Source organism: Solanum lycopersicum, chromosome 10, assembly GCF_036512215.1.
Source record: "Solanum lycopersicum chromosome 10, SLM_r2.1".
Classification (NCBI taxonomy): Eukaryota; Viridiplantae; Streptophyta; class Magnoliopsida; order Solanales; family Solanaceae; genus Solanum; species Solanum lycopersicum.
Window position 1 is genome coordinate 3,643,775 of NC_090809.1, and position 72,089 is coordinate 3,715,863.

Below are 72,089 nucleotides of genomic sequence, written 5' to 3' on the forward strand. Positions count from 1 at the left end.
ATATAAATTCTTGTTTTTTAATTTTTTTTACGTTTGGTTGACTTTTAAATGTTTTGAAAAATATTTCTCAAATTAATTTATTTTTTTCAAATTTAAGGAAAAATAAGGAAAATATTTTCGAAACCAGCCTCCCAGACCCCCACCCCACCCACCAAATCAAAAAATATTGCCTGGGTATCTATTTTAGTCCATACAAAAATTTAATGAGTTTACAAACATATTATTTCTCGCACTGACTCTAAAATTTCTGGGGTTTGATCCATATATATTGGTAAAAAAGATCGCCTTATAAAAATGGGTTGATGTAATGAGCCTTTTTGTTGTTATAGATAAGCTAATTGTAAAAGAAATCGGATGAGAGAACTTCTAGAGTAGTGAGATTCAGAGAAAGGATTGGGTGAAACATCTTAAGTAGAGTTGGTTTACCTTTTAGCTAAGATGTGAAGGAGTCCATGAGACTTTAAAGAATTGAATTTTTAGGTGAATAAAACTCCCGATATCAAATTCGGCGTGAGGGGTTTGTTTGAAATGTCAAAATTCGTAGGTGCATTATGAAATGAGTAATTTTTGAGAATTTTTGAGATTATGTCTCGTGTCACCCTAGAGGTGGGTTTGGGCTTAACCTAAGGTAGGTAAAATCCTATGTAGCTGAGATTATGGTATATGTGAAACCTTGAGTGTTGTTTAAAAGTCGTTTATTCAAGTTCTTGTTACTGTAATTCACCAGTGTTATCATGAAATTGATAGCTCTAACCTCTAGATGAATTACTGGTGGGATGACTCTGGATTGGGTGGAATGATCATGAGACTAGCTTGGGATTTGAAAGTAGGATATAATTAGACTTATTTAACTCATTTTAGGTTGATTATGGCTTGATTCGAGATAGCTGACGATTGAAATATTTTTTGTATTACGTTATTAGTGTTTGTTAACTGTTTGATAGTATTACTTGTCACAATATGTGGCTCGGAAGTTAATAAGAGATGAAAGTGAAACGATATCTTGTTGTCAATGTCATGCAATGGACTTGTCTTATTTGTTTGTGATTTAACAAATGGGGTTATATTCATTGTGGTTGTGATTATGTGATGTGTGATTCTCAGTTGACTCAGGTACCACGCCTGATACATATATCATTTGGCTTTGTATCATTTCTGGTACAAATTATCAATTTTTCTTGGATAGCACACCTGGTATGGAACATGTATTAGTTGACTCGGATATATCATGATTGATATAGTTTCTATATCGATTTTTTGGGTACCACACCTGGTGTTAGGACCGAAAATAAGCAGGTGTAACGCAGAAGCTAGCAAAGCAAACTTTAAAAGACTACGAGTAAGAAGACAACAAGAAATATACCAAGAGACACAAAGATTTAACGTGGTTCGGTCAATCGACCTACGTCCACAAAGGAGATGAGTAATCCACTATAAATATGAGAGTACAAAATACAGAGGGAAACAACCTCAACCAATTCACTAGGAATACATGGGAGGTTCACACAAGTGATAACGTATCAAGCTTGTGACCCACAAATTCTCCCTCTAAACATAACTCTCAAGGCCCTTAAGACTACATTGTGAATGTTGATTAAGTTAGAAGGAACATGCCTCTATTTATAGAGTCCTAAACCTTTTCCTACGAGAAAAAGGATTAGTCAATCCAAAACCTTTTCCTAAAAGGAAAACCTATTTATGGTAAGAAATTTAGGGCAAATAAAACCCAACAAATCTCCCCCTAGGCTTGAATTTCTGACAAAATAAATTTGTCCACCTTCTTCACTTAATCTTCAACAACTTGATTCTCCTCTCCATAATCTCCTTTGCAAAATTTATGTCTCAACATAGAGATCCTCTCTAAAACAATTTCTCCAACAAAATCTTCATTACTGTCAAAAAGGTTGCGGCTAGAACTACACCCGTCAAGATGAACACCTCTTTCTAACTTGGTTCAATCATCGATTATCGAACCACTACACCTGACTCCATCATTGAATCTGGCTCTAATACCACTTGTTAGGATCGAAAATAAGGAGGTGTAATGCGGAATCTAGCACAACAAACTTCAAAAGACTACGAGTAAGAAGACAACGAGAACTATACCAAGAGACACAAAGATTTAACGTGATTCGGTCAATCGACCTACGTCCACAAAGGAGATGAACAATCCACTATAAATATGAGAGTATAAAATACAGAGGGAAACAACCTCAACCAATTCACTCAGAATACATGGGAGGTTCACACAAGTGATAACGTATCAAACTTGTGACCTATAAATTCTCCCCTAACCAAAACTCTCAAAGCCCTTAAGACTACATTGTGAATGCTGATTAAGTTAGAAGGTTCATGCCTCTATTTATAGAGTCCTAAACCTTTTCCTACCAGAAAAAGAATTAGTCAATCCAAAACCTTTTCCTAAAAGGAAAACCTATTTATGGTAAGAAATTTAGGACAAATAAAACCTAACACCTGGTACATGTTGATTGTTTTTGGTGGTTGGTTCCATGATTGAACTGTTTAGATGCTATAAAGTGTTCGACATATTTGTTGTGATTGTAAATTTAAAATGCAGCTTGAGAGTGTTTAGAAACTATTTAACCAAATAATTAACCCACGCATTCCCCCACCAACCCCCCACCCCAATTTTTTTTAACTTTGTTGTTAAAAAAAAGGAAAATGCATAAGTACCCCCTCAACCTATGCCTGAAATCCCAGAGACACACTTATACTATACTAAGATCCTATTATCCCCTGAACTTATTTTATAAGTAATTTTCTGCCCCTTTTTAGCCTACGTGGCACTAATTTTTTAAAAAAAGCTAACCATCGTTGGCCCACAAGATAGTGCTATGTAGGTCGATCTTTCCGTTCTAATACTCTATCCGAGAGTTATCAGTATTTATCAAATCTGTTCCTATCTAACGGAACGCTATTGGATCAAATGCCAAAGACATTGTTGAAAAAAAGATGGCTTTTCCCGGATGAAATGAAAATTGGATTCATGTAACAGGAGAAAGATTTCCCATTCCTTAGCCGGAAAGATATGTGGCCATGAAAGAGGGAAAAAGGGTAAAAAATTATTAATAAAATAAGTTCAGGGGGGTAATAAGACTTTAGTATAGTATAAGTGTGTCTCTGAGATTTCAGACATAGATTGAAGGGGTACTTGGGCATTAGCCCTAAAAAAATACTACTTTAATACTTCATTTTCACCCTTATCCGCTGTCACGCTCCGAGCCTACACCTTGGGCGGGACCGGCACTCGAAGACCATTGCTGGCCCTCAAGCAAACCCTTGACTTGATTACTTAAATCAGCGGAAGACAAAACTTAACTTAAACACGAATAAGACATATTTAGAGGGAAATACCTCGTATCATAACTTTTGGTCAAAAGGGTACTTGAGTCTCAATAACTGAAAACAACTACAAACTAAAATACTATAGCCCAAGAAGCCTCTAAACTGTCTAGAGAGGGATATTGGGACACACCCCACAACATCCTAAAAGCTAATTTAATATAGAAATGAAAATGATGTCCTCTATAATGCAAGGAGGCTTACCACAAACTCTGAAGCTCAATCTGGATTAATGAAGCGCTGCGTGCTAATCCTGGGTACCTGCGTCTGCATCATGAAATGATGCAAGTCAACTGGCATTAGTACATTGAATATACGAGTATGCGAGTTGGAGATCTAAACAACGACTTAAGCTTGAGGGGATTAGATGAACTTACCTAGGCTCTGCTCGACTCTAGAGTATACTTAACTCATATGATATACGTATAAAGTAGTTTAAGGCACATGCAAGATGTGTGTGTGTGTGTGTGTGTGTGTGTGTGTGTGTGTGTGTGTGTATATATATATATATATATAAAGCTCATATACAGTGAAAACAACTTAGTTCGTTAAAGAAAATGCAATAACAAACTCAACTTTACTTATATAAGAAAGTAATATCGCCTCTGTGAGAGTTTCCCTTACCGACAACCATCACTATGAGCCTAAGTCATGATACAACGCCTTACCTCACGTCGCAAGAGGACAATCCTACACCTTGCCATCGGTATTAGACCTTACTCAACTTAGTGAATTCAATAGCTCTCCTTACGTGATCATATAAAAAGTATGACACGTCAATTCCATGTTGGCTACATGGTTTACATGGAGACTTGAGTTAATATGAGCTCTCATCTCCACATTAGTGCTCAATACTACTTCTTAAAAATGTACTTTAGCTCATACTCTTAATAAAACTTCCTTTCTTTGGGTTGAGATAATTTACTGAACCCATTAGCTTTAAAAAGCTCCTTTTGGAAATCAATAATCCCTTTCCAGTTCAGAACTCTTTGGAACTTCTAGTTCCCCTCTTTACTCAAATGTGAAACATTTGTAAACTCTAGAAAATACTTAGTTTTCTTATATCTTTTTGAGAATTGAACTCAACTCTTGCTCTTTACTTAACTTGAAACTTTAACTCTTAGGTAATACTTAGTTCTCTTATAACTATTGAAAAATGAACTCAACTTTTTACTTGAATTGAACTTTAAGTCGTGAAAACATTTGTGAAAGACTTTAGAAAACTTTACCTTGCCTTGATTCTTAGCTTCTAGACTTGGCTCTTAACTTCTTTGACTTGACTCTTAACTTTCCTTGAATTGATGTATGAATTCAAGGTTTCAAATTGTACTCTTGGATGATTCCTAGATATTTAGAAATCATTTGAAGTGATTGGAAATCATTAGAGGATGTTAATGTACCTTGAAAGGACTTAAAAAGGTTATACTACACAAATTGGATAAAAAATGTCGGGTCGGACGCATTGCTAGTGCGCCACACCAGCCTCACTTGACTGAGGCCTGGTTCTGGCGTACTGCTGGCGCACCGCGCCAGGCCTGGTTGACTAAGGCCAGTTTCTGGTGTGCTGCAATCCTTGCGCCTGCCCCTACCCAGGTGTATCTGACGAATTTTTCAACTCATTTTTTCCTTCCCAACTCTCTAAAACTTCCTAGTTCTTTCACTGAATGCTGGGAACCTTAGTGCCATCAAGATCTACTGAATTTCCTCTCAAATAACTCCAAGGAAACAAGAGTAACTCCAACAATGGCAATCAATAATCCAATCAATAAGAAAATGAAACTTTCTTTTTCAAGAATTTCAACCTCTAACATGATAAAATCCACAAATTAGTTGAATTGACGAAATTGGTGTGTGAGTGAAGTAACCCAACACAAAAGAGCTCATATACCCAACGAAAATCCACAAAGCTAAACTTGATGTTCTTGCATCTTCTTCTTCCATCTCCTCTTTTCTCCTTACTTTCAAAACTGTAGTCTATTTTCTAAGTGCGTAAAATGAATGGGATCAGTTTAGACCCCAATATATTACTCCACAAAAAATAATTAGTTGAGTTACGGAAAAGACCAAAACACACTTGCTAAATCCACTTTTGGGACTTTCCCTGCTCGACATCCCATCTTCCAAAGGTCATATCTCACTCATACTACCGTGTAAATTTACAAACTTGACGTCGTTGGAAAGATCCTCCAACAAGATTTTCATCCATATAAAAAACTAACCCAAACTTCTCCTGAGCTGTAAGTTATGGCAGTTTGAAAATGGCCAAAACTCACTTTTGAAATAATTTTTTCCAAATTTGTTTTTTCCTTGTTTTCCTTAGCTAAATTTTTTTCTGTCTAGAATACGAGATGTTACACCCCTCCAACCACCCCCCAAAAAAATTTAAGTTTGTTTTTAAAAAATATTTTCAATTTCAAAAGTTATTTTCTACAAAAATAAAAGATATATCTCAAAAATATTTTTTATTCAAAAACCAAATACTAAAAATCTTTTTCGGAAAATTTTCTACTCACCAACCAAATATGAGAAAATAAGTCAAATCCACTTATTTTTCAGGAAAACATTTTCCTTCATATCAAACACTCCCTGAGAGTTATGTTTATGTTTTTTTGACTTGAGTTATGTATAAGTGTCGTCATGTTTTACTAAGTTTCAGTGATTGTTCTTGTTTCGTATAATCAAAGTTGGTTGATGATCCTATCAGTTCACAATTAATTATGTGTACTGATACTGCATTTGCTCTTCTTTTATTGAGTGCAGGACATACTCAAGAGGCTGCTAGGAGACCTCATATGTGAGTCTCAAGCTTTCAAAATCTAAACGGAAAAATCCTTCTTTCGAACTGCCGTGGGTTTTTCTCTAGCTCCCCCCCCCCACCCACACCTCGAAAAAAAGAAAGATTGTTTTGAGAAATCTTTTCACTCTGTAGGTGTTGTGATTAGGTCTTGGTCAAATGCTGGGATCAAATTTTCGATCAATTATCGAGATTTTGTCTAGGCTCGAGAATCAAGTAGGGGTCGAGTCTCAATTCAAATAACGTGTCTCCATTCAAAAGTTAGAACAAGGTCATATGTTAGATCTTAGGGTCGGATTTTAAATTGATCTTCGGGTCGTGTCCTCGTTTAGTGTCGGGATCAGATTCTATATCGATTATTGGGAATGGTTTCGAATTAAAATTATTTTTCTAAAAATATATTCTACTCTCCGATCAAAAAATAAAGATATATTTTTAAAAGTATTTTTTCATTTACCAATCAAACATTATAAAATTTTTTCGGGATTTAAAAGAGGCTCAATAGAGTGGACCTTGAGTAAGGAAGACAAAGTAGACTAAAGTTGCTGATGACTGGTCTTGAATAATGTTAGTAGTTAGATGATATGAATTTCTGAATGTTGTGGTCAAAGATAAATCAGAGATATTTGTGTGGCTATAGATCATTTAATTATTAGTGAAATAACATTTTCAAGTTGAGTTGTTAAAATATACATAAACATCTCATTCTTTTTGTGATTAACAAAAGAAAAGTGAGTCACACAAATTGAGATCGCGAGAAAAAGGGATTTTGCTCCCTTCCATTACTCCTTTCCTCCATTTCATCAAGTGCACGTCTAGATGAGAGACATATTGTAACGACCTGTTTAGTCGTTTTGAGCAGCAGATTTTATTCTAGAAAAACTGTCTTGGTCGACGGATCCCACGGTGGACCGTCATGGGCACGACGGACCGTCGAGGGGGTCTCGTTCCAAAACACTTAGAATTCTGAAATTTGGGTACTGAAATCGACTCTCTGAACTTCGTGACAACATGGCAGGTTGGACCGTCGTGGGCACGACGGACCGTCACAGACTCTTCAAGGAATTGAGTCTCTGAACTCTGTGATGGAAGCAGCAGGACGGACCGTCGTAGGCACGACGGACCGTCACAGGCACGACGGACCGTCACAGGCTGCGTAATCCCAGGCTGAGTCAGATTTTTTTAAATGTTTTAAGGTACGTTTTGGACTATTCCTGCTATAATTATAAATTTAGTGGGTTAATGTTATTAATTTAACTACTTGAGGGTTAAAGGAGATAACCTTGAATTAATTAATGGGTTAATTCATCATCTTTTATACTTAATTATATGTAAATTAGGATAAAAGAAAGAGGGTTGAAATAAGAAAAATAGAAAGAATAGAGAGAAGAGGGAGAAGAACGATCGAGAGAGAGGAGAAACGAAGAGGAAACAAAGCTTTGGGAAATTGCTTGCTTGATCATGAATCTTCGGTGGAGGTAGGTTATGGTTTTTATGCTATTCGTAGTAGACTCTTAATAGCGAATGATATGTGTTGGGTAGTATTATAAAACCTTCTATATGCTTAATTATGTGCTTACATGATGTGATTATATAATTGTGATGAATAAGCATGATGAGTCTATTGAATCTCTAATCCTAAATTTACCTTGTTAATGATGATGTCTTGGTATAAGAGAAGGCTTGATGAACTAAAGTAATGAGATTGATGATGTCTTGGTATAAGAGAAGGCTTGATGAACTAAAGTAATGAGATTGATGATGCCTTGGTATAAGAGAAGGCTTGATGAACTAAAGTAATGAGATTGATGATGCCTTGGTATAAAAGAAGGCTTGATGAATTAATAGAATGAGATTAGTAAAGCGGGTGTCACGAACCGACACGTAGAATTAGGGAATCGGGTGTCACGAATCGACACGTATAATTAAAAGATCAGGTGTCACGAACCGACACGTAGAATTAGGGGATCGGGTGTCACGAACCGACACGTAGAATTAGGGGATCGGGTGTCACGAACCGACACGTATAATTAGGGGATCGGGTGTCACAAACCAACACGTAAAATTAGGGGATCGGGTGTCACGAACCGACACATAGAATTAGGGGATCAGAGTGTCACGTTCCGGCATATAGTAGTAGGGGAGCGGAGTGTCACGTACCGACACAAGAGGAATAAAGATAACGAATCTTGAAATTATGTTAATAAATTTGAATGAAAAGAACCTATATCCCAAATGAGCATGGTGTGGAGACTTGAGTTCTCATAGGTGTGTTTGATGCGGTTACACATGATTTGTGAACTTGTTGCTTTCACCCGTTGAGGAATATGGTTGATTTTATGTTATTATCTGATATATACTGTTTTCTATTTTGAGTTGGCCGATGATACCTACTCAGTACTTGTGCCTTGTACTGAACCCTACTTGTATTTGTTTTCTTGATTATTTGTGGAGTGCAACAAACGTGCTGTCGTCTTCAACTCAACCGCAACTCTAGCCAGTCTTCATTACACCGGATTTCAGGGTGAGCTAATGCTTCTAGCTTGGACTGGATCTTCCTCTTCATGTCTTGATGCCTTGAACTTCTGGCATGGACTAGCTTTTTACTTATTTTAGCTTCTTAGATACTCTTAGATTAGTAATTTGAGGATAGATGTTCTTGTGATGATGACTTCCAGATTTTGGGGATAATAACAAGTGTTTGAGTTTTAGAAGTTATTAATCTATTTTTATTAATGAGTTTTAAGTCTTCCGCATTGTATTCTGTCTATTATAGTTAGAATGTTGGGGTTTGGATCGGTTGGTTCGCTCACATAGGAGGGTAAGTGTGGGTGCCACTCGCGGCTTGATTTGGGTCGTGATAAACTTGGTATCAAAGCATTAGGTTCGTTGGTCTCATCACACAAGAACGAGTCTAGTAGAGTCTTAAGGAACGGTAGGGGGACGCCTTTACTTTTCTTTGAGAGGCTATATGACTTTAGGAAAATTCCATTCTTTCTTTCTTTCCTTCGTGCTATTACTTGGGTCCAATTGGTATCTAGGTGATACAAATTGGTATCTGACCATCTTCACTCTATTTTGCAGATGGTTAGAACTAGAGCAACGACTGCGCCAACACCAACACCGGCAAGACAAGAAGCGCCTGAGCCAGCCACTGGGGCTGTAGCTCGAAGAGGAGTAGTGGCAAGAGGCTGTGGAAGAGGTCGTGGGAGGACGTCCTCTAGAGGAAGAGGACAAGCACCTAGCCCATCTGGTATTATGGCGGTGACTCCTCCAGCGACTGAGGAAGTGGTAAGAGAGGGTGAGGAAGGGGAGAATGAACAAGTACAAAATGAGGGATTGCCACCCCAACCTACCCCAGAGATGATCAATCAGGTTCTTGCTTATCTTAGCGGGTTATCTGATCAGGGCCAGACATCTCCAGTGTTTTCTACACCAGCACCTCAGGTTCCGTACACGCAGCTACTGTGGCTCCCCGCATGGATGCCTCATTGGAAATAGGCACGTTTTCTTGTCTGACTACAGGGCCTATAATGATAAATAATCAGCATGAACTTTTTAGTAAGTTCTTGAAATTGAAGCCTCCAGTCTTCAAGGGTGATGAATCTGAGGATGCCTATGATTTTCTGGTTGACATTCATGAGCTACTACACAAGATGGGTATAGTAGAATGGTTTGGTGTTGAGTTTGTGACTTATCAGTTTCAAGGGAACGTCAAAATGTGGTGGCGGTCACATGTTGAGTGTCAACCAACAGAGGCACTACCTATAACTTGGGCATAATTCTCTAGCTTGTTTATGGAAAAGTATATCCCCCGGACTTTGAGGGATAGGAAAAGAGATGAGTTCTTGAGCCTAGAGAAAGGTAGGATGTCGGTTACTGCATATGAGGCAAAGTTTCGTGCATTATCCAGGTATGCCGCCCAACTTTGTTTCAGTCCACAAGAGCGGATTCGCCGTTCTATGAAGGGGTTGAGGTCAGAATTGCGGATTTCAGCCTTACAGATAGCGGGTACGGCAAAATCCTTTCAAGAAGTGGTAGACTTCGTGATAGAGGTGGAAGGAGTGAAGTCAGATGACTTCACCATGGCATCGACATAAAAAAGGTTTCGAAAAGGAGGTGAGTTTAATGGTTCTTACTCTAGAGGACAGGGTTCAGGAGGTTACTCAGTCCGACCAATTCTCACTACAGACTGTAGTTGGGGGTCCACCTTAGACCGGTCAGCACTTTTCTGAGAGACCTATGCTCGACTCCAGAGAGTGTTATGGATGTGGGGAGACTGGACATATTAGGAGGAGTTGTCCAAAACAGAGTTATAGACCCCCAATAGCTAGAGGTAGAGGTGGTCATGGTAGAGGCCATCATTCTGGAGGGCGTGGTGGCCGAGGTAATGGTGGCCACCAAAACGGCCGGGGTGACGGGCAAACTAGAGCCACTACAGCACAACATGGTAGGGGCAACGGGCAGACATGTGATAGGGCCCATTGTTACGCTTTCCCCAGGCGGTCAGAAACGGAGATATCAGATGTTGTTATCACAGGTAATCTTTTGGTTTGTGATTGTATGGCTTCTGTATTATTTGACCCTGACTCTATATTTTCATATGTATCTTCCGCATTTGCTAATGGTCTTAATTTACATTGTGAATTGCTTGACATGCCTATTCTTTTTTCTACTCCGGTGGGTGAGTCTGTGTAGTTGAAAAAATGTATAGGTCTTATCTTGTGACTTTTGTAGGGAGCAATACTCATGTAGACTTGGTTATCTTAGAAATTGTTGACTTCGATGTAATTCTGGGTATGAATTGGCTCTCTCCAAATTTTACAATCTTGGATTGTAATGCTAAAACTCTAACGTTAGCCAAGCCTGGGACAGATCCGTTAGTCTGGGAGGGTGACTACACTTCCAATCCGGTTCGTATCGTCTCCTTTCTTCGTGCTAAGAGAATGGTTAGTAGGGGTTGTTTAGCTTTCTTGGCACACCTCCGGGATGATACTACCCAAGTACCTTCAATTGAGTCGGTTTCGATAGTCCGCGAGTTTTTAGATGTGTTTCCTGCAGACCTTCCTGGTATGCCACCAAATAGAGATATTGACTTCTGCATCGATGTTGAACCGGGTACTCTCCCCATTTCTATACCCCCTTATAGAATGGCTCCCGCTGAGTTAAGGGAGTTAAAGGCCCAACTTCAAGAGTTGCTGAGCAAAGGCTTCATTAGACCAAGTGCATCCCCTTGGGGTGCTCCTGTTTTATTTGTGAAGAAGAAGGATGGAAGCTTTCGGATATGCATAGACTACAGACAACTGAATAAGGTAATGGTTAAGAACAAGTATCCTCTTCCTCGCATTGATGATTTGTTCGATCAGTTACAAGGTGCTTGTACCTTATCAAAAATCGACTTGAGATCTGGTTATCATCAATTGAAAATAAGGGCAGCAGATGTGCCCAAGACTGCTTTTCGGACCAGGTATGAGCATTATGAGTTTTTAGTAATATCTTTTGGGCTTACGAATGCCCCTGCTGCTTTCATGAGCTTGATGAATGGGATTTTTAAGCCATATCTGGATCTCTTTGTGATCGTATTTATTAATGATATATTGGTATACTCAAAGAGCAAGAAGGAACATGAGGAGCACTTGAGAATTGTATTGGAAATGTTGAGGGAGAAAAAGCTTTATGCCAAATTCTCAAGTGTGAGTTTTGGCTAGATGCAATGTCGTTGGGGCATGTGGTTTCTAAGGATGGGGTGATGGCGGATCCTTCTAAGATTGAGACAGTGAAGAATTGGGTAAGACCTACTAATGTGTCAGGAATAAGGAGCTTTGTTGGTTTAGCTAGCTATTAACGTCGATTTGTCAAGGAATTCTCTTCCATTGCTTCCCAATTGACGAACTTGACTAAACAGAATGTTCCATTTGTATGGTCGAACGAGTGTGAAAAAAGCTTTCAGAAGCTCAAGACTTTGTTGACTACCGCACCAATCCTTACCTTGCCAGTAGAAAGTAAGAATTTCATTGTCTATTGTGATGCATCCTATTCGGGTTTTGGTGCAGTACTAATGCAAGAGAAGAACGTAATTGCTTATGCTTCAAGGCAATTAAAGGTGCACGAACGTAATTATCTGACCCATGATTTGGAGTTGGCTGCGGTAGTGTTTGCATTAAAGCAATGGAGGCACTATCTATATGGAGTTAAGTGTGAAGTCTACACGGATCATCGTAGCCTACAATATGTCTTTACTCAGAGGGATTTGAATTTGAGACAGAGGAGATGGATGGAACTACTGAAGGATTATGATGTTACCATCTTGTATCACCCAGGAAAGGCTAATGTTGTGGCAGACGCCTTAAGTAGAAAGGCAGGGAGCATGGAAAGTCTAGCTCACTTGCAAGTTTCTAGACGTCCATTGGCTAGAGAGGTTCAGACTCTGGCTAACGACTTTGTGAGGTTAGAAGTAAATGAGAAGGGAGGATTTTTGGCCAGTGTGGAGGAGAGATCTTCTTTTCTTGACAAGATTAAGGGAAAACAGTTTGATGATGAGAAACTAAGCCGAATTCAGGATATGGTGTTGCGAGGAGAGGCTAAAGAACCAATAATGGATGAGAAAGGTGTTTTGAGAATTAAGGGAAGGGTATGTGTGCCCCGTGTTGATGATTTGATCCACACTATTCTTACAGAGGCTCATAGTTCCGGATATTCTATACATCCTGGTGCAACCAAGATGTACCGTGACCTAAAGCAACACTTTTGGTGGAGTAGAATGAAGCGCGACATTGTTGATTTTGTTATCAAATGTCCAAATTGTCATCAAGTAAAATATGAACACCAGAGGCCCGGAGGAACACTTCAGAGAAAGCCCATTCCTGAATGGAAGTGGGAAAGGATTGCAATGGACTTCGTGGTTGGTCTTCCAAAGACAATGAGTAAGTATGACTCCATTTGGGTAATCGTTGATAGGTTAACTAAGTCTGCTCATTTCATTCCGGTCAAGGTGACTTAAAATGCAGAGAAGTTAGCCAAACTGTACATCTCAGAAATTGTTCGATTACATGGGGTTCCACTCTCCATCATGTCAGGTAGAGGTACGCAGTTTACTTCTAAATTTTGGAAAACATTGCATGCGGAATTAGGTACTAGGTTGGACCTTAGTACTGCATTCCACCCTCAGACCGATGGTCAGTCTGAGCGAACAATTCAGGTTTTGGAGGATATGCTTTGTGCATGTGTGATAGAGTTTGGTGGTCATTGGGATAACTTCTTACCCTTAGCAGAGTTCTCATACAACAATAGCTATCACTCAAGTATTGATATGACCCCATTTGAGGCACTATATGGGAGAAGATGTAGGTCTCCCATTGGGTGGTTTGATGCATTTGAAGTTAGACCTTGGGGTACTGATCTTTTGAGGGATTCATTAGAGAAAGTGAAATCTATTCAAGAAAAGCTTTTAGTGGCTCAAAGCAGGCAAAAAGAATATGCAGATCGAAAGGTTAGAGACTTGGAGTTCATGGAGGGTGAGTAAGTCTTGCTGAAGGTTTCGCCCATGAAAGGGGTGATGCGGTTTGGGAAAAGAGGTAAGCTAAGCCCAAGGTATATTGGACCATTCGAAGTACTTAAGCGAGTAGGGGAGGTGGCTTATGAATTAGCCTTGCCCCCAGGACTGTCAGGAGTGCATCCGATATTTCATGTGTCTATGTTAAAAAGATACCATGGGGATGGAAACTACATTATTCGTTGGGATTCAGTTCTGCTTGATGAGAATTTGTCTTATGAGGAGGAGCCTGTTGCTATTTTAGATAGAGAAGTCCGCAAGCTGAGGTCAAGGGAGATTGCATCCATCAAAGTTCAATGGAAGAATCGACCAGTTGAAGAAGCCACTTGGGAGAAGGAGGCAGATATGCAAGAAAGATACCCACACCTGTTTACAGATTCAGGTACTCCTATTCGCCCTTTTTTTTCTTCTAATGATCGTTCGAGAACGAACGATGGGTAAATTGATATCTATTGTACGACCTGTTTAGTCGTTTTGAGCAGCAGATTTTATTCTGGAAAAACTGTCTTGGTCGACGGATCCCACGACGGATCGTCATGGGCACGACGGACCGTCGAGGGGGTCTCGTTCCAAAACACTTAGAATTCTGAAATTTGGGTAGTGAAATCGACTCTCTGAACTTCGTGACGACATGGCAAGATGGACCGTCGTGGGCACGATGGACCGTCACAGACTCTTCAAGGAATTGAGTCTCTGAACTCTATGACGGAAGCAGCAGGACGGACCGTCATAGGCACGATGGACCGTCACAGGCTGCGTAATCCCAGGCTTAGTTGGATTTTTAAAAATGTTTTAAGGGACGTTTTGGACTATTCCTGCTGTAATTATAAATTTAGTGGGTTAATGTTAATAATTTAACTACTTGAGGGTTAAAGGAGATAACCTTGAATTAATTAATGGGTTAATTCATCATCTTTTATACTTAATTATATGTTAACTAGGGTAAAAGAAAGAGGGTTGGAATAAGAAAAATAGAAAGAATAGAGAGAAGAGGGAGAAGAACGATCGAGAGAGAGGAGAAACGAAGAGGAAACAAAGCTTTGGGAAATTGCTTGCTTGATCATGAATCTTCGGTGGAGGTAGGTTATGGTTTTTATGCTATTCGTAGTAGACTCTTAATAGCGAATGATATGTGTTGGGTAGTATTATAAAACCTTCTATATGCTTAATTGTGTGCTTACATGATGTGATTATATAATTGTGATGAATAAGCATGATGAGTCTATTGAATCTCTAATCCTAAATTTACCTTGTTAATGATGATGCCTTGGTATAAGAGAAGGCTTGATGAACTAAAGTAATGAGATTGATGATGTCTTGGTATAAGAGAAGGCTTGATGAACTAAAGTAATGAGATTGATGATGCCTTGGTATAAGAGAAGGCTTGATGAACTAAAGTAATGAGATTGATGATGCCTTGGTATAAAAGAAGGCTTGATGAATTAATAGAATGAGATTAGTGGAGCGGGTGTCACGAACCGACACGTAGAATTAGGGGATTGGGTGTCACGAACCGATACATAGAATTAGGGGATCGGGTGTCACGAACCGACACGTAGAATTAGGGGATCGGGTGTCACAAACCGACACGTAGAATTAAGGGATCGGGTGTCACGAACCAACACGTAGAATTAGGGGATCGGAATGTCATGTTTCGGCACATAGTAGTAGGGCAGCGGAGTGTCACGTACCGACACAAGAGGAAAAGATAATGAATCTTGAAATTATGTTAATAAATTTGAATGAAAAGAACCTATATCCCAAATGAGCATGGTGTGGAGACTTGAGTTCTCATAGGTGTGTTTGATGCGGTTACACATGATTTGTGAACTTGTTGCTTTCACCTGTTGAGGAATATGGTTGATTTTATGTTATTATTTGATATATACTGTTTTCTATTTTGAGTTGGTCGATGATACCTACTCAGTACTTGTGCCTTGTACTGACCCCTACTTGTATTTGTTTTCTTGATTATTTGTGGAGTGCAGCAAACGTGCCGTCGTCTTCAACTCAACCGCAACTCTAGCCAGTCTTCATTACACCAGATTTCAGGGTGAGCTAATGCTTCTAGCTTAGACTGGATCTTCCTCATCATGTCTTGATGCCTTGAACTTCCGGGATGGACTAGCTTTTTACTTATTTTAGCTTCTTAGATACTCTTAGATTAGTAATTTGAGGATAGATGTTCTTGTGATGATGACTTCCAGATTTTGGGGATAATAACAAGTGTTTGAGTTTTAGAAGTTATTAATCTATTTTTATTAATGAGTTTTAAGTCTTCCGCATTGTATTCTGTCTATTATAGTTAGAATGTTGAGGTTTGGATTGGTTGGTTCGCTCACATAGGAGGGTAAGTGTGGGTGCCACTCGCGACTCGATTTAGGTCGTGACACATATGTCTTATTTAAATTTTTAGGTCAAGATTATACTATGTAAACAAATATTATAACTATAGTTAAATCAATCAATTTTAGAAAACTATTACCTAAATGTGGTAAGAACAAGATATTTTCTATAAATTTTGATGTTCATTGATTTCATTTTATATAATTGAGTAAAAAGAAATTGACAAAAGAAATCTCTCACGGAGATCAGTATATATACCCATTGATCTATATGAAGAATAGAACTCTCAATGGATACTTCGCGCAAGTATACCTCTTCCATGCCTCTTTCTCATCTTACTTTGTTCAACATGAAACTCCTAACTGATGTCTCATTCCTAAACATGCTGGTTTGTTTCTTTAATCCAAAGGTTGGCTTTTCGTCATACTTATTTTATTCAGTTATAAAGCGAAGAGAGGAAGACAACAGAAACTTTTATATTAGAGACAAATATCTAAAAATGTTTGGACTACAAGCCAAGTAATAGTTGTAATCCAATATATCTTTCATTACTTTGGCTTATGGTCCAAACATCAATCATCACTTGAATTAACTAATACAAATTGATATTGTCATTTGTAATTTGGATAAGAATCATTCAATTTGATGTGCTTGTTTCTTAATTAATTAAGTAGCTTTTCTTTATAAAGTGCATAATAATCACTGCTGATTAATTATTAGCTAGAAAAAAACACTTAAAGTAGTTCCAAATAATAAACAATCCGTCCAAATCAAACCCTAAATTCAACATCAATATTAAAACCTTTTTGTCACACACGACAAAGGCCAAAAGCCATGACACATAACAGGATCACATGATCTAGCTGTTCACAATATTGAAAATTTTACAAACAATTAAAACAATAATTTTACAAACATTATTAATTCATTCATGATTTCATCCCCAAGCCAATGGAAGCAAGTAATTGGACTGGAATAGGTCAGCTTAAGCCGTGAGATCTGCAAAAATAAGAAGAAGAAAAATGGAAACATATATCATTGCACTAGAGAGATATAATCGTTACAAATGTATTTGGTGTACTAAGTTTTCGTTATGCGTGAGTCTGGGGAAGGGCTTGTCCATAAGAGTCTGTTGTATCTACGAGCGGTTACTTCTAAAGTTTAAACTTGTGACATTCTAATCACATGACAATGATTTTATCAGTTACATTGTAGCTCCTTATATTTCTTTTGTACTACAGTTATATTTAACTTTTCCTCTTAGATAAGGATAATGAAGATTCTTACTAAAAGACTACTGACAAAATTCAGCATTATATGATATGACATAATATTTTGGAAAATTATTCTGTTAAATGATTTCCAAAGTTTGGCTGGAGAATGGAAAACAATATGTTAGAGAAAAAAAGTCATTTATTAAAGATTGATAATAATATTGGAAATCGAATAGCATTTGGAGGTTAAAAGAAATGAATCTGGAATCTAAGTTAACTCTAAAAGTTATTTTATAAAAGAAAATATATCGAAGATTATTTAAGGGGACCAAGGACCCTATATATGTGGGACTCCAACACCACGGACGTTGAAGACTTCTAGAGCATGGACAATTTAATATGAGGGTCCAACATAGGATATAATGAATTGGATTAGTCTGACTTTGAAATCGAAATGAATCTTGAATCTAATGCAATCCCAAAATTAAGTTATGAAGGAAAAATTACTCAAAATCATATAAGCAGACCGAAGACCTCTTATCCCACTAATGTAGGACTCCAATACCGACGCATCACCCATGAATGGACAGTTTAAGTGTGGACTAGATAAGATGGGTGTCCCAACATCAGAAACAATAAATTGATATGAGTCTGATATCATGTAAAAAAATAATCTAGAGTCTGTAACGATCTCGAAAAATAGCTCACTAGAGAAAAATTGTCTAAAAAAACGAAAAATCCTTTTTATCTCCACTAATAGCTCACTTTCAGCTCAGCCACGTCACAATACTCAAGTTCTATTAAATAACCTTAAAACTAGTGTCTAATTGATCTTTTTATACTATATCATAAACCTAGCTTTCTAGCCCAAAAATAAGCCTTAGACAAAGAATTAAGGGGTTGCTGGTTAAGAAATTAATTATTTAATGTAGTAAATTAATACAATTAGTATCCTATTTAGTAGCATTTTTATTTGTCATGTAATAAACTTAGCACGTTAACTATTTTTTTTTTTAATTTTTGGTTCATTTATATATTATTCAATGAAAGATTAAAATAAAATAAAATAAGCTTTGCAAAATTTTACATCAAGGACCCATAAGTACTTATTTGTTACTCCATAAAAAACCATTTTTTGCAAAGATATTTTGATCTTACCAAACATACTTCATATCATATTTGACTCAACTTTGGATCATAATGACATGATAGAGATTCTTTTAATATTCTAAATGAGAGGTTTTAGTGTTTTAGAATTTGAATTTTGGGTATGAAATTTTTTTTGTCAGGAGTGTTGTCCCCAAAATGGATTAAGCAACGTACGATTCAGATATAATCTAACTCAAATACAAATATCTTACATCAAGAATATGTTTGGTATGAAGAAAAATATTTTTTGGAAAATGTTTTTCATTTTTTTCATGTTTGATTGGGACAAAAGTTTTGGAAAATGTTTTCCAAATCAACTCATTTTCTTCAAAATTAAGGAAAATGACTTTCCTTTAAAAATTAAGGAAAACATTTTCCATAAATCTCCTCTAATTTCAAATTACATTTTTTTTTTAGAAAAACATCAATTTTAAAAAAATATTTTCAATTTCAAAATTTTTATTTTTTCACCTGATCCTTGAGCTTCCCCCCACCGGCCAACCCCACCCCTTCCCAAAAAATTAATTTTATTTTTAAAAAATATTTTCAACTTAAATTTTTTATTTTTAAACTCCTATCCCCCTTCCCCGGCTAGCCCCCCTACCAGCCCCCACTCACCCCAACTCCCAAAAAAATTAATTTTGTTTTTTAAAAATACTATCACCCGCCCCCACCCACCAGCACCCTAAAAATATAATAATTTTAATTTTAAAAAATATTTTCAATGTCATAAATTATTTTTTACTCTAGTAAAAATAAAAGATGTCTCTCAAAAACATTTTTCATTCATAAATCAAACACAAAATCATTTCTAGAATTTTTTTTTTTACTTACCAACCAAACATGAAAAAATAAGTTCAAAATCTACTTATTTTCAAGAAAAACATTTTCCATGAAAAACATTTTCCTCCATACCAAACACCCCCCAAATGAAAAACACTTTGTATGTTATTTGATTCTCAACATAATTCATAACTCAAAAATTAGCTCAAATAAAAAAGGATTACTCAAAGAACTTCAAAATTCCATATCACTCAAAGATGTGGGACATTCCATTCATAATCTCCTCACGCTTAAAGCTAGACATTCTTTATTTAGGGTTCCATTATTTGATCCAATGTGTTCATATTCATGGACACCAATTGTAATTTTCACCTCATACAACTATTCGATTTCCTAGGACCTACATCAGGTGTGGCTTTAATACCATGTCAAATCGATATTGGGCCTAGCTCTATTTTTAACCTTTGGTCTAGCACTACATAAATAGGAAAACATGTACTATCGATATAAATAAGATTCCAATAAACACATACAAGAATACAAGAAAGGAGGATTTACAGCGAAAAATGAATGACTTTATGTATTATCAGTTTGACCATGTCGTCCTACATGGAAATTTAGTAGCAAAAGATTTTATTTAATTTCGATATAATTGAATCAGATCAAAAAATAATGACGGTATAACCTAACGAATATATCTTTATTATTCAGTAAAATTTGAGAGAGAGGCGTTTGGAAAGGACATATTTGTCATTAAATTATTGGAAAAATGTATAAGTACTCCTGTAAATTATGATCTAAATTTCAGAGATATACATTAACTAAATTTAGATCCTATTACCTCCTCCTACCCCCCTACCCCACAAAAAAAACCTATTTTTTGTAATGTTGTGCACCTTTTTAGTTTACGTGGTATTCAAGAGGTAATAAGACCTTAATTTAGTTAAGTTGTCTCTTTGAGATTACGGTCATAGTCTAAGGGGTACTATGCTTTATCCCTTAAATTACTTAATCTTGAGATTAGTAATTATGAATTTCGGAATCCAAAATTATATTATACATAGAATAAAATAATTTTACAATTTATCCAAAGCTATTTGTTATTCCAAACCAACCCATTCAATATTTTTACAATAAATTTATATAATTTCATACGTAGAATCTGAAAAGGATAGAGTATACGTGCGTACCTTGATCAGTAAGGAGAAGGGAAACAGACGATTCAACCCTGACGTGTTTAACACATGAAAGACCAAGCATGCTACCTGCTTTCACTTGATTGTTGTTTTTGGACAATTTGTTTTCAATATCTGGATGAACCTTCCTTTTCAAAACTTTCGTCATCAACTACAAAACATTTAATTTATCGCCATTAGACAGTAACAGAGCCAAAACTTTTTAGTTTATAATTTTTGGATCATAATTTATTTTTGAAAATTATTTACATATATTCAATTAAACTTGCATTGTGACTCCGACCCTGCATTGCATGCACGCAAAAGAAAGACTCACATGTATTTAATTACCTTTGAATTTTAACTTATATACAAATGGATGTGTCAATAATTATTTCACAATATGTATAGTTAAACTAAGTGTTTGTAAAATTTATTTTATACTTTGATAGAGGAAAGTTAAAATTTACTTTAAAGGCATGAGTTCAGTAAGTGGTCAAGAACCATGAGTTCTAATATTAAAACTTAGCGGGAGACAAAAAACACACAAGGTGATTTTTCTCATTTGTCCTAATATTGATGGACAGAGTTACTTGTTGTTGCTTGTTGTTGATGGGAGGTGACACCGAACACCAAGATCATAAAAAAAAATTAAAATATAAACACTATTAGACTCACTTTTTGTAGCTTTTGGATTGGGCGAGGCTCGTCCTTGACACGTGGAATGAGCTTTTTGGCGAAAGAAAGTCCATTTTTGACTTGTGGAGATGAATTAGACTTCTTAGTGAAAATTTCTGACTCACGTACAGAACGACGGTTCGCCTTATTGTGATGATGATCAGAATCAGCAGAGAACAAATCTGCTAGAGTGATCCTTTCTTTTTTCATCATCTTAGTATTGGTCTGATCAGTAAATGAGTTGTTGTTTGACTCAATATTGTCTTCATTGTAAATCATTTCATCTCCAATATTTGCATATATTAAAGGGTACAATTCTTCATCAATTCCTTCATGATCATTAAATGGAATTTCACATTCTTGAATTTCATTTTCCACTGAATAATATTCTTCCTCTTCTTCTAATATTTCTTCTTCATCTTCTAGAGATTCAATGTCTATGACACTTTGTTGATCTTGAACATTTTTCATGAGTGGATCAAATCCAAATGTACCAATTGTAAGTAAACCTCCATTCCAAATGTCTAACATATGTGCAAATGAGGCATCTTGAAGAAGAATTTGTGTGTCATGATGACCAATAATTTCATTGCTAATCTTTAGTTCATCAATATCTTTCTTCCCATCTGCCAAACATAAAACACATGAATTAGCGACAGATAAATACTGAACAACAGTAGCGCGATGAAATTTGTAGTTAATAATAGCATCACCTTTTTGATGAAATTTGCGATGCACCCAATTGAAGATCTAAAACCAAAACAAACATAAGAAAAAAAAGTGCAAACATATAGAAGTTATTATTTATATATTATTATATAAGTAGTAGTCTAATAGAAAAATGGATATAAGTAAAGAAGAAAGAATACACTATAATTGAATTTTGAAAATTTTTGTACCTTCATTGGGCTTTTTTCTTTTCTCTTTCTCTTTTGTGATTTGTTCAATTGAGTAGTGGGAATGTGAGTTGACTGGAGTTTGGAAAATGTATGTGACACAGTGAATAACTAATGTCATATGGCAAACAAAATATTAGTATTATTGTGGTCATATTTGGTAGATTGTTTGAGATTTTGACACGTGTTAAAGGGGAATAAGCTACATTAGGGTCCCTATAAGTATAGGCAATGTTTGGATATTGCATGGCATGACATGTTTCATCAAAATACTACCTTAGGTTTCATCTCTATGGCTTCATCGATGGTGCCCAAGTGTCTCCAAATGACATTATTGCCCTCTACCTTTATATTTGAGAAAAAATAAATATGAATTATGTATATTGGAGTATATATATATATATATATATATATATAACGTAAGACCATCTCCAATCCATCTCTATTTTATTCTCCATTCTCTGTATTTAGAGAGTAAAATAGAGAATGTCCTCTCCAATTCTTCTCCATATTACTCTTTATACTCCACTTACAGAGAGGTGAATAACAGTTCTCCGAATTTGGAGAACTACTATTCATGCTCTCTATTTCACTTTTTGACTATTTTATTAGTATTTCTATTACTTTCTAATTAACATATTATTTTATATAAAATGTCATTAAAAATATCTAATATTCATACTTCTTTTTGAATATAATATAATATTTTTAAAAATATATTATTTAATATATAGTACTTTCATTCCGAATTAATAGTATCATATATTTTTTTTCTAATTTTCATCAACGATATAATTTGATTTTATTATTAATTCTCACTATAAAGAATAAACACAATTAAAATGATTAGATGAAAATTTTAATTTAAAAATAAAATACATAATATGATAGTTTAAATACAACATAATAATACAATACATAACATTATAATTTAAATACAAGATAAAATAAAATACGTAACATAATAATTAATTCAAAATGAAGCAAGAATCATGCCGAAAAGATGTTGAACGTGCATTCAGAGTTTTACAATCACGTTTTGCAATTATTATAAGACGTCACATTTTTGATGAAATGAATTGCTGCATGAATAATAATTACATGTATTATAGTGCACAACATTATAATTGAGGGTGAACATGATCCTAATGCACCAATTCAAGATGTCATAGAGGTTCCAACTCCAACGGCGAAAATGGTGGTGTATGAAAATCTCCAATTTGGACAATTTTTAGTTATACATAAAAAAAAAATTAAGGATGATAATGCTAATTTTGAACTCCGTATGCATTAATAGAGCATCTATAGAAGCAACGTAATAATTTAAAATTGAGTGCTTATGTAATTGTATATCAATCTTATTAGAATTTGTCCATTAGTTTGTATATTATAGCATATTTTCTTGAAATTTATGTTATTAAAAATTTAGAATAAAATATCATTTTATATTAAATAAAAATTTTTAAAAAATGAAATCTTATATCACATGAAAATTACATAACGTAATTATTGGAAAAAGATGTAAGAGATTTATATTATGAAATAAGAAGCTAAGAATGAAATAGAAATAATATATAATATTGAGGAGAGAAAATTTTTTTCTTTTTAGAGAGTAAAATAGAGAATTGGGTGAAGTTGGTTGTCTCAAAAAATAGAGAACTCTATATTTGGAGAGTAAAATAGAGGGTAGAGTCGGAGATGCCCTTAATAAAGGGACCTTCATATTTCTGCTTAATCGTAACGGTTTGTAGTTGTAAAGATATAATATTTGGGTTTAACTCACCAAAGGGGAAGGTTAGTCAAGTCCATAAAAGGAGATTATCAGTCTATTCTCGAATCAATGTAGGACTTTGACTCACTTTGTCACTCTCGCTCACACCAGACCTAATTGGAGTGTGGACCGGGAGACCAAACTAGGATAGACTTGGCTCTGATACCATGTAAAGATATGACACGTGAGTCTTACTCAACCCCAAATTAAAGGGAGTATTATACAAGTCCATACAAGGAGATCACCAACCCATTCTCCAAATGAAATTTTTCGTCAATAATGAAAATCATGATATGAATATAGGCTAATATAAAATATCAATACAACAGAAAAATTGCCATGTTGTATATTCTTTTCGGTTTTATTGTTATAGGCTTTTGCGATCAAACATATTATAGATATTTGTTCAACATAAGTTATCAACATAATCCAAGGATTTCAATTTTAGAAATTGAGTTCCTATTCAAAAAGTGCATAACTACAAGGATAAGTTCAAACTAGTTAATTACCCCCATAATTTAGGGATCCAAATTCAAGAATTTTTGTAACAACACATTCCGGTCATTATAAGTCGACCAGTAGTGAAAAATTTGGGTCAGAATTTTCTTGAGTAATAATTTGTAAATTTTAGGTTAGGCCAAATTCAGATGAAACCTTTGCAAGGTGAAGTCTAGGGCAATTTGGCAAGGAATTGGGGATAATGTCCAAGCTTGGTAAGTCAATCTTTAACTTTTAAATTGATTTTTTAAGCCCTAGAATATATGGTGGTCAACTTTATGTGAGGGTTTTAACTTGGAATTATGATGGAAAAGGTCTTGATTGTGTATAATTAATAATCATGGATTTGTCTTAGGGTTAGGATTTGAGCATAATATGAGTGTTATTAGGCCATTCGTCATTGATTATTGTATTTATTATTGTTTACATTAAGAACAAGTTAAGACATTGCAAAAGGGAAAAACTCAAATTCTTTAGAGTTTTCACTACTCGATCCGATGGAATGTTTTATTTTTAATATATATAATGTTTGCATGTAAACTACTTTATAGTATTACTTGTGTAATAAATACGAAAAACTCATAAGGATTGGGCATGAAATAAAATCCTATCATTAAATATCATACCATGAATTTGTTAATGTTCTTGTAGCTGCAAGTGTAATTATTCATTGTGGTTGTACATATTACTTGTGATTGATATATAGTTGACTCTAGGGTACCATTATACACTAACATTTTGGGTGTGGATATATGAGTGAACCAATATATTATTGCATGTTTAGATTCATGCCTTGAAATTGACTATATGATCGTACCAATATATTGTGCATGATTGTATATTGATACTGCACTTACTTTTTTTTGATTGAGTATAGGATATACTCAAGCAGATAATATGAGACCTCACTTGTGAGATCAGCGACTAAATTCAAGTGTAAGTTATTTCTTCTAGGCTGCCATGAATTCCTTCTAATTTCTTTATCCATTTTTTTCAGACACAGACATTTCATAGACTTTAGTTTATTATTTTCTTGGTTAGGTTGCATCCGCTTTTTCTAGATGTTATAGAGTCTTTATACTTTGACTTTCAGTTTCTAGGGATTATTTCTGCATAGATATTTAATTGATAATTTATTGAATTTATGAGAACTTGATCCTTTATTTGTTTTTAATTGTTTTCCTAGTATTTTATATAATTTGTTTTCTTCTTAATAATGGTTGATGAGTTTGACGGAGATTATTGGTTGATTCTCCTATTAAAGAATTAGTGTGGATGTCATTTATGACAATATGAAAATTTGACATTTTTCTTGAGGTATAAGCAAAATTTTAAAATAGAATAATAGTTAGTTCATACAATAGAAACCTACACGTTTTATAAATTGATTATGGACTATATACATAATGGCTAAAATTTATAATACTAATAATAACAACAAATAAAAACAACATAACAATAATAATAATTAAGAAATGACAATTTATTTTTTTCAATTATATCCTTTATTTGTTAACATTGAATTATTCTTTTTGAAAAATGTAGTGAATAAATATATTTGAGACTCTATTAGTTAATAGGAATTATTGTTTTTAATAGGTGTTTTCAAGTTAAAATTTGACAAGTAAAAAAGGACGGAAGGAGTACCTCTCCGACCCATATTACTTGATCATTATAATAAAAATACTTCTCTCAAATAAATTATTCATGTTACTAAATCAAAAAAGTGTTAATTAATATTTTTTTCTATATTACCCTGTCAATCTATTTTTTTAAGTGTTCATATTTATTTAAATAAAAATTAAAATAATTTGATTTATTTAAGACCCAACCTACTCATGTAGTTTTTGATTTTTGTTATTTGTTATCATTGTGATTTATTGTATTTAGATAACTGCACCTTATTGTTATTCTTACAATTACTTGCATACATATTCCACACTACTTTGCTTTAGCTAGCAATCATGTTTTTCTTTTAATTACTTTTTCAATTTGCTTGAGCTTAGAGTTTTTCATAATCTATCTTTTTTACCGTTAATAAGACTTCTGTATAATCTACCTTCCTTAGATCACAATCTTTTAAAATTTCACTGTATTTGTTATTATTGTAATCTATTTTTTCTACACACTTATTAATATTAAATTAAAAAAGAAAGAAATATTTTGTTCAAAGTGAACCTAAAATGATGATGGTTATGGGTCTATATCATGATTCAAAAGTCGTATGTGATGATTCAAAAGTTGGTTATAAACTTTGTATCATGAAATCACATGCAGAATTCTCAGAAGTGAAGACATGTATCCCACAAATGTGGCTTTTGAGAAATTGACCACTTTAATTAGTTATTTACACCTTCATATAGTAGGCATTGCCTAATCTTGTGAAGCACATATACATATATCCACTTTGTTAGGTTAAAATAATCAAAGGTTCACTACTTGCTTCTAATTTTGACGATGACAAAGTTTGGGAATTAAATTATTATCAAAGGGTTCAATTGTTAAGCTCGTACAAACTCCTGAGATAAAATCTTAATATTGATTTATTCTTTATTTGATTACTAACTTTGGGATAAGTTATATCAATATATAGTAATTCGTATCGAAATATGCTAATATGAGAGAGTAGAATAATAGTACAGATTTTACTTATCTTGAAATAAAATAACAAAAATAATCTTAGAGGTTTCTCAAACTTTTTTCCAACTAAATAAGATGAATATTTTTTATAGGAACTCGAAAACTATTACCTATATTATTACATAAGCCTAAGTATAAGTACATGGTATATAATAATTATTAGATTCAAACAAATATAAACATTGGAGTACATTGAAATCTGAATATTACACCCTATACCTAGTCTAATGAATTAACTATAGATTAATAATGGCGTAATCTATAGTTAGAAAAAGGTCCCATGATGACAAATTATTATTTTATCGAAAGAATTTAAATTCTTTCGTACAATGATTATATAACTCATTTATGCTAGAAGATATATAGATAGTCAAAATTATGCTAGTCCCACCTCTTTTTTTTAAAAAAAAATAATAATACACATTACACATTTAATTTTATGGAACTACAACCACATTTTAGTATACAATGAAGCTATGTAGGGAGGAAGACATTGCTAGAAGCAATTTGACAACTAGTGGCATGTCTCATTGTAGCCAGAGTAAAAGTTAAAGGAGAGAACATTCCCCACATACAACTCTAGCTAGGCTTCTTTATGACTAAAGGATATGTTTGGTCATAAAAAAATCTTTTATCGGGTTTGGTTTATTCGGTTCGTATACTAAAAATATAAAAATATCTATTTTTACCCGTTCATGTTTTTAGCAAATTAAGATAAAGAAGGGGAAGAAAAGGGATGTCAGAGACAGAGTAATCACAGGGAAGTTATTATTTCTTTATGACTATAGGATATGTTTGGTCATAAAAATTATTTTATCGGATTTGGTTTATTCGATTCGTATACTAAAAATATAAAAATATATGTATCTATTTTTACTTGTTCAGGTTTTTTAGCAAATTAAGATAAAGAAGGGGAAGAAAAGGGATGCCAGAGACAGAGTAATCACATGGAATTTATTATTTCTTTCAATACGATTCTTATCTTTAAATAACTACATAAAATATTAGTACTCGTCAAATTAAGATTTTCAAAGAATAATTCATAAGGTTAATTTAGTAAAATAAAAACCTAAAATGAAGATTTTCTTTAAGGGAAGTGTTTAGTCAATAAAACGAAGAGAGTATTCACTTTTTCCTCAAATAATTTCACTTTATTTGAAAATCAGTGTTTGGCCATGAAAGTTTCAAATCCAGCATAAAGTATACATCATCTTTGGAAAACAACTTATAACTTTGTTTTTTAGGTCAATTTTTTCGTTTGATATTATATTTAAGTACATTTAAACATGAACAACTGTACTAACCATTCTCTTCACGCTAAAAAACATAATTAAATACAATCCATCTTCAGCTCCGACTCCATAAATTCTAAATAAAGTAAGCCTACTAAGTTTTGCTTTGGATTCTCTCAAAAGCTTAGCTATCATGTTTCTATGATCAGGTGGGCAAGTTTTGCATTTGGTGCATTTATTCCTAGAGGTGGGTCTATTCTTTTGGTCCATTTCACTTACTCCTATCTTTCATTATCAATTCCTAGCTACAAATGCAATAAGAAGAATCCCAAATGCACAATACAAAACAAGTACTTCTCTAATTCACTTGATACGTTGCATCCTAATAATAATAATAATAATGTAGATTGGACGATGATTTACATTTTAGTAGTCAACGATATACAAAACAGAATTTTTCGTAAACAGTATCAACCTAATTAAGTTGAATACAAATTTCATCCGAAATCCGATGATTTATGTGATTTTTATTTATTTTTTTCCAATAAAAGGTAGCCAATAATGTCTAGCTAGCTAGCAAATGGTCCATCTCCTTTTCCCCCAACAGGCAAGGCACGTTTTTTAGATCTTCTTTTGAGCTATTATTTGCAAGAAAGTATGTAAGAGACATGCCTCAAATTTGTTGAAAGGTGGTCTTTAATTAGCCAAAAAAAAAAAGCAATAGTGATAATAGGTGTCCATTTGAACGAAGGATATATATTAAAAGTTGGACACCTTTAATAAAAGCTATGACTTTGGCGTATTGATAATGAGTGTCCATTTGAATGAAGGAGTTACGGGTTTGAACCCTAAACAACACAATATTTCTATGTATTAACTTGACAGTCACACACCATTATTCTTAGACATTATTGATAAAATTTCTGATTCCACCAGTATCAAAAGGGTTGGGTCACATTTCTACCTAACTATTTGTATAGATAGTGGCTTTGATGATCCAATCATTTTTTATAAAGTCGATTGTTCCATTTGGATTGGTTAGGAGTGCATGACACATAAAGTTGAGGTAGACTAGAGCCATATCTTTTTTGTGATCTACATTATTTCTGTCCATGCTATAATCTTTATCCTTAATTTAGCTGTCCACCTTGTTGTGTTGAAGAATCAGGTTCTTAATAAAAACATTAAACAAGAAGTAAGATTGTCGAATAGAAGAATACAATAAATTTATCGTAGAAAACAGCTTGCTTAAGAGAGAAAAAAATGATGATTATATTTGCCTCAAGAGACATGTAAAGGACTTGGTTTTTTGGAGTTATTTTAAGTCATCAAAATTAATTTTAGCTCACCTCAAATTCTTTCTTTTTGATAATGACAAATTCATATGCATCTTCAATATAAGAATTAACCGGCTTGATCAACAACATTGACTTTGCAAGATATAGATCTCACAAGAGTCTAGGGACTCAATTTCACTCATTACAACCCTATAAATGACTAGGTGTAGAGATCTTGATAGTTCATGTAACAACCCAGCCTGCTAGTAATATATTGTCCGTTTTGGGCATATAGGTCCGCACAAATGTTAAAATGAGTCACTGCTTGTGTTTTTGTCGATGTAGAACTTCTTGTCTTAAGCTGGGGCATCACATACACCCTCTCTATGGACTCAACATCCTCTAGACTCAACATTGAGGTTTGTCTCGCTTTTTACCAACTCTGGCTGACACAGAAATAACTTTGATACCATTTGTAACAATCCATTGTGCTAGTGATATTGTCTGTTTTGGACTCAGCCTGCACAACTTTAAGTATATATGTTCTCAACAAAAAAAAATAAAAAAATAGTAACATTAAAATCGATACAAATGCATATATTCAATGCATTAATCTTTGATCAGTATCAAGTGCATGTCTTCCATGGATCAAGTTCACATTAATATCTTCCCCTTTTTACATCATTGAATATATATAATGTTAGTCAAGTTAAATATGTATCTGAGTGTGAGAGAGAGAGAGAAAAAGAGGGGCTAAAATGATTAGACTAAATTAATTTAGATAATATCACGATTTAGATAACATCATAGTATACAATCTTATAGAAACTAATTACTACCATAGTGTTCACAAAAACTATTTATTTAATATTAAACTTCATATAAGCTTACTTGCCATGCTATGTGTGCATATATATATATATATATATATATATATATATATATATATATATATATATATTATCGTATAAATGGAGTAAATATTTTAAACCTAACTAATCATAGAGATTAAAAAATGTGCTCTTAATCAATTTAATCTCCAAGCGGTTTCTTCCAAAATGCTCCTCACTTAAGGCTTTGGTACCAATAGTATAAAAAAACTCTCCTTATATATTTCGCTTGTCAATATATAAACATAGTAATTTATCAGCAAATTTTTTTCATAAATTGTATACAAATAGCTAGGGTAAGCATATGCAAAATTTTGAATCTATATATTCAAGAACTGAATCACACAAATTATGAATTTATACAAATCATGTGACTTATACAAATCATACGAATTGTTCAAATTAGGTAAATAACAAGAATTGAAGAAACTGTAGCCGCGAATTACAATATTCTTTAAACTATAGCTATAATATTTAATATTGGCTAAATATTTGCTACTTTGCATAATTTTCCCAAGTATATAATGATGTATAAGAGATACAAGTGTATACACATGACATACATAAGTTTGATTTTCTTCAACTTCTAAATTCAATATGAAATTTGGCCCAAAAACTCATCAAATTTATTCAAGTCTCTCTTAATTCAAATTTAAAATTAAAAATAAACTCCTATCTTATGTAGAAACACTTGTACAAAAAAAAAAATTCAAACCAATTTATAGGAAACAATCAAGAAATTACTAAATCATTTGTGCTTCAAGCTTTGTTCATATTCATTAACCGAGATAATAATTAGTTAAAGTATTTCATAATCCACATTTTATGTTCAGAAATCAGAAATTAACTCTCATATTTCATAATTCACGTTTCAAAATCAGAAGAAAAAATTGAATCATCAAAAGATAATTTTTATAAGAACTTTAACATTTCAAAATTTCTCTTTATATATGAAGTCGTCTTAAAACTCAAATTTTCAATTTAAAATTCAGCTTGAATTCTCCTAAAAATTTTCCGAATATTTGTCAAATTAATATCAAACTTCTTAAGATATATTCAATCCAAATACAAACAAGAATAAAACACTATAAAAATATCAACTAACAAGAAAAGCAATGCAAAAAGCTACAAAATAGATGAAGAGCAAAATAGTGTGACAATCAAAATAAAATAAACAACAATAGCTATTAAAAATAAGAACTATAATACTCCTTTCCTCCCATTTTATATGTCATTCTTTTCTATAAATAGTTGAACCATAATACTTATCATTTTACAAAAGTTATGCATAAATTATCATATTTTTTCTATTATACCTTGGTAGAATAATTAATTATTTTTGTCATTTATTAATAAAGTTACATCATTTCTTAATGCAAGTGTAAAGTAAAATTGTGACATATAAAATGAAACGGAAGAAGTAATACATTTAGTACAACGACAAACACCAATAAAACTAGGAGAAAATTGTATTTAATAGAAAACTAATAACCCAAAATAAATGGAGTAGATAGTGTTTGATTTAATTGTGCTCCATAGCAAACGTTTGCAAAAAATTGCCTGGAGCCTCTCTCCCAAATATCTCGCTCGCCACTCTCCTCCAATCTCTCGCTTGCTTCCTCACTTTTTGTACAAACACAAGTGTATAAAAATTGTTTCTAATTGTATAAAGCAGAGTTTATTGTATAAATACATATATTTTTGTTCCCTTCTCTCCCCTCTTCTAGATCTCGCTCGCCACCTTCGCCTTTCTCACTTATACAAACAGAAGAGAAATGTATAAATTGCGTTTCTGTTTGTATAAAACGTGAGAAAATTGTATATACACATGCAAGTACATATATTTTCGTCCTATACACTTATAATTATACAATAAAAATACTCCCCTGCCCAGTTTCTTTTGCCTTTCTCTCTTTCTCGTTTTATACAATTTTCAAATTGTATCTAATTTCTCTCTTTCTCATTTTATACAATTCGATTCAATTGTATATTCCTTGTGAAGTATATTTTTTCTTTCTCTCTTTCTCATTTTATACAAATTCAAATTGTATAAAATCTTTCTATACACTTATAATAATATAATTCTTTTTATACACTTTGTTTTTATAGAGTTCTCTGCCCAAGTGTCTTTCTCTTTCTTGTTTTATACACTTCGTTTTATACAATTTGCTTCAACTGTATATGTATAACGAATTATACAGTTTCTATGTTTGCTATGGAGCGCAATTATGCAAACTTTGCTATAGCATACAAAAATGAATTTTTTATTTGCTGTATGTGAAAATTGCCCTAAAACTTAAACCCTTAGAAAATACAATAACACTCCATTACCTATTAATCTTCGAGTGCCAAATTCTCTTTAAAATTTGAGCAATGCGAGATGGGCCGGGTCAGTATTTAATTGGCATACATTTCAAATAGTCATGAAATGGGCCCAAATCCATTATTTTCTTTTTCCGGATCAGTATTTAAACCCATTCTGCCCCATTTGATGTGTAATTTACTAGGGTTTTTCCGTCTTCTTTTGTAAAAGGTAAAGCTTTTTAATTTTGATTTTCTGGTAAAATTACTGTAAATTAGGGTTCTAATTGTTGCTATTATCGTTGCTGATTAGAAAGATGGTTATTTTTTTTCTTTTAGAAAGTAATGAATTTCACAAATGTAGCTATGTCTGGAAAAATGCTGATTTTCCCTATTTATTGAAATTTTTTTTTTTCTAAATTAGGGTTTAGTTGGTAAGGATTTAAGATATGAAGAGTTTAAGCATTTCAAAACTAGGGTTTGCTGTAATTTGCTTCTTTTTTTTGGCTCAAAACTGATCTTTTTTGTGATGTTTGATCGATTTCAGGTTTTACTTGAGGTGAAGATGAGGCCTATTTTTGTCGGGAACTTTGAGTTTGATACTCGTCAGTCAGAACTGGAACGGTTTTTTTCCAAGTATGGAAGAATTGAGCGAGTCGACATGAAATCTGGTATAGCGTTTTTTCTAAAAGATTTAGCTAGTTGGGTTTTGATTACTTGTCTTATGGTGTATATGTTGCTTTAAGAAGCAAAGTTGGAATACGTTTGTGGCCTGTCATGGGGTTAACTTGGGGTTTTAAGTTTCATGGACCTCACCCTCTATATATGAGTTTGCACTTTATGTGTTGGATAGGAGTCTTCTGCGAATGCCTCGGATTGTCTGTCCTATACTGCCCAAAACTTTCGTATATGTTTACAAAACTTATATGTGAGAATTGTTTTTCTATATTAGTAATTTCTTTGTGTGATCACGATCCCCGCAATTCTTGGTACATAAAGGGTAGTAGAGCTTTAATGATTTCATTGTATGGAGTTGTTATTTAATGAGTTTCATTTTCAGCATTATAAATTAATGACTATACTTGGATGATAATTTTTTGTAAGCAAGTTCTTGTATGCTTGTCTGATATCATTAGCGTCTTTTGGTTCTGGTGTCTTATCTAAATTATTGTCTTGTTTAATTATTTTGACGTTGGAAAGTATGTGCTTATTTGAGGTGTATTTTAGGTTACATTTTTTTACCACTTGGGAGAGTTGACTATAATTATTTTGGTTAAACAAACAATATAGCTATATGACTCTGTCTGTAGCATGTAGAAATGCTATACCTGAGTTGTCAAGACATAATGTGGAACCAAACATTCATTTGGAAAAGATCTCCACATTCAAGTGTTTATTTTGCCGCAGGCACATCTACTAAGGAAAAAGAGCTTCTATCATGGCTCAACACTTCTGTGCCCCTATCTGCCTGCTTGATCTCCTCCTTCTCACTGATGCAATTGTGTTCTGAATTTCTTACATCGATCTTCTGTCATTCACTTACTTCACTACTTATGTTGCTTATCACGAGAATGATCATGGTGGGATCAGTCAGTTCATCATGCCATGCCTACAACTACTAATAAAGGGGATCAATGAATTATATCATGCCATGCCTACCAATTCTGAAAATCGTGCTCTGAAATTGGTGATGCATGCTTAGCAATGACTACTCAGACCTGAGTTTTAAACCCTTAATAAGCCTTCATCACCTCGACCATCATCATCATCATCATGATCTAGTTCATGCAAGGCCTCTACTTCCTTACTTTCCTCAAGTCCTCACATACTTGCAGGTGTTGTACGGTATTTAATTTCTGAAGGAGATGAGAACTTTGATTTAGCCGATGTATACTCTACTGAAAAGACTTAAGATCCCATGTCTTACTGTTCTTTCGGCCTTATAATTAAGTCTTTACAACTACCACAGGGTATGCTTTCGTCTACTTTGAGGATGACCGAGATGCAGCAGATGCAATCCGTGGGACTGACAACATGCCATTTGGTTATGAAAGGCGCCGGCTCTCCGTGGAATGGGCAAAAGTAATGTTTCCATCTCCATCCGTCCTAAATTTGAGAAATGCAAGCTGATAGACATTTCCTTCCTGGAAGGCAGTGCAATATGTTAACAATTGTCATCTTATTTAATTGATTATGACTTTGTTTTGACAGGGTGAACGTGGTAGGCATCATGATGGTGGCCCCAAGTCTGGTGGAAACCAGAGACCGACCAAAACATTGTTTGTAATTAATTTTGACCCTATCCGTACTAGGGTCCGAGACATAGAGAAACACTTTGAACCTCATGGCAAAGTCCTTCATGTTCGCATCCGCCGCAACTTTGCGTTTGTGCAGTTTGAAAATCAGGAAGAAGCCACAAGAGCTTTGGAGTGTACACACATGAGGTTAGTAAGATATTTTAGTCTACTGCTCATATATGCAATAATCTGTGTGTTTGTTTCCTAACAAGAAGTGAGTTGCTCATGCATTTTGCAGTAAGGTCCTGGATAGAGTGGTTTCTGTGGAGTATGCATTGAAGGATGACGATGAGAGGGGGGACAAATATAACAGCCCTAGACGAGATTATGGCAGGCAAAGGGATAGTCCTTATCGAAGGTCACCAAGTCCAGTGTATCGTAGGAACCGACCGAGTCCTGATTATGGCCGACCTCGGAGTCCTGTTCATAATGGTCCATCATATGACAGATACAGGAGTCCACAGTATGGAAGGTATCGCAGGTAGTAAAAAAAAAATCCTTTTATTTTCTTTTTCTGTTTGGTCTTAAACGTCTTAACATTTCTTGATGCGAGTAGTAGGTAACACTTGTTGACGTTTCCCTTTTGTGTATTTTTCAGCAGGTCTCCTGTTCGGAGGTCTTGAACTTGAGTCAGTTCTTTATGTGGGAGAGCTTGTGCTGTCATAATGTAAATGCTTGATGCAGTCTGGTTGTGTAGGAGAAAGATCTATCGTTTATCAGTGTAGCTGTTGCATTTTGTTGCTTTAACTTAGTTGACTGTAGCTTGTGAATTTAGCTGTGGGGGAAAACATTGTTTAGTAGTAGTAGTAGTATTCTCATTTCCTATGAATGTTGGAGTATTATCTCATAGATAGGATTGGAGACTTTTGTTCAAGTACATAAATCTGGAACGCCATAAAAAGGGGATCTTTTTTCTATTTAATGTTTTACTATGACAACTTGTAGCTAAATGAATTCCCTAGTAAGCACGTCATAAGTGAAATATTTGTTGTACATGAAACGATATAGTCGATCAAGAGAAAGGAGTTCAAACTGGTGATTTACTCTCAAAGAGCTGAGTTATTATTAATGTCGTGGTAAAGATTAGACCTCGCAAACTCAGTGTGGTAGTTTAAAGAAAATATTCTCAGCATCAATACTTTTCCATCCCACAATATACTCTTTTCTTTCCCTTGGAATGAATTATCCTTATAAACACCACCACCAATTCTAGGTGAAGTAGATGAAAACGATAAGAAAGTAAAGTTCGAAAAAAGTATGGCTTAACATGTATCTTCTTATTTACTTAAACTTTGGGTGGCAGTATTACCCGCAATGACCAGTACTAGTGGAAAGTAATATGTATCCGATTAAATAGTCAAAATTCATGCAAGTTTATCGGACATCACAAAAAAAAAAAAATAGGAGTGGTGTAGGGTACATAGTTTAGGGAAGTTAGTCAAACTTGAAGGAGGATTATGTTGATATTGAGAATTGAAATAAACTTTTCATCTCAATTAGAAACTAGTAAACTTAAAACTTATTACATCCAATTGAGAGGGAATGGTAATATGGAATGAACAAATATAATTTAACATTCAATCCATAATACATATGATATTTAAAGCTTCTCATATTCTTTTTTTCTTCTTCTTGTCCATTTCATATTTTTGATAGACAATTATGAACAAGATGATTTAGCTAACTCTCTTTGAAGTGCCTTATCAAGCCATACCTCAGCATCTTGCATCATTTCTGGACTAAGTCTAACCATAAGAATACAAAATTCAGTTTCATTCAGTGCTCCATCTCCATCTAAGTCTCCTTCTTTTACCATAGCCTCTGCATCTTCTCTACTCATCCCTTCCATCCCTAAAAAACCCGAATTCTTTTGTAAGCTCGACGATGTGATCAATCCATTTTTAGGGTCTGATAGAAGCCTGAACCCACCACATAGCTCCGCCACAAAGGCCTCCACGTCTAATTTTTCAGCCATCACAGGTAACAAGTCTTGATATTCTGTTGTTCCTTCGCAAACTTTGTAAGTTTCCATTTTTCTTCGTACTTAGGACAAAATTAGATGTCAACAACAAACTGATATGAATGAAAGTTCCTATTAGCATAAGAAAATGTTGAGAACTATATTTATAGTGCTAAAATTTCTTGTAAAGTATAATAGGAAAGTTCCCTTGAAATTCCAACTGTAAAGTAATTATTTTGGTGAATATTATGAAAGTATAAAAAAGATATTGTTACATTGTCAATTGGGAAGAATCATTAATTTAGGTAGGATAGGTAAAAGAGAGTGGGGATGGGCTATGTTCTATGGTCCATATTAATTCATATGGAATCATATGAATGGATGGTTTATGTAGGGACTCTAATTTTGTTAAAACTAGTTATTCACTAATTAAATATATAAATTATACATTATTTTATATTTAAAATGTATACTTAATGCATATCATAATAAAATATATATTTACTGATCATTATTTTAATAAACGACTATACAACCTAATTTTTCCTTTTAATAAGCAAGTTGTTGGAGTTGTTTACGCTACCTCTCTTTTATTTCTAGATTCTAATCTATAGACTATAGGTGTGGCTAACACTAAGTTTGTTTTCGTTCTATTCATATTAAGTTTCTAAAAATTACATAAATGTACTTGCCAACTAAATGACTTTTCTTTCCTCAACATTGAAAAAGACTAAAAAAGATTGACAAAATCTTTTGTAAACTACTTAACTTAAATATTAAAATGATGCAACTTTATAATAAGGAATGTACAAAAAAAAGTTTAGTAGATTTGTGTCATGTTTGTATAGTTATATTCTTCACTTTGCCAAAAACATTAGATATTTGATTTGCTTTTTTACGAATATATGTTTATTGGTGGTGTTTTTGAAAAATATAGATATGTTATATATTAAAACGATAATAAAGCTGACATAAAAAAGTCTTTTGTATATTTAAATTTTGAATTCGTCACTGTCTGAGTGGAACTTGTAGTTGTTTCCAAGTTGTCAACAGCATCTATTGATCTTATTATATCGTGTAGGATAGTTTATATGATGAAGGTTTCTAGGAAGGTTCATAGGTGGGGAACTTCAAAGAGACTTGTGATTTTTAATTTAGCTAGATGTCATAAGTGATCTCTTTCTTTGAAGCTTCCTTTTGGTTTGATCCTTTTGTTTTTTTTGTCTTCTACCTATGTATTTATGTAATGCGTGGTCCTTGCCTCAATTATTTGCGTATTTGATACGAAGAAAATATTTTTTTTGAAAAATAAGTAATTTCTTACTCAATTTTTAAATATATTTAAAAGCATTTTTATAAGTAATACGACAAAATATTATGAAAGTGGAGGTTCGAGAGTGGCGGCTGGCAGGAGACGAGGTAGTCGAGGGGTGTTCAGTGGATGGGGAAGAGACAATAAACGTGAAATAGTAGAGGGGATGAAATGGTCAAGGGGTGTGGAAGTTAGGGAATTGAGTGGACGGGGGAAGAGATGATTAACTTGAAATAGCCGACTCAAATTATAATTTGTTTTCATTATGAAAGTTGTTTTTTTTATTTTTATGATCTAAAAAAGATATTCTTTACAAAATATTTTGATTAATCAAATGAAAACATATATCTGTTTTATAACACTCTTAAAAGATGAGTGAAAATCGCTTATAGATAGTGAGATTCACTATAACAAAAATACTTTTTAGCAGACAGTGAATACATTAACAGAAAGTGTTAAAGTCTTTATTGACATTAGTTAATAGTCATTCAACCTAATGTCGTTAAAGATACTAATTGCTGCTAAAAATACATATCAAGTTATTGTTATTAATTAATTGCCTGCTAAAGATCATTTTTGTATCGATTAGTAATATGAAAATAAAGGATGTTTACTTGGTACTATATATTAAAATTATACACTAAAGTCCATAAGCTTATTTTATTAAAACTAATAAAGATAAAGTTTTAAATAAAATGTTTAAAACTAATATCTTATATTTCCGTTTATACATAAAACCGTTTTTAGACGTTAGCTGAATATAAATATAACATGTATCTATTTAAAATACAAATTAAATTAGAAAGAGAACTTTTTATTTTTTAATAAAGTATATGTGTGAAAATGATATGTATGAATATATTCCTGCCAAAGTGGTGGCTTGTTTTTTCCACCGTTATTATTTGCTTTACGTAAGCAGAGTTTTGAAATAATAATAAAATTATTTTTGTTTTGAGTTATAGATTGCGAGCACGAGCTATAAAAATAGTTAATAATGTCAGCATTAGGATATGTTGTCTACATCACTTTTTATAAGATCTGATCCTTTTTTAAATTCCACAAACACAAAATATTTTATGCACCAAATTATTATTATTTGCTTTACGTAAGCAAAGTTTTGGAATAATAATAAAATTATTTTTGTTTTGAGTTATAAATTACGAGTACAAGTTATAAAAATAGTCAATAATATTTAATATTAGGATATGTTGTCTACATCACTCCTTATAAGATCTGATTTTTTTTTAAATTTCACAAACATAAAATATTTTATGCACCAAACTATTATGTTTGAGAATATGTTCGAAAAAGAAAAGTTAATCGTTTTTATCATATTGTTTCATATATTATATTCTCTATTGATAATAATCACATCACTTTGAGAAATTATTTGCAATTTTGGATTCTTCTTTCTTGGCCAGCAAATGGAGAATATTGATAGGAATTTCTTGTAAATAGAATTTCTACATATTTATCTTCTTGTAATAATATTATCTTTTATCGTCCAATTTCTTTTTATTGAACTTGTCTAGTCCCAGTAAGTTTCATATTTGCCTAATATATTTGGTTCAATTGCTACAAGAAACAAAGGTAAAACAAAAATGGACCTTTTGACTATGGTGATTTCTCTGCTTTTCATGTGTGCAAACTTATACGTTCTCTAGAACGGGCGATGTATTAGGATAAAAAGATCTAAGATTTTATTGATATATACAGAAAGTTAGACAGTTCTTTTGGGCTGGCGAGAGTATTAGAGCAAAAGGACCAAGAATTTTCTCGATATAGATCGTTCTCTTGGGCTCTCGAGAGTTTAGAATAAAAAGATCAAGTTTTTTTTAGATATGATAAATAGTTATCTTGGGTTGGCGAGACTATTAGGGTAAAAAAAACCCATAGACCGTTCTCTTGGGCGGGCAAGAATACTAGGGCAAAAAGACCAAGAATTTTCTAGATCAAATCACGCGAGTCATGACCCCACAATGACATTATTTACATAAAACGCATATAACTCATTAGACTACATAGATATAAATGAGTTGAGAGACCTTATCACTGTAAAGTCTACACACACTTTACCCTCCCCAAACCCTGGGATATGTTGTTGTTGTTGTTGTAGGCTACATAGATGTAATCTCACAAGCCACTTGCCTCTTTTACAACTAGCAAGAGATTAGAACTAAAAGGCACACTCAGACCAAATGTGGCCACAGAACAGAGCCAAGGTAGAAACAAAGAGAGCTATACAACAATGTACACAACTTATAGTATGATTTCCACCTACCATAATATCCGCGTATAGAATGAGACCAGAAGATCCTTCAAGGATCGAAGCTATATAGAGTTAAGCGTAGGAAAAGAAGAAGAACGAATACTAGCTAGCCTTCATTATTCTACAAGACAAACTCGGATATTTGAAGAAAGTTGGCAACGCATCCAGTCTTGATCAGTTGCTTGCCAACTTTCTTAGTCTTCCATCTCTTCCTGCAGTTTTCCAGTTCCTCTTCCTTCATTGTCGAGAGTTCTTGAAACCACTGCTGATATTGCAAATCAATCGCTTTCATCTCCAATTTTAGCTCAGTATCCTCATCTTTCTCGACCATAGTAGAGAAAGAACCACTTGACAAACTCATACCTCTTGAAATTTTGTCGATATCTGAATAAGTCATTATTTCTGAATCCTTTCCATATTCATTTGATGGCACGCGTTCTGCAACATCACTGTTGTTTTCCTGTGTTGTCCATTCATCGTGAAACAAGTACCTAAAATCCATCTCCGAGATGTTTGTACTACAACTTCTAGGAAATCCATCATTAATATGATCATCAGACCATACAGTAGCATCTTCAGCCATTACTCTCGAAACTACTGATTGTTGAGATTTTCCATAGCGCGATGGGGAAGCAAATGTAACATGATGAGAAGCGTCATCTGAATTCACATCACTTTGAGCACCAACCACGTTAAAGTCAGAAATAACACCTTGTTGACCTATGGACTTGTACGGGCAACCACTCACGTCTGTTTGCCACGAATTTGAAGACAAGTTCAAGTTTTCATGAGGTTGTTTGCTTGGATTTCTCCCTCCACTCGAATGGTGGTCACCAGAAGACGGATTCCAAGCTGGAAATATCTTCATTATTAGGTGATCAATAAAGTCAGCGATAAAAGCTACATCATGATCAGATAGCTGCAAGTGTTCAACCATCTCAGCAGCAACTAATGGTGCAGTGTCAGTTTCAAGATAGAAAATGAAATGTATATTTCTTACACTACCTGCGCGATCAACCAAATGTTTGGAATAAGCAAAAGAGGATATATGATTCCGCAATGCTCAAAAACAACAAATTGATATACATATATATACTACTTTACCAGCAGGATCTCTGATCCGCAAAGTCAATGAAATTGAGTTGTCGTCATTCTTCTTCCCCATTAATTTGAATTCGTTATTCTGATGACATCTTTGGAATTCCAAACCTGGAATGCTAGGGCTTCCGTAACTAGAATCTGTATATGTAGATTGGTTAGACTCGAAATCCATATCCATCGGATGAGTTAATGGCTTCGATAAACTCAACGATCCAGGACTTTGCTTGGGTAACTGAGTTTGATTATCGACTGAGTCCTTCAAGTTTTCGACTTGAAGAAACGAATCTTTCAGGAGGTCCCTGGCTGACAATCTCTCAGATGCTGCAACCAAACATTTTCCAATGAATGCTTTGACTTGAGGATCGATAACTTTACTGAGGGAAGCAGGTTTAACGCCCTGATAATGCAAAGTTCTTTTAGATCGACACCATTACAAACAGTACACAGATTTAAACATCGAGTTACAGAACTCACCGAGCTAACTTTCTTATAAATTTGAGCAGAGTTCTTGCACTCGCTGTAAGGGTACTCAAAAGTTATCATTTCCAACATACACATTCCGAAGGAATATATATCTATTAGTTCATTATACTCTTCTTCGTACAGCTCGGGAGCCATGAATTCAGGAGTCCCTTTCGTATATAATAAAATATATTGAATCAGTACTGAAAAAACCGCGAAATTTTGTCTAAATAAATTGTACAACAAAAGAGAAAAACCATACCAATAACACTCTTAGCAGTTGGTTGGTTCATAATAGTTGCCAATCCAAGATCACCAATCTTGATTTCCCCATGATTTCCATTAACAAAAATATTATCGCATTTCAAATCTCGATGAATGATAGGTGGATTCTGACTATGGAGATACTCTAAACCTTGAAGAATCTGTCTTGCCCAATTCTTTATAGCCTTCATATCAACACTTTTATACTTGTTACTGTATCTACATTTTTTTTTCCACCATTTTAACGAATAAAACAGAACAAAACCAAATAAAGAAACTACTCACAAAAAACAAAAAAAAAAACTCACTGCCTCAGATTCCCAGACGTGAAGAGCTCAGTAATCATGTTAACTGTCTTCTTCTTGTGATCGATCCACGAATCGTATAACTGCATTACGTTTTCATGTTTCAATTGTCTTAGAAGATCAACCTCTGAATACAATTTTTCCAAACTTTCTGGTGGCTGCACGTCCTCCATTTTTACGCGACTCCATGCAACTTCAATACCTTCAACTACATCAAATGCCTTGTAACTAAAAAAACAGAGTTTGAGAACAGAACAACTTAGTTATTTCAATTAAAAGAATTCTCAATTATATCAAAATCAAGAGATCAAAATGAAAACAAAAAGAAAAAGAGATAAAAGGTGAAGAACATACACAGTTTTGAATGCTCCCTTTCCCAATACCTCATTATACTGTTAAGAGAAAACAGAAGCAGGTGTGTGTTATATATTTTCTTTAACTTCTGTTTCCAATATTTCTTTAATTTAACCAAAATACATAATAATGAAATCTTATCAAGATAAATATTGTAAATTGATAACTCATAATGAAACTCGTCATAATTTATAAGTATTAAATCATGTCAAAATAAATGTAATAAGTATAAATTACATGATTAAACATTAAAGAAAAATTAAAATTAGGTTATGTATTTTAAAGGCATTATACATAAATATTTAGTTTCAAATCACATTTATGTCCTTCAATTTTGGGTGTGCACAAGTAGACACTTAAACTGATATAAAGTTGAACAAATAGACATACATGTCCTACATGGCATTTTTAGTCCTACGTGTATCGTGCCATGTAGGACTTTTGTGTCTGCTTGTTAAAGTTTATGCAAGTTTAAGTGTCTACTTGTTCATAGTCAAAGTTGAAGGGCATAAATGTGAAATGAGACAAAGTTAAAGGGTACATTTATGTATTATGTCTATTTTAAATGTCTAAGCCAATGTAATATTAAAGAACAATTATTCAACATTAATGACATTCATGTTGAATTAATTTATTTTGTTAGCATTAATGTTCATTTGATTTTGAATTGAGCTTTACTAAAATTACTAATATATAATATGGATTATTACCTTTATTGGACCGTTCAAAATTGAAAGTATAAAAAAAAAACTTGAGAACATATGTTAAATGATAAAAAATTATGAAAATCTATAAATAATATATAGAAATTACATCAAAATAAATGTTTTTATGTATAACATAAATTTTAAAAGTTATATATATATAAACGTATGATTGGTTTGGTCTCGGATTGACTTTTTGTAGTTAAAATCAAACCAAGTATAGTTAGATTTTTTTTTTTACCAATACCAAACCATTAGTCGGTTTCTTTTTCTAGTTTAACTCAATTTTTGATTTGATTCGATTTTGTACACGCATACTTTGCTCAAGCTAAACTCATTTTCTAAATTTAGAATTCTTTAACTAATCAACACTCAATCTCATAACATAGTTGACCTAACCATCACCTGTACTACACATTCTTATCACAAAGAACACGAGATGCGAATCTCCATTTTATCTACTTCGCCCTTATACTACCTCCTCAATCTCTCTATTACATTGAATAACGAACCTTAGGTACTTAAAATTTGCTTTCGACTGTTTTTTTAAAAAATATTTTCTCTATCGAAAATAGAAAGAAAAAAAAAACAAGCTCCAGAACGAACATTCTACATTGTTTATCTCCTCTCGACCCTCCACAACACACCTTAACCCCCATCCATACCACCTCACATACCTACCCCTACTAGGTTATACACAAATATTTTTCTAGTAAAACATTTCCCTTGGCACGTAATATAAAAACGTAAACAAAGTAAAAAGAAATTACCCTAACATATCGTCCATTAGGATCTTTCTCAACATAGTCATCTTGCAAATTGTATGTCTCATTACCCCAATTTCCAATTCCAGCCCCAGAAATCATTTTTGTTGAACAAAAACAAAACACAACGACAACAACGACGACGAAGAAGAAGAAAAGGTTTTTACTCAAAGAGAAAAGAGGATTTCATCAAGAAAAAATGATTTTTTTGAATGACTGAAAAGGCCAGGGAGGAAGAAGAATTGTCGTAGGAATCGACATTGGGTATCATTGAGATCCACCCAATTCGTCGAATTAAATATACAAATTGATTTACTTATTTCCATAACAATAACAACATTCTCCATTATAAAACGAATTTCTACAACTCTTCTTCATTCAAATGCATACATACATACAAAAAATAATTTTGCTTTACTCAATTGTTGTGATGATATGATAAAATTGCATCCAACATATAAATTGTTGATTAGAAAAAAAAATGGGATAAGAACCGAAAAAAATGGAGAAAAGGAAGGGTTTGTTAAAAGGAAATTTGATTGCTATATAAAAGGAAACAAACACTTGGCTATATATATATATATATATATAAAAAGAATTTATAGTTGATGTAAATTGTATGGAATTATGTTTTTAGTTGATGTGTTTTTGTATCTTCCATGATGTTTAACGTAAATAGAGAAATATGGATTTTTTTTGATTTTTTTATGAAATAACAAACTATTAATTCAAATTAAATGTTATAATTATAGTTTTTTTTTTTTTGTAATTCCTAGCAAACATTTCATATTTTTGTCATCCCATTTGTATATCGAAATATACAAATTTTGGACCCATTTATATATCGAAATATATAAATACACTGAAATATACAAATACAAGACCTATTTATATACTGAAATATACAAATGTAAGACCTATTTATATACGATATATATAATGCAGGACCAATTTGTAGACCGAAATATACAAATAAATCGAGATAAACAAATGCAGAATTCGTTTGTATACCAAAATATACAAATGCACGATCCCTTTGTATGCTCAAATTTTTTTTCTTTTATGTATGCGATATCGTATACAAATATAAGACTCGTTTTTTATGAATGTGTATACTGTATATCGTATACAAATGTAGGAATCAAAGTATACAAATGTAGGACTCGTTTGTATACCAAAATATACAAATGCAGGATCCATTCTTATGTTTGTTATATGTGAAAATAAAATTGTAAACAAAAAATTACATAAAATTAAAATAAGGTTTATATTTTAGAAAAAAGAATGCGGTGAACGTGGATCGAACACGTGACCTTCAGATCTTCAGTCTGACGCTCTCCCAACTGAGCTATCCCCGCTTGTTGATACAATTTTTAACATAAAATAAATATATTTGCTATTTACAAGAGTACATATAAAAACACTCGATTATTGTAATTTGCAATATAATATAATATATTAGTTTGGATTACTCCAACAAGACTAGGGAATATCACAACACTAAAGAATTGTACTAAAAGCAATCTAATTGGTACATTAAATTAATACTTTCTCCTTTCTCCTTTCTATGAAAACACATGTCAGCACTGTCAAGGGTTTTTTCCAATTTAAAGTGACGGTATTGATTAAGAAATCATTGTATTTATTTCAGAGTCGTCACTTGGAATTGGGTTATGGTGTTCCAAGTCACCTTTTTGTTTAATCCCTAATCAAAAGGAAATGAATCTTTGTTTGGTCTGCGAATCAGAAATTCGGGTAAAAAATTCTATTGATTGAGAGAAGATATTAGCATCTCTCGAGTCCCGTGGTTCTACACGATCGCTTTAATTGATTTATACTTATCTTGATATATTTTGGACAATTTGTGTCGACGTGTCATAATTTGCTTATTTTTTAATTGTTGAATTTTTATTAATCTCAAAATCGGATCCATAATTGTATTCTCGATCATAACATTTGGATACATAACTGTCTTCACCTTTCAAGTTCATCACACCTAATAATCTTTATCTACACCTCTTGACTTAAAATAATGAAAGTTAATTATTAAGAGGTGTATAGAAGTTTGTTTGACATTAAAACTAATTGTTTTCCTTTATAAATCCAAAACAACTTATTCAAAGCAAATCATTATTATTAGCATCAACTAAATTTGAATAAGGTTCAACAAGTCAAATTTAAATAGTAAACAAAAATAAATGATATGATTTATGATATAAGTTTCTTTAGATTAAAATGTGGAAATGTTAACATTAATAGAAATTGTATAGAAATAGCAATTCAATTAATGATTCAACCTATCTTAAGTCAAACATTGCTATTTTTTATAAAACAAAACTCAAAATATTAACTCTAAATCTTTAATTAATTTTCGATATTTAATGATATTCTATGTGACTTTAACTAGAAACTTATTCAAAGTATCAAAATTGTACAACAATAAATAACATTAAATATATTTAATTTCAAACTTATTTCAATGGAATTATGAATGAAACAAAATTATAAATTAAAAAAGATAAATTAAAATTGAACATCACAAAAATCTTGACCGAATCACGATTAAAACACTTACAATTTTTTATGTTTTGTGTTATGTTCTTGAAAGGAAATGAAAATGTTTTTTTTCTTCTACTTTTCTAAGTGTGTCGTGTGTTCTGTGGTTTGTGCGTCTGTCTATATATGTGTTGTGTTTAGGAGTAGTAATATAGGGGTGTAAAGAAGTGGAGGTATATGTACATGTGTGGATATGTGGTATATAAATATAATATATAATAATTAACAATATAAATATAAGAAAAATTAAATAGCTAATTTCAAAAAAAATAAAATAAAATATATATATATATATATATATATATATATATATATATATATATATATATATATATATATATATATATATATATATATATATAAAATTAAGAGACACTACTTTATTTATTAAATCTAAATTAAAAGAAATATATATATATATATATATTTATTGTTTTCACAACTTTAAAATAAACTTAATAAAATAAGTTAAAAGTCAAAATATTAAATTTAGATTTATAAAAATATTCAAGCTCTAAAAATGATGTAAGATTTTAGGTTTGGTCAAAAATTACGTGTCTACAAGCACCACTACTAAGCACGTGTATTAACAAAATGCTAAGAAAAAAAAAACTCATCCCACATCTACTTCGCAACTAGACGAGACCAAAATTCAATTCCTTTTGGATCCTCAAAAGATTTTGTCAAAGCAACGAAAAAATCACCACAGATTTCATCGAAGCAACAAAAGTCATTGGAGGTTCATTAAAGTGGCGAGAATCAATCTATTTTGTCTCTCTCCGGGAAAAGTTGGTAAAGACATTTCATATTTTTGTCATCCCATTTGCATACCAAAATATACAAATAGATCGAAATATACAAAAGCAGAACCCATTTGTATATTAAAATATACAAATGCAAGATCCATTTGTATGACGAAATATATAAACACACCCAAATAATTTTTTTTTATGTATATACAAAAATTATATATATATATATATATACACACACAGACTCAATTATATAAAATATAGTTATAACATACAAATATAATTTTTATGTTTGTTATTTGTGAAAATAAAATTGTAAAAAAAATGTATGAAATTATAATAAGGTAAAAACTTTTTTTTAAAAAAAAGATGCGGTGAACGTGGATCGAACGCGTGACCTTCAGATCTTCAGTCTAACACTTTCCCAACTGAGCTATCCCCGCTTGTTGGTATAAATTCTAACAAAAATAAATATATTTTTGTTAATGTTTAAGAGTCTATATACTGACATCTCTGAGTTTTTAATTATAGTAATTTGCAATATAACACATAATATATTAGATTGGATGGTATACATATACACCATTTATAAAAAAAGACATTTATTATTAGAATCAGAGCAACCAAAAAGGACCAGTCTAGCTTACGGAGCCCAAGCCTCACAGGCCAAGGAGTTTGAAGGACTAAGGCACACTTCATTTGGTAGGCCTGAAAATGCTCAATCCAACTCAACTCTAGAAGGGTCGAGGGCTGAGGCGGATAAACTCTTCTTTTTTTTTTTCAAACTTATAATTCTATAATATCAAGAAATGAAAAGATTTTCAAATCGAATATGGCAAACAATGGTGTAGTTTCAATAACACTAACAAAAAGATCTATTGTAATTAATATATATCTCGTATACCAGATATACGAGCGAGATAAGAGAGTGACAAGCAAGATGAAAGGGATGCGTGGACGCGAGATTTATCTATATATCCTAGACACATACAAGATTTAAATCCCCACTTATTGATATAAATTCTAACAATAAAGAAATATATTTTTGTTTACGTTTAAGAGACTATATAAATGGCATCTCTTATTTTTCAATTATAATAATTTGCACTATAACACATAATATATTAGTTTGAATTATACACATATACGTTATTTTATTAAAAAGACATTTATTATTAGAATTAGAGTGGTCAAAAAGGATCAGTCTAGCTTATGGGGCCAAAATCTTGCGGGCCAAGAAGTTTGAAGGGTTAGGGCAGGTCGATCCTTCATTTGGTAGGGCCTAAAAATGCTCAACCCAATCATGCCCTAGAAGGGCTGAGGGCTGAGGTGGACTAGTCTTTTTTTTTTTCAAACTTATAATTCTATAACATCAAAAAATGAAAAGATTTTCAAATCAAATATGACAAACAATGGTATTGTTTCAATAATAATAATAATAAATGTAGTGTATCTCACATACCAAATACACGAGCAAGATAAGAGACTGACAAGCAAGGAGGGAGGCAAGGGTCTTTTTCCGGTTTATTTGTTTTGTAATGAAAAGTATAGGATTTTGTTACCTCTCCAACTATCTCTCTATTAGGCAAGATTTTTCAGATAGATCTAAATGGATGCTTCACTGTAGATGATTTGTACAGCCACCTTGATACAAACATTTTTTATTTTTATTTTTGCAAAAAATCTTTTCAGAAATTCAAATGCACATTCTATAAACACAAGTAACTAAACATTAATTTTCATTTCATAGACAACTGTTTGGAATTCAAGAGCGCGGTGGAACCCATGATTCAGGTTATAAAATAAAAAAATTAGATTTTAATAAATAATATAACTAAAAATTCATAAAATTTTGAATTCACTTATAAAATATAGTATAGAAACAGCAGTAAAGGACAAAGATTAGGTTTTATTAGTTGAAGCAGGTAGGTTCATTTTTATGTAAATAATAATAATAACTACATTAAAAATATATAAATATTTATTATATCATACATACTTTTAACAAAAAAATTTATTATTTAATCATAATTAGTATATATATTCCAAACAAAAGCAGTATTACCTTTTATAATTATAAATAGGGGAAAAGGTTAAATATAATCTTTAATTTTAAATTTTTGAGCTGATATATTTTTTGTTGAAATAGTAATATATATTTTTATCATATCTAACAAAATAATGTGTATTTATCCTTTTCGTTAGAAAATCTATATTTAGCGAATTAAAAAAATCATAATAATTCAAAATATGAAATTACTTAAAAAATTAAATGATATATATATATATATATATATATATATATATATATATATATATAAAGTATAGCATTAAGGTGTATATAGGTGTATATATGACTCGTGTAATCCACCTCACAAACTGATTACAAGCACGAGATGGAAAAAAAGGTGACAGATCAAACCAATAATGGCAACCATTTTATTTTTTTATTTTATAAAAAGAAATGGCTTTGATCTGTTTTCTTTTTCTTCACGCTTAATATATTATATATATATAAAAAAAAACATTATCCATCTTATAATATAGGATATAAAATTATATGGTGCTTAGAATGCTTTGTCATGATTTCTTTACGTAGTACTTTTACCTTTGTTATGTCTTTTTACTTTTGTGAATATTTTTTTCTACGCGTTTTGAAACTTTTTCTATTAGTAGAGGAATATCAAAAATGACTTTTTAATCACTCAAAATTAGAGTAAGATTTGATATATACTTTATCATTTTTATGCGTCATTTATAGAATTACATTAAATATATCATTGTTGTTAAAACAAGTAGAAAATTATAATCACAGGATGAGTGTTAAAGTTGCACTGTGACAATCTTATCTAAAATTAATGTAATCTATTAGAAAGAATATATTTTATTTACGTAATTATGTCTTCAAATACACCTTCATGAGATTCCAACTCTCCTTGCTTGGATACGATATTTATCAAAGTTGTATTATAATCTCATCTAAAATTAATATAATTTATTAAAAAGAATATATTTTATTTACGTAATTATGTCTTTAAAAATACTCCTTCATGAGATTCCAGTTCAGGATTTCTCCTTGCTTGGATACGATATTATTAAAGTTGTATTTTCATTTTATCTAAAAACTTAATCGATCAGAAAGAAATAAAATGATATTTACATAGTTGAGAGTATATATAGAACTAACAAGAAAAAAGTTGTTATGATCCAAACATTAGAAACACTTATCAAAGAGTAAAGTGAATAACAAGGAAACTAGATCTATCTTCTATCTAGTTCCAAACAAATTAATGATCATAGCATGTCCAATGATTAAAAAAAAACATCCAAAAAAAAAAAAAACAATTACAAAGTGAGATTTTTTGCACAATATTTTCTTTCAATTCCTTATTCACCATGTTCCTCCTCCACCTAACATTCCATCATTCCAAAATCCAACACTTGATGAATTCTCTTGCCCTTTACTCTCACTATTATTATGATTATTCAAACATCCAAATGGTAACATCATTTTTGCACCATTTTCTTGAACTTCACTTGATGTGTACAACGCGTTTAAATCTGGTGTTGATGGTGATGATGATGATGATATAGATGCAGTTAACCCTCTAGAGGCAATCCCCTTTTGAAGAAGATCAAGAGCTGAAACTGGACTAGTATTTGAAGTTGAAGTTGAAAAATGATTGATTCCATTATTGCCCTTGTCCATTTTAGGGAAGTCAAGAAATTGAGGCATGCCACGAAAGTAATTATTATGATTATGTATGTTAAAAGATGGAAACCCTAGATTAAGATCTTGGTTGCTTCCAAGATTAAGATTATAATTAGGGTTTTGAAGAGAACTAAGACTTGGATTAGGGTTTAGATCAAGAAGCTTTTGGGAAGATGATATTGATGACAATGATGATGATGATATTGAACATCTTCTATTCTTCCTTGAACCACCTCCAACCGGAACATTTCTTAGTGTACCACCTTCTGTCCAATACCTGATATAATTCAGTGACGAACTCAAAAATTTGAATTTAGAAAAAAAAAATATAATGTCACACTTAAAAGTAACTTTTGAATCATCTTTACCGTTAAACTAGAATCTTCTCTTCTATCAAGAGATTTCAACAAATTCTACATAACAAAATGAATTATTTTTACACAATAAAATTTTTTGACAAAATATTCAATTGAACCTGCCCCATTGCCAATAGGTAGCAAGTAAGCGCTCCAACTACTGCAATTTAGTAATAAAAAAAAATATCTCTTAAAATGTTAAGATTTTTTGGTGAGACTATCACAGACTTCATGAATCATACCTTCTACAAGTCTTGCAAAAGTATCTTGGTTGAGTAAGACTATAGTTGTTGTAGTAACAAAATTTGGTATTTGTTGAATTGCACCTTGGACAATTTACAACTTGATCTTTTTGTGGCCTGACTTTTTTCTCCATTGTAGTAGATGTTCTTGAACATGTAACATTAGGTGGAGCTATTTGTGTAGCCATATTGGGTGTTACAAGTCCAATATCCTGAAAATTACACAATTCACATAAAAAGTGAAACAAAAAAGATGGATTATAACTACTTTAATTTCACCACTAAAGTAAACTAAAAAAGTGGACAAATAATAATTATAAAGAACAACTTTTTCCCTAAGCTTCATCTCCTATCATATCATATGTGTAATAAAGGGGGAACTAAGAAAAAAGTGCACTATTTTCATGTGTAAAGAATATGAACATAGATTGAAAATAAAAATTCAATTTTTGAAAATCATTTCAAGAAGATAAAATTATCTAACAAGAAAAAAAGGATTCATATATCCACAAATAATTTAATTTAATGAACATAATTTTGTACTAACCTTTGTCCATTGAGTAGTAGTATCCATAAAAAGTGATAGAAGAAAAGCAATAATAAGATGATGTCCTCTCAAGAACAAAAAAAGATCACCTGCTTTGTCCTTAAGTTTAAAGTAAGAAAAGAATGTTTTTGAGTTGTTTGTGAGTTGGCTTTTATGGGGTTGGTTTGCTTTTTTGACTACACCTTGTGAAATTACTATACTTTATTGTTATTTTTTTGGGTGTGAAATTTCATCAATCTTATTTTAAGTCTTGTGAGTGGAATTATGAATGGATGTGCCTAATGGTGGGTTTCTACTTTTTGACCCTATGATGGGGGTCTTCTGATTGATTCTTAATCTTCTTTTTTGTCATTTCATTTTTAGTTCTCTTTTCTTTATTTATAAATATAATATAATAAATAGTATAATATGTATAGTGTATTGTTAAATTATGTGGAAAAACTCCTATGGAGTGAAAAGTGTTGGCCTACTTTGAAAGATTTTTCTTCCAAATTATTGTATTAAATTTGAGTTATGAATTTAGGTTACAATTTGATAGTCAAAAACACATGATATTCACCTCTGTGTGTGCTCTCTTCTCTCTATATGTGGATTTCTTTAATAATATCAGTGAAAAGCTTTATTTGTGCATAGATACTTTTGATAATATTTTTTTGTACTAGACATCTTAAAGGCATTGATTCTTAGTCATTTTTTTTTCATACTCACTATATATATATATATATATATATATCAAAAAAACAGTACCAAATATACCCCTAGAAAGATCAGAATTAGTCAGAGCTGTAATTGTGTGTACCTATAAAAAGCTCAACAACAACACTTAGACAAATTACATATCCTCAGCAACAACACTTCAACAAATTACATATCCTCAGCAACAACACTTCAACAAATTACATATCCTCAACAAGAATACTTCAACAAATTACATATCCGCAATAACAAGCTCAATATTAATCAATCACAAGTTCCGCAGAAAGGCAATCAGAAGATCAGCAAAATACGATATCAAGTTCATTAGTGGTAAGTATGTGCAATGCAATGCAATGGAATGCAATGTCAAGTATAATGATGCATGTCTGACCTAGTGATACACACCCGCTGTCTCTCAGTCCGGGACCCATGGGGGACATATCTGTCCATGCATCTGTCGCGGCGCACGACACGACCCTCGATAATAGTAACCATCGCGGCGCGCGATACGTTCCTCGAAAAATAGTATCCATCGCGGCGCGCGATACGTCCCTCGAAATGGTACATCCTCTTAATTACCCATTATTTCTCAATGCACATTACACTTGCCACAACCAATGCCTCAGAATAATCCAGATGACAAGTTCACACATATAATGAGGAGATGACCATTTTCATAACATCGCACAGTTCACAACCACACAAACATGAAGTTACATCAACAATGATTCAACAAGCTTTCAACCCTTTCTCAACACAACACACATAAACAATTAATCACATTGCCTTTTGTTATTCCCATTCTTTTCATCATTAGAATTAATCAATGTGGACAAGTCAACCAATCACCAATCCCGTTACTCCCAACATATACCACAAGGACATACACGCATTTCATACACTTAACAAGAGTTTAGAAATCCACTTGCCTCAAATAGTCGAACAATGACTCCAAAACTTGAGCCTTCCTCTTTTTGTTGACTTCCAAACCAATAAATCTATTCAAATAAATAACCACGATATGATTTCGAAACTAACAACATTAATATTGCTATATCTCTATCTTAGACCCAAAACTCATCCAAATTTATAATAAAATTTCTAAATCTTTATTCCAACCAATTGATCAAATCTCATATTTTCTAAATTTCAAGTTTAAGGTTAAATCTTAATTCTCCGAATAACATAATTATAATGATTTTTATATATCATAATGCACCCACTATTTAACACATATCTCAATATATCAAAACTTGAATCCTAATATGATAATCAAATGAAAATAATTAAAGCCGAAACTAACTGCCCAACACATCAATGGCGGACTACAAAACTATCTGCTGAAACCACTTATTTTCAATGTTCCAATTCATATTTATCATTCCACTATTAATAATCCTAATCTTGGAGTAATCATTGTCCAATGATTGAACCATAATACTTATACATATTTATAACCCCAAGTTCACATATTAGTATAAATTATACACGTTTTAACCTAAAAATCTATTCCTAGTTACACAAAAATTTAATAGAAAGGATAAGAATAATTACCTTGATATCTCGAGATAAAAATATCGTTGTTTCTCCTCCTTTTTCCTTTTCTTTTCTCCATTTTTTTCTTTTCTTTATCTGCGTATTTTTTTTTTGTTTCTGTTCGTTCTTTTTCTTCAACTTTAGCCGCTTGAGGCTTTTAACCTTTTAGGGCACTTTGCCCTTTTATTATTGTTATTATTATTATTTTATTTATTTACTTAATTTTCTTTTCTATTTTTTTTCTTTTTCCAATTATTATTAGCAACAAAATAATCCTTTATTAAATCAGAGAATCATATCAGTCACTCTTATAAGTCATAAATTATTTATCAAAACTATTAAAAAGATTAATATAAAATAATAGTTGGAATTTCTAAAACGACTAAGAGGGTCGTTACATTAAACTTTAAAGTTTATATAAAATTTAAAGTTTGAAATTGAATTTAAAGTTTAAACTTTAAAGTTTATATTGAAAAAATTTAAACTTTAAATTTAAAACCTTAAAATTCAATTTTATATTAATGTTTAAACTTTAAACTAATATTAAAATAATTAACAATTAAATTTGTAAAATGACATGAATTAAATAAAAGAGACTACTTCAAAAGAAAATCAAGGTGAATAGCCGTATATTTATTCAAATAAATAAATTGTACAATACAAATATTAGAAAGAGATCAAGAGTACATAATCTAGGTATTCAATACTAATTATTGTACTAACAATTGCATTTTTTTAAAATTGTTTTTGTAAATTTAGTATCATTTGAAAAGAAAGATTTTTTGGAACTTGCATTTGTCGTTCTTCTTCGATTGCTTTCATGCCATCATCACTATTCTCACCAAATATTTTAATAATTTGATCTTCTATTTGGCTACTTAATAGTGGTAGTCTGGTGTTTCTTCTTTCTGCATTGACCCATTCTCGAAACAACACCGATATTTTCAAACTGTCCTTTGCTAATGAATATCGATGATCTCCAATCATAAATCTCGCCGCAGTAAAGGTTGCTCCGAAATGACCGATGATGCTTAAATCGCTAGCACATCTCGAACAATTCTAGGAAGGTCAGAAATTGGTTTCACGATTCTTCCACCATACTAAGAGCCTATTTGGCAGCTTAAAAGCTGGTCAAACTGACTTAAAAGCTGGTTTTTGACTTATTTAACTGTTTGACAATACTCAAAATAACTTATTTGAAGTTTAAAAAAACTTAATTTAAGCCAAAAGTTAAAAGCTGGGGTAGGGGTGCTCTTTTTTTTTTAGCTTATAAGCTGTTTTAAGTTGACCACATTTTTATCTTTTTGCCCTTAATATTTTTATACAATCTCCAAATTATCCATATAACCCTAACATCTCTTTCTTCCATTTTCCCCTTTTCACGTTTGGCATAACTACTTCAGCACTTTTATCCAAACGCATAACTGCTTATTTTAAAAATAAGTTTCAGCACTTTCAAAAGTACTTTTTTAAAGCTGCTTTTATTAAGCCCATCCAAACGGGACCTAATATTGGAGGTTGAAGTTGTCCTTCTTCATGCCTAATCTTTTCCCGTGCCTGATTGAAATATAAATCAAAATCATTATTAGTAGAAGATTCAAGCTCAAGATATTCATCCATCCAATCATCCGGATCATCACTTTTAGGCTTAGAAGATGAAGGTTCAACTATTGAAATATTTGTTTCGATAACTTTATATGCATTATATAAATCTCTAACTTTTGTATAATGTTACTTTTACATTGTTCAACAGTAGGAGTTTCATCATCTTTAATTTCCAAATTTACATAAATCTTTTCAACCATTCTTTCAGCACCTCTTAATTTATAGGCCAAATAAATACGCATGTCCCTAAAGTTGTTCGCGCTTTTCCCCCAGGTACCTCAACTAACCAAGATTCCTATTAAATTCTTTAACCCCCTATAATTTGATCCTTTTAAATATACTTGGCTGATGTGGAGCCAAATTTCAATAAATTATTTTTGGTAATTAGGCGCGTGAGATGAACCTTCCCCACGTGGAAATTTTGACCAATACACTCCAACCCAATTACACATCAGTGCCACATATTAAGTCATCAAACCTAAAAATCAATTTCCCCCCAAATCACTTCTAACCTGTTTCTAAACGAGAAAACCCTAAGAATCTCTCCCTTTCAATGACTTTTACAGCTGAAATTCTTAGATTTTACAGTGATTTTGAGTGTTTTGTTGAAGGAATCATCGAAGATTGCAGACGATTTTGGAGTTCATTCGCGATTTTTGAGTTGACATAGTACCTTCGCAGTTGAAGAAGAAGAAATCGATGAAGAAGATAAATTCGACATTGGAACTTGATGATTAAGAAGAAATCAATGAAAAAGTGATATATATATAATGAGGTAAAGAAGATAAATAATGATGAAGAGAAACAAAAGAGGAGAAATAATGGAAGAATGGGAGAAATTAGGGTTAAAAGGGGGAAGAAGATCGTTGGTGGGTAGTTCAAGATCCACATCAGCGCTTTTAAAGAGTCTGCACGCGCTTAAAGGACGTGATATCACGTTTGGCTCCACATCAGCCAAGAATATTTAAAAGGATCAAATTATAGGGGGTTAAAGAATTTAATAGAAATCTTGGTTAGTTGAGGTACCTGGGGGAAAAGCGCAAACAACTTTAGGGACTTGCGCATGTATTTGGCCTAATTTATAAAAGTAGATGTATAACCAAAGTCAAATTTGAGAGATGCCTATTGTAGCTTCCGAAATTCAAACTCCAACTCAATATCACAGTATAATAATAATTTATCAGAGATTTAAAATTGACATTTGAGAGATTGTATAAGATGTATAAGTACTGAATTTGTGATTTAAAATGAAAAAAGAGGGTATATTTATAGTGTAAATGGGTTAGAAAGGGGTGGGGTGGGGTGTGTTATTTGACCGTTTTGGACAGCTAGAAGGGCCCAACGATCGAAAATAATGGCTACCTTAAAAAAAATTAAAAACTGGATGAACCGGTGCTTACCGGATCGGAGCAGGTCAAAACCGATCCGTTTGTCAACCTTAAACGTGACAATGGGATGATAATACGATATGATGACAATGATGTAGTAGTTATTGATCAAGCAGGAAATCCAAAAGGAACTCGAATTTTTGGTGCAATCCCCCGTGAATTGAGAGAATTAAATTTTATAGTTTCATTAGCTTTCGAGGTATTATAAAATGAAATTGTGATCTGTTTTGAGTGGGATATTTGAAAGAAATAGATTAATAGTAGATTGTGTTTCACATATATCTTTAATTTATGAAAAACTAAGAATATATTACCCTTATCTTATAATGCTTTAAACATAGTTCTAAATTAGGTCTTTTAATACTTTTTAGTATATAAAAAGATAATGTAATCAAATAACCTTTTAATTAATACTATTAAAATCAGTTTTTTTATGAGTGTCAACCTTAAAAATCATATAAAAGATAAAGTAATATAGGTGTATAGCACTAATTAATTATAGTTTTGCCTATTCTAAAATTTAGTGAAAAATTTAAAGTATCGTCAATTTCTTCGGCCTTATAAGTTTCTTTTACTCCTATGTTTATAACTTTATAATAAAGTTGTTGATCTTTTATCGAGAAAGACATATTAATTAGGTATTTAAAAAGCTATTTTACTTTGCAAACGCTAAATCACCTTTTTATTGCATTGTTAATGATGTTTGGAACTTTTTGGCAACAAACATTCCTTACTAGTTGGGAAAATTATATTCCCAACTAGTAATTGTTTGCATGTTCACATCCTTTTGTCACTTTTGGCAACTTGATCCAAATATTCTATCTTTTAGGGATAATGCACAACTACCCCATCAACCTATGCTCGAAATCTCAGAGACACACTTGTACTATACTAAGGTCGTAGTATCCTCCTAAATTTATTTCATTAATAATTTTATAACCCCTTTTTGACCTACGTGACACTATCTTGTGGGCCCAATATTGATTGACTTTTTTTTCAAGCTAGACCTTATCACACAATATGACCTTTTCAATGTTTCCCTTTAACTATTGTCTAAAGCATTCTTTATCATCTTATAATTATGAAAAAGACATCAAGAGTATTATACCAACCATATCAACTTATACCACCATTTTGCTATTGTTTCTACTCACATTTTTTAAATATATAGAATATTTAGTATTGGATCATGAAATACTAGTTTAGGAGATTTATGGAATTTTTTTTTCTTAGCAAAAGTGGATTTACAGTAATCACATATGATTAGTGTCAAGGATTATCAGGAATTCTTACAAAGTGATATATTTTCTTGATCCACATCATTTACTCTTTTTTTTTTATAATCGTGGTGTCTGGATCAGCTTTCGTACACTTTGACTAATTAATTTAATGAAATATTTGTCATCTTCCACCAGTCACATATATTAAGTACTGTTATCAAAAGCAAAAAATACAACGCAACATAAATTTAAATTAATCGAACTAATTAAAAAAAACGGTCGCTACTCCTACGTTGTAGTAATTGCTTTAAACATACAAGAAAGTTGAAATGGAACCAATTAGTGTGTGATAGAAATAAGTGAATAGGTGATCGATGAAGACACTTCCAGATATTTTAATAAATTAAAGAGTGAAATGTTAAAAAAAAAAAACTTAAATTACTATTTTTTTAAAAAAAATAATAATTATTATATTTGCACTCATTCATTATTTTAAGAAACACAATTCTCTTTTTTATTACATTCTCGCTCTTATATTCTCTCTTTTATTTTAAAAAAATTATCACATGATACTTCACATTGACAAAGAAATAAATTAAAAAGATTATTACTTCTCTCTCTATAATGTTACGTTCCTTTTCTTATGAATTTAGATTTGAAATGACAATTTTGTTCTTTCCCTTAGCATTTTTAGCTTAGTTTGTATTTAGAAAATGGTTGATGTGGTCCCATATGAGATCGAGTGAATTTTTTGTGATTTGACCCTTCTTGAGTTGAGAATTATTGATAGGATTGACTCTGGTCAATATTTTAAGTTCTTAGCATCCAATAGAAATTTCGTCATTTTTAATGCGTCCAAAATGTCGAATTTATGCTAGTTAGCTGGTTAGTAAAGCTTTCGAGACCTTGGTTTGAATTTTGAGTGTTTGGGTGAGAAGTTGAATATTAAGACTTTTGCAAACAAGGTTTCGCTTTTGGGACTCTCAAACCCTTCTTTGCCGACCAATTTCGGGATTTTCCCCATTTTTCTCAATTTTCTCTCGATTTGAACTCAGGAAAGGTGATTCATAAAAGTTTTTTCTTAGTGATTTTCGTGTGGTTGTGTTCCTCTACCAAGTCCTTATCATTTCCTTTAATTTTAAGAATCCAAAACACCTTCTAAATAAGAGAAAATACATCAAATTTCCCCTGAAATTGGCACGAGAATTCGCTTTAGTACTTAAACTACACGGATGTTTATATAACCCCCTTAACATGTTTGATGTGAATTATTTTCAACCTTTCGAGCTTCAGCCTCCTGTGCGTGTTGATACAGCTTTGTAGGGCGTGTAATTCACCTTTTAGCATTTTTTAAAAATAAAACTTGACCCTCCAACGGGTAATATCCGACCCATTACATATTTGAATGTAAATCTTCTCTTTTGTAGAATCCTAATTTTCTCTTCTCCTCACCAACCCAATCATCCAAAAATGGTGACCTAATTCATGCTTTTTTTTCTTTATTTTTCTCAAATCTTAGCTCTTCAAACCTCAAATCTTAGCTCTTCAAACCTAAAAGTTGAATCTTTGAAGGAATAATTGTTCTTCAAAATGTAAGCTTCAAACCTATTCTTCTTTATCTATTTATGTTGATTTTTATTTCGTCCCTTTTTTTTATTATTTGGTTTTTTTCTAGATTCTTGTTACTCTAATGGAAGAGAAATCTTCAGATTCGATCTTCTAGGTTTGAGAGAAGAGAAAGAATGAGAATCACGGGCTTAGGGGATTTAGGGATATTTGTTTATAAGTGGGTCGGGTTGTATTTTGGGAACGGGTAAGATAATTTTTAAATCCTTAGGCGACGTGAACCACTAAAAACACGCTTGTGTAACAATGCCCAACCTTCAACTGGGCTAGAGCTCGGAAGGTTAAAAATAATTCACATCAAACATCTTAAGGGGGGTAATAAACACCCTTGTAGTTTAAGTACTAAAGCGAGTTTTCATGCCAAGTTCAATGTGGGTTTTGGGGGTCTTTTCCCTAAGTTGGAAAATGAATATTTTTTTATTTGGATCTTGTTTCTTGATCGATTTTAATTGGGGTTTCAATCATGAATCCCTCTTTACTTGTAGGACTTGATTTTTAACTAAAAATTTGATTTTAGCCTTTTAATTTTTGAAGTGATATTTGGACTAATTTATCCCCGATTTCAAGTCTTATCAATATGAATAATATTGGAGTCTTTTTATTAACTTTTTCCATTCTTGATAGTTAAGGATCGTTCAGGTGATTATGTGGTTGATGATCTACTCTGATAAGGTTCTCCGAGTGACGTTTCAGTATTGAGGTAGGTTTGGCTATTCTTATTTTAAATTAAAATGAGTAATTAACCTCTTTTAGAAAGTTAACTGCAAAATGAGTAGTAGCATGAATCTCAGAAATTAATATATGTTCACCTTCTTGTTTAGTTCATATAATGCCTATTTGTGAGCTTAGCCTGGGGGGGGGGGGGGGCTTGTGTGATATATGTAAATGTTGTGATATTTGAGTAATTGTCCGAGTGAAAGGTTGTGTGACCTATCTTTCTATTTGACATTGGTTTATCCGAGTTAGGGGCTTGAGTTGATTTTTAAACATCTTAAAATAAAAGAAACTCTTTCTAAGTGGTGAAAATTGAATTCAAATTATTTCTCCTCTATCTTTATCATTTAAAATGTATTTCATGACTTGTTGAGCTTGAGAACTTGATACTATTTGAAAAATCTTGATGAAACAATTATGCCTTGTGTTGTATGTGTCTTTTGCATTCATCCTCTCATTGTTTATGAAAATACGAGAAAGTGGAGGAATACTATCTTTTTGAGAAAAAAAAATGAAACTCCATATTTATATCCTTAACCACGAGTTAAGTGACAAGTTGATGAGATTATAAGAACTATATGTATGTGGACTGCAAGTCCAGCATGAGTCCTTTTTTGGAAGCTAAATGCTCGGCAAAGTGTATACGACATGTTGTGCGACGACCTTGATACCACCACATCATCCTGTCACTTTATGATCATCTCATTACATCACATTGACCAACTTTATTGTGTTGTGTAATTTGTTTATATGTCGATTTAAATGTTAATTCTACTATCATGTGTTTACATTATTCATGTTGTTTTATATAAATGAGCGACATCGATGTTGGAATGAGATCTTTCTGTGTGTAGGACTGAAAGCGCTTAATAGCTTATTTTGAAGTCTCTTTAGTTGCTTACATTCAGTCGGTCTGACTTACTGAGTACATCTGGATTGCGGCTGATCCTCGTTGCGGCTGGTTAGATCCATCATATTTCTTTCTTTCGCGGTTGTGTGTGATCTTAAATTAATTTGATTTACTTGTACTTCAAATATTTCTTTATTCCTATCAAAAATACAACTATCTAAGATGTTTCTTAAGAAAATAACAAAAAATATGATATGGTTAATGACATTAAAATATTCAACAAAAAAATAATAATGAAATCGCGTGAAACAAATATTGCAAATTAACAATGTCATAATGAAAATGACCATAATTTAAAAGTACTAAATCATGTAAGAATAAATTTAATAAGTATTAGTTACATGACTATATATTAAAGAAAATTAAAATTAAATTATGTATTTTAATTTTCTAAACCAATGTAAAACTAAAGAACAAATATTTAATATTATTGTCATTCTTAGTTTTAAATTAATTTTCTTTTTGGATTAGTATTAATTTGATTTTGATTTAAATTTTACTATTATTACCAACATCTGTTGACTATAATCTTTACTGAACCACTCAAAATTCTAGGTTTCAAATTTGAACTAATTTATTAAATGATAAAAACTATTAAAAAGTATAAGAAATATTTAAAAAATTATATTAAAATAAAATACTTTTATGTATAAATTTTAATTTATATACATAATATCGGATTAATTTGATCTCGAAATAATTTTTTTAGTTAAAACCACACCATTTAATTCAATTTTGATTCGATTTTACACTCTCCTACTCAAACGGCTAATCCTTTCGAAGACTAAAATCTGCTATTTGAAAATTACAAGTTTTACCTACATACTAGTGCTTAAACACAAATAATAAGATTAATCAAGTGTAACAACTTGGAACATCAACTTACAATTGTGGTCCATTTATATCTGCTTTGTAGTGAACCTGGACCCATAGAGTATTTATCTTAGGGAAATTTTCATAAATATCCATTTTAATAAATTTAATTATACTTCATAGATATAGTTTGAATATTTATGGGTTATATTTATAGTTTAAGCTACCTTGTTTTTATAATTTGTGAATGAATTTGTATAATTCGTGGATATGTTTATATAATTGAGCTATTTTTGTATAAGCTCGAAATACTGAATTTTTACAAACACAAACATATGAACTTTAAATAATAGATTATACAATTATACAATACAAAATTACATTATTTATAAAAGTTATACAAATTCTGAATTATACAAACTCGAAACTCCAATTCATGTAATTATCACTGAATGTTGATCATGAGTGTTAATTAACTAAGACTTGAGCAATAATCACTAATTAACTACTGGTATATATTTGCTTAATCAATTTGATTTTCCTTTTATCAATTATCAAAACATGGACCTTCTAGCACCCTTTAAATTTGTAACAAAATGTAATTTAACTTCTTTAGCACTAATGAACATGCCAGCCACATGGAAAGTATATCAAGATCAACAATTAGAAAACACTACTCTAACACATGTTGATTAATTTTTGGAAAAAATCAATTATTTGATATTTTGCTATTATTCCAAAGAAGAGTTAGTTATTTACACACAATTTTCACACCTTTGACTTCAAAATTGATTTAACTAGTACATTTTATTTATTATCAGAAAAAATCACATACTCAACACATGTTAATAAATAGAGATACAGAATTTGTTCAAGCTCAAACAGGTAAATGACAGATTAATAAAGATAATTGAACATGCTAATGCCATATAAATAGAACAAAATATGATGAAACCTACCAAAAACACCCTAAATGTTTGTTTCACAGAGGATGTTATTAACTTTTTTTTGGAGGATGTTACTACTTGCTAGCATTAAAATGAATGTATGATTAAAATTCTAACACTACATAGTTGATTTATATCACAATTTCGAGCCGTGGTGGATTCAGAATTTTTCACCAAGGAGATTCAAAAATAAAAATATAATGCTTAGGATTAAAACTTGGGATTCCAGGGTGAATGTTATATTTCCTTAACCACTAAGTCAACCTCCAGACTCTTGTGTTCAAATATTCATAATCCTAGGCACTATTATATACACACACACTACAATTTTTTTTTAAAAAAAATACCTAATAAATACAATATAATTTTTTTATCGAAAAAAGTTGAAATGAACTCTCGCACCCCTTCCTAGATCCGCCCCACTATGAGAAACAAGAAATTCAAGTGTAGAATTGGTTGATCAAACTACCACCTAAGTACAACCTTCCTGGTAAAACTTCTTACCCAAATGAGTATCTCAAAAGTATGTCAATTAGACATTTGTTGGAATACTCATTTGAGCAAGAGGCTTTCCCAAAGAAGTGAATGTAAATATGAGTCTCCCCCATGAGAAAGTAAAGGAATATTTATAGTCATTTTAATTACCTGCCAAAAACTCAGAGTTGGTTGTACCTGCCTTATTTGTTTGAGTTGTGGGATGTTAAGTATATATATAAATACTAAACATTGTAACATGTGACAATGGGGTTGTCAGGTAGAGTGTATTAAAAAAATAATACATCTATTAGCTTTGTGTATTACTATTATTTTATTTGATACTCTTTTTCAATCTATATATATAATATTAATCACTCTATCGTGCATTAAGGTATGTATTGCTAATATCATGGATTTCTAGGTATTAGCAGTGCAATATTTTTAATGCATGCATTAGCTCAATTAAAAATCTAATTGCCCCTCAATATTTTTTTTATATCTTTTCCATCATAATAATGAAGGAGATTTTTGTAAATAATTTTTTTAATACACCAAATTAAACAATGCATAAAAATAATTTATGTATAAATATATTACTAATACACTCTATTTTATATTATATTAATACACTCGACCAAACGATCTCTTATATTCAGCATTATTCTTATACACACGTAACTATCAACATTAATCACATTCCATTTAGGTGCATTGAAAAAACTCATTTGTTGGTCCTTGGTACTAGCTCTTTCCCAAAGAATAATGTCAATTAGATTACTACAACCCACCCACCATTCAAAACATTTTATTTTGTTGAATTTCTTGTAGTCTATTATTTCCTTCATCCTAACTATATAAGTGTATATTTATTGTCAAAGTTTATAATTTTGAATTGTTGGTGACTGTTTTTAATGAGTCAGGTATATACTCGTGATGAGCACTTGTCAGTCAGGATGAAAATGTTATATGAAGTGATAAAAAACTTTTTGGTATAGTTTAGTTCGCGGATAAAGTTATTTTGGGATTATAATTTTTAAATTATTTTATTATATTATTTTTTAAATAAATAGAATAATATTAAGTTTGATGAGATATTCAAAATTAAGCTTAAGTTAAATTTATACATTTTTTGAGTTGAAGGTATTTTCAATCAAATAAAATATAAATTTAATCTCATACTGAATCTTGAAATATTTGTGTATTTTTTATGTTTATAACAAGCTACATTAATTTAATTGTTTGTAAGACTGAGCGTTGTCTCGAGATCGATTGAGAATCATGATATATTTTAAGTTGAAATTTCAATAAACATTAAAAATATTAGGTAATTTCTTTTCATACGTCCTCAACTTGATAAACAGAATTAAAAAGAAATTATTGAGGTGAGAGTGTACATGTTTATTAACTATTGATAGGAATGATAGTGAATATCAAAGACATCATGTAATAGTAAATTGATTTGGCAGAAACAATGAATATGGATTATTATTTTTAATCCTAGCTATCATCAAGCATGCAAATTTGATTAATTTGTTCTTTTATAGAGCTTACTAGAAGTGTAGCACTAATGGGACCTTCTTTGTTCACTAGCTAATACTGAATGCATCTAAAAACCTTACCTACCTTCTTTTCTTGTCCTTTTTGGTGATTTTAACTTTAAGGAGTTATTTGATGTGATTGGGAGAAAATATTTTCTATTCGTTTTATTTTATATGAAGTAATTTAAATTGATATGAAATTATTAAGAGAATTTTTTTAAAAAAAAATTGTGATCAGAAATGAATGATAAAAAATTTGTGTGGCTACAAGTCATTTTATTAAAGATAAATTTGACATTTTATAGTTAAATTGTTGTTTAATATAAAATTATTCCTGATGTGATTGATAAAAGAAAATATTTCTGTCTCATTTTATGAGAAGTAGTTTGACCTGACACGAAATTTAGGAAAGAAAATAAGATTTTAAAATTTATGATCTAAAATGAATAATAGAAATTCATGTGATTATAAGCTATTTCATTAAAAATAAAATAGATACTTTAAAATTAAAACACTATTTAATAAAATAATATGTCATTTTTTATTAGACTGATTAAAAGAAAAGTAAGTCATTGAGACAAAAGGAGTAGGTATGAAATAATTGTTTTAGTGCTTCTTTATTTCTTTCTTTTTTTAAAAATCAAATCCATCTTTTGGGTGGAGGTTAGGCATGCCCTCTACCTCGTATATTATAATATTAATAATCAATAGCAAATACATGAATGACTTTGTTTTTTATTTGATTATTAAGTATGAAATAAGACATTTCAGAATTAATAAATAGTACTTAGATAAATAAAATGACAAAAATACCCTTTGGAACCTATTTTACTATCACTTCTCATTTTTTTGTGTCTTCTCTTCTTTGGATAAAATAATCAAAGAGTAATGTCATGATCCAATTTATGGATGACATTGTTCCAATTTTAATTTCAATCCCATAATTACAGGCATGAAATAAATCATAAGAAACAATTACAAATTATAAAGGTAGGAGTTGTTTATGTGTTTAAATAAAATGGGATGAGCGAGATTTAGATTATTTGGACATGTGATATAAAAATGCAGAGATTATATTCAAATAATAATTAAGAGGTGTGAAAGGTTGATTATGATGATTCTAAGAAAATATAGATGTAGGTGAAGAAGTATTAGATAGGGACAATTAAATAGCATATGATATACTTATAGCTTACCGAAGGCATACGTTCAGATCGGAGTATTCAGACAAGAGTAAAGTTAAAATGTTACTCGAAGGTCGAACATTATCTAGTTTTCTTATCAGAATTAGTATTATTACTCTCCTAATATATCCTATTTTTTTATTTTATTTTTATATTACTTCTTGTCTCCTAACATGGAGAAATGAAAATACCATATTTTTTTCAGTATTATTACTATTTGAATATTCTTTGACTCAATGTCATTGTTTGCAACAAATTTTAAACATATGAAAAATAAATAAATCATACAAATAAAATATGAAGAAATGTGATTTTATTCATTAAGATTGTGAGTACAAATCTGTTTCTCCCTTGATTCTACTCTCTAAGATGATTAAACCATGATTCGAGGGCCGTTTGTGGCGTATTTCTCGAACTAGGATGATTTAGATTTAACTTCTCTATATGAATAATCCATCAATTTGTGGAGTATTCGAGATCTTGATCTCTTTGTGGATTTTTCGAGATGCCTTTTAAGGGAATTTAGTACCCTTTATATAGGCATAAACTAGGGTTTAGGGTTGAGTAGCCTCCAAGAATCTTTATCTGAGGTGAACACAATTTGTAGAGTCTCAACTCGAATTGAACGCATCTTGTAGAGTCCCACAAAAATTTAAATGTCTACAGTCATGCATAACTATATTTTCTTCATTAATATATTTTCTTTTAAAAATTTATTTTGATATATTTTATTTGAGCCAAAATCAACGAGTCCGAAACATAAAGGGTACAATATATTAATAAAAATTTCAAAACGATATATAAAATTTTATATTAACCAAAACGGTAAAATCGCTGCAGATGCACCGACTTACCTCACCTGAAAAAGAAAAATCGCTGCCTCTGCAGCGATTTTAATTTATTTTTTTTTAAAAAAATAAGGTACATCGCTGCCTTGGCAGCGATTTATAAAATAATTTTTTTTAAAATCACTGCCACACAGGCGATTTAACATTTTGTAAAACAAAAAAAAATTATAAATCGCTGCCTTGGCAGCGACTTTATAAATAATTTTTTTTTATAAATCGCTGCCTAGGAAGCTATTTCAAAAAAAAATAATTAAAAAAAATGTTAAAGCAGCGATTTTATATATAAAAAAACTTATAATATTTTTAAAAAATTAAATATATAACTTATAAGAAAATCACATTATTTTAAAAAAATTAAAAATAAGTAAAGTAATAAATATATTTTAAATTTAAATAATATTTGAATTCAAATAAAATTTTAAATTCAAATAATTAAATTTTTTAAATAAAAATTAATATATATATATATATATATATATATATATATATATATATATATATATATATATATATATATATATATATATATATATAATTAAAGATAAGCACATGATGGATTGATAGATTCACATGTGAATAGTAAAGATTTTGTTTTTGTTGTAAATAGTTGAATAGAGAGTTCACATGTAAATAGTATTAATATGTTTACAATGTTATAAATTGGTGAATTATCCTTCATATTAATATTGCATTCTACTTTCAATCTTCCAACAATCTTAGGTAAATAAAGTCATTTGAATATTATGCGAGAGTCTAGTCAAAATTTCAGCCATTTGAATTTTTTCTCATCTGATTCAACTAATACGTAAATAAAGTAATGTTTTCTTATTTCTTAAAAACTATTTTTCTTATATGTAATATATTTATATTATTATTTTTATAGGTATGATCAAATTCAAAATGCAGTGAATTATTGTACACAAATTGTAAATAATAATGTTATGGGTGATGAACGAGTTGGTGAGTTGCACAGTGATGAACCTTCCGAGCATGAATTAACAGATAGTGATGATATGTATGACGACGATGATGATAATGTGGATAATGCACCCAATGCATCCGTTGAAGATCAAAGTATTAATTATCATTCTACAACGATTCCATACTTAGATCACACTGAAGAAAATACAGGAGATTTTATCTACACGAGAGATGACGGTTCCATTCGAACGGCACTTGGGAATTCAAACAATCCTAAACATATCCAGTCAGGTTCGATTGTTGAAAACTAAATATTTTATAGTTGCTTATTTATTTATTTCATGTTGATTAATTTAATTCGTATATGCAACTAGGTATGTTATTTATGAATAAGATGCAAATGAAATCTGCAGTAAGAGCATATAGTTCTTCTATTAAAAAAGAATTTCTTTGTGATCAATCCAAAAGTAAAAGTTGGAAATTTATTTGCAAGCGTCATGAGTTATGGTGTGATTGGATGATTCGGTTTAGAGAGATCTCAAGCGATATGTGGAAGACAGAAAAAATGATTGAACCGCATACTTGTCTTACAGATAATTATAAGGAGGATCATTTCAATTTGATTGATAACATGATTGCCACTTCATTAATACCATATGTTATGCAAAATTCGGACATAAATATTAAGATGATCCGTGAAATTATCAAAGGAAAGCATCACTATACTCCTAGTTATAGAAAATTACAAAAAGGTCGAAGAAAAGCATTTCGAATGGTTTATGGTGATTTTGAAAGTTCATTTAAAGCATTACCTCGATACATGGCTGCACTACAATTATTCAATCCAGGCACTATTATTGAGTGGGAGCATCATTCTACAACAATGCAAGATGAGCAAATTTTTAAATTTCTTTTTAGGGCTTTTAAACAGAGCATTGATGGTTTCAAAAGTTGTAGGCTGGTCATTTCTATCGACGGCACACATCTTTATGGTTTGTATAATATCAAATTGTTAATTGCGGTTGGAATTGACGCGGATGGAAATATTTTTCCACTTGCGTATGCTTTAGTTGCACGTGAGAGTTTTGAGTCTTGGTCATGGTTTCTCAAGTTATTATGGACACATGTAGTTTGTGAACGACAAGGAATTGGTCTTATTTCTGACCGTCATCAAGGAATCTTGCAATGCGTTCAATCTTATGATTGGTTGAGTCCACCCAACACATATCATAGATTTTGTGTTCGACACTTAAAAATAAATTTTAATAAAAAATTTGTAAATATTGAACTCGAAAATCTAATGTGGTTGGCTGCTATTCATCAGGAGAAAAAGTTTGTGCAACGGATGCAACAAATCAAAACATTGTCTCCTGCAGCATATGAATGGTTAAATGAATTTCCTTTGGAAAAATGAACAGTGTATAAGGATGGTGGTCGTAGATGGGGTGCCATGACGACAAAAGTGTCTGAGTCATATAATGGTTAATTGAAAAAAGCTCAGGGGCTTCCTATGACTGCCATGGTTCAAATGACGTTCAAAGCTCTTGTTGATCGTTTTGACGAAAGAAACAATCTTGCAATTACATTACTTCAAAGTAATATGCCATGGCCTCTTGCGATAGATAAAAAATTTAATGATTATTATCAAAGAGCTCAATGGCACACAGATATGATGACTTACAACACAGGTGATGGTCGTCATACATATCATCACTATCTGTTAATTCATGTTCATCATTGTGCAACTCACCAATTCGTTCCTCACCCATAACATTATTATTTACAATTTGTGTACAATAATTTACTGCATTTTGAATTTGATCATACCTATAAAAATAATAATATAAATATATTACATATAAAAAAAAATAGTTTTTAAGAAATAAGAAAACATTACTTTATTTACCTATTAGTTGAATCCGATGAGAAAAAATTCAAATGACTAAAATTTTGGCTAGACTCTCCCATAATAATAAAATGACTTTATTTACCTAAGATTGTTGGAAGATTGAAAGTATAATGCAATATGAATAGAAGAATAATTCACCAATTTATAGCATTGTAAACATATTAATACTATTTACATGTGAACTCTCTATTCAACTATTTACAATAAAAACAAAATCTTTACTATTCACACGTGAATCAATCACTCTATCATGTGATTATCTTTAAATTTATATATATATATATATATATATATCATTTTGTTTTAAAAAAATCAATAAAATCGTTGCCTTTAATTTTTTATTTACAAAATTTAATTATTTGAATTTAAAATTTTATTTGAATTTAAAATTTTATTTGAATTCAAATATTATTTAAATTTAAATTCAATATAATATCTTTTTTTAGAAAGAAAATATATTTATTACTTTACTTATTTTTTTAATTTTTTTAAAATAATGTATATTTTCTTATAAGTTATATATTTAAATTTTAAAAAAGATTATAATTTTTTTATATATAAAATCGCTGCTTTAACATTTTTTCAAAAAAAAAATAGCTTCCTAGGCAGCGATTTAAAAAAAATATTAGAAAAACGCTGTCATGGCAGCGATTTATAAAAAAAAAATTATAAAGTCGCTGCCAAGGCAGCGATTTATAATTTTTTTTTTATTATTTTACAAAATGTTAAATCGCTGGTGTAGCAGCGATTTAAAAAAAATTATAAATTGCTGCCAAGGCAGCGATGTATCTTTTTTTTAAAAAAAAAAACAAGAATTGAAAAAAAAATTAAAATCGCTGCCGATTTTTAAGAAGCAGCGATTTCATTTTTTTATTAAAAAAAATAACTTTTGCAAAATCGCTGCAGAGGCAGCGATTTTGCTTTTTCAAGTGAGGTAAGTCGCTGCATCTACAGCGATTTTACTGTTTTGATTAATATAAAATTTTATAAACCGTTTCAAAAATTTTTATTAATATTTTATACCCTTTAAGTTTCGGACTCCAAAATCAACTTATGAAACAGAGATAATTTATACACATCTTCCTCCATATACTTTATTATGTGAAATTATCCTAGATATATTATTATTGTTATATCATCTTATTAATAAAATATGATATGCTCAAATGAGAATCTAACATGATAATATAAGATGATCATGCAATGTACTATAATAATGGTCATATCAACTCACAATATTT

The 72,089-nt window shown here is 31.6% G+C and overlaps 6 protein-coding genes, 2 long non-coding RNA genes and 2 other non-coding genes across 13 annotated transcripts; 3 read left to right on the forward strand and 7 right to left on the reverse strand.

Annotated features, from left to right (window-relative positions):
- Window positions 1-16,730: 16,730 nt before the first annotated feature.
- LOC101266870 (protein TILLER ANGLE CONTROL 1) lies at window positions 16,731-22,335 on the reverse strand. Its single transcript, XM_004248043.5, has 5 exons — window positions 21,954-22,335; window positions 21,768-21,804; window positions 21,055-21,680; window positions 20,392-20,548; window positions 16,731-17,054 (listed from the first exon to the last, which is right to left on the reverse strand). Exons 1-5 carry the CDS (start codon window positions 21,957-21,959, stop codon window positions 17,041-17,043), a joined length of 840 nt encoding a protein of 279 aa, XP_004248091.1. The 5' UTR covers window positions 21,960-22,335; the 3' UTR covers window positions 16,731-17,040.
- A 10,329-nt stretch (window positions 22,336-32,664) lies between these two features.
- Window positions 32,665-35,778, forward strand: LOC101266564 (serine/arginine-rich splicing factor RS31). 2 transcript variants are annotated; one of them, XM_004248042.5, is made up of 6 exons: window positions 32,665-32,791; window positions 33,107-33,230; window positions 34,529-34,641; window positions 34,771-35,003; window positions 35,095-35,337; window positions 35,455-35,778. In XM_004248042.5, exons 2-6 carry the CDS (start codon window positions 33,125-33,127, stop codon window positions 35,477-35,479), a joined length of 720 nt encoding a protein of 239 aa, XP_004248090.1. In that variant the 5' UTR covers window positions 32,665-32,791; window positions 33,107-33,124; the 3' UTR covers window positions 35,480-35,778. The 2 variants fall into 2 exon arrangements, with proteins under 2 accessions (XP_004248090.1, XP_010327014.1); XM_010328712.4 differs by having other exon boundaries at window positions 35,458-35,778.
- Window positions 35,779-36,329: 551 nt separating this feature from the next.
- LOC101266268 (calcium-binding protein KIC) lies at window positions 36,330-37,095 on the reverse strand. The gene has a single exon (XM_004248041.5). It carries the CDS (start codon window positions 36,886-36,888, stop codon window positions 36,517-36,519), a length of 372 nt encoding a protein of 123 aa, XP_004248089.1. The 5' UTR covers window positions 36,889-37,095; the 3' UTR covers window positions 36,330-36,516.
- Window positions 37,096-40,329: 3,234 nt separating this feature from the next.
- Window positions 40,330-44,892, reverse strand: LOC101265965 (serine/threonine-protein kinase WNK8-like). Of its 3 annotated transcripts, none has more exons than XM_004248040.5 (7): window positions 44,358-44,892; window positions 42,884-42,921; window positions 42,533-42,757; window positions 42,223-42,443; window positions 41,973-42,130; window positions 41,502-41,895; window positions 40,330-41,402 (listed from the first exon to the last, which is right to left on the reverse strand). In XM_004248040.5, exons 1-7 carry the CDS (start codon window positions 44,451-44,453, stop codon window positions 40,519-40,521), a joined length of 2,016 nt encoding a protein of 671 aa, XP_004248088.2. In that variant the 5' UTR covers window positions 44,454-44,892; the 3' UTR covers window positions 40,330-40,518. The 3 variants fall into 3 exon arrangements, with proteins under 3 accessions (XP_004248088.2, XP_069146471.1, XP_069146472.1); XM_069290370.1 differs by having other exon boundaries at window positions 42,223-42,437; window positions 44,358-44,586; XM_069290371.1 differs by lacking the exon at window positions 44,358-44,892 and having other exon boundaries at window positions 42,533-42,737; window positions 42,884-42,903.
- A 744-nt stretch (window positions 44,893-45,636) lies between these two features.
- Window positions 45,637-45,709, reverse strand: TRNAF-GAA (transfer RNA phenylalanine (anticodon GAA)). Its single transcript has one exon. It is a non-coding gene; the product is annotated as a tRNA-Phe (tRNA).
- A 2,320-nt stretch (window positions 45,710-48,029) lies between these two features.
- Window positions 48,030-48,102, reverse strand: TRNAF-GAA (transfer RNA phenylalanine (anticodon GAA)). The gene has a single exon. It is a non-coding gene; the product is annotated as a tRNA-Phe (tRNA).
- A 2,734-nt stretch (window positions 48,103-50,836) lies between these two features.
- LOC101265680 (dof zinc finger protein DOF2.5-like) lies at window positions 50,837-52,675 on the reverse strand. Its single transcript, XM_004248039.5, has 3 exons — window positions 52,517-52,675; window positions 51,970-52,181; window positions 50,837-51,648 (listed from the first exon to the last, which is right to left on the reverse strand). The coding sequence occupies exons 1-3, from the start codon at window positions 52,541-52,543 to the stop codon at window positions 51,051-51,053; spliced, it is 837 nt and encodes a 278-aa protein (XP_004248087.1). The 5' UTR covers window positions 52,544-52,675; the 3' UTR covers window positions 50,837-51,050.
- A 7,194-nt stretch (window positions 52,676-59,869) lies between these two features.
- On the forward strand, window positions 59,870-62,372 carry LOC104649454 (uncharacterized). The gene is made up of 3 exons (XR_743370.4): window positions 59,870-60,553; window positions 61,212-61,287; window positions 62,156-62,372. It is a non-coding gene; the product is annotated as an uncharacterized lncRNA (long non-coding RNA).
- Window positions 62,373-68,686: 6,314 nt separating this feature from the next.
- On the forward strand, window positions 68,687-70,353 carry LOC101253731 (uncharacterized). Its single transcript, XM_010328951.3, has 3 exons — window positions 68,687-68,738; window positions 68,902-69,230; window positions 69,314-70,353. The coding sequence occupies exons 2-3, from the start codon at window positions 68,960-68,962 to the stop codon at window positions 70,351-70,353; spliced, it is 1,311 nt and encodes a 436-aa protein (XP_010327253.1). The 5' UTR covers window positions 68,687-68,738; window positions 68,902-68,959.
- Window positions 70,354-70,558: 205 nt separating this feature from the next.
- Window positions 70,559-70,935, reverse strand: LOC112940128 (uncharacterized). Its single transcript, XR_003244021.2, has 2 exons — window positions 70,846-70,935; window positions 70,559-70,766 (listed from the first exon to the last, which is right to left on the reverse strand). It is a non-coding gene; the product is annotated as an uncharacterized lncRNA (long non-coding RNA).
- Between the last annotated feature and the right edge of the window lie 1,154 nt (window positions 70,936-72,089).

Coding starts and splice junctions, on each gene's coding strand:
- LOC101266870 (XM_004248043.5), bottom strand. Junction 21,681..21,767: donor TCGCAAATTTCATCAAAAAG/GTGATGCTATTA, acceptor TATGTTTGGCAG/ATGGGAAGAAAGATATTGAT. Junction 20,549..21,054: donor CAATCCAAAAGCTACAAAAA/GTGAGTCTAATA, acceptor AATGTTTTGTAG/TTGATGACGAAAGTTTTGAA.
- LOC101266268 (XM_004248041.5), bottom strand. CDS start 36,888: ATGGAAACTTACAAAGTTTGCGAAGGAACAACAGAATATCAAGACTTG.
- LOC101265965 (XM_004248040.5), bottom strand. CDS start 44,453: ATGATTTCTGGGGCTGGAATTGGAAATTGGGGTAATGAGACATACAAT. Junction 42,922..44,357: donor CTAATGGACGATATGTTAGG/GTAATTTCTTTT, acceptor TTCTCTTAACAG/TATAATGAGGTATTGGGAAA. Junction 42,758..42,883: donor AAGGGAGCATTCAAAACTGT/GTATGTTCTTCA, acceptor CTGTTTTTTTAG/TTACAAGGCATTTGATGTAG.
- LOC101266564 (XM_004248042.5), top strand. CDS start 33,125: ATGAGGCCTATTTTTGTCGGGAACTTTGAGTTTGATACTCGTCAGTCA. Junction 33,231..34,528: donor GCGAGTCGACATGAAATCTG/GTATAGCGTTTT, acceptor CAACTACCACAG/GGTATGCTTTCGTCTACTTT. Junction 35,004..35,094: donor TTGGAGTGTACACACATGAG/GTTAGTAAGATA, acceptor TGCATTTTGCAG/TAAGGTCCTGGATAGAGTGG.
- LOC101265680 (XM_004248039.5), bottom strand. CDS start 52,543: ATGGATACTACTACTCAATGGACAAAG. Junction 52,182..52,516: donor CTACTACTCAATGGACAAAG/GTTAGTACAAAA, acceptor TGTAATTTTCAG/GATATTGGACTTGTAACACC. Junction 51,649..51,969: donor TTTTGCAAGACTTGTAGAAG/GTATGATTCATG, acceptor GAATTATATCAG/GTATTGGACAGAAGGTGGTA.
- LOC101253731 (XM_010328951.3), top strand. CDS start 68,960: ATGGGTGATGAACGAGTTGGTGAGTTGCACAGTGATGAACCTTCCGAG. Junction 69,231..69,313: donor TCCTAAACATATCCAGTCAG/GTTCGATTGTTG, acceptor ATATGCAACTAG/GTATGTTATTTATGAATAAG.